This window comes from Chiloscyllium plagiosum, chromosome 30 (genome assembly GCF_004010195.1).
Source record: "Chiloscyllium plagiosum isolate BGI_BamShark_2017 chromosome 30, ASM401019v2, whole genome shotgun sequence".
Classification (NCBI taxonomy): Eukaryota; Metazoa; Chordata; class Chondrichthyes; order Orectolobiformes; family Hemiscylliidae; genus Chiloscyllium; species Chiloscyllium plagiosum.
The window spans coordinates 6,147,603-6,219,257 of NC_057739.1; the positions used below are offsets into that span (position 1 = coordinate 6,147,603).

Below are 71,655 nucleotides of genomic sequence, written 5' to 3' on the forward strand. Positions count from 1 at the left end.
CAAAAATAGGAATACGCATGCTGCTGAGAGCTTCTCCTTTTCTTAGAGAATTGTGATCGTTCTGGAAGTGTTGCTGTGTTTTTTGATGGGTGGTGTTGTTCAAGAGAGAGTAGGACTAACTCCTGACAGCAGAAGAATTTCATCATATAGAGGTTTGTGAATGTAATGTCATCATCTGGACTGGTTTTGATCTTCTGAGGGGGTCCGGATGAAATTTATAGAGCAATTTTCCCATATTGACCTTGAGGTTTTCCTGGGACATTACATGACTGCAGTGTTAGATGTGCGTTGGGAAGTCAGGGAAGGTAGAAAGTATTCAATCACAATGCTTTACTCGTCAGTGTTTGGCAACCATTCTTTTCCTGCAATAGAGTATATTGTTCTATCTCAACATATTCGTATTAAAAAAAAAAGTTGGGGTGGTTAGGTGGGAAATTCATCTTGGGCACTATCGCAAAATGGATCATCATGAATTTCAGTTCATGTTACACTCAAAGTCAAAAAAGTGTTGCATTTATATAGTACTTTCAGGACATCTTAAAGTGGCTAGCATCCAAAGCAGTACTTTGAAAGGTAGTCGCCCTTATACTGTAGGACGGACTACATAAGCTTTTGATTTGCTTTTACCTATACTGCTCCAGAACAGCTTTCCCTCATTGAGTTTTAGAAATAGATAAGCGAAAGAGGGTACAAATCAATTAAAATTAAAGGAGTGAGAGGATAATAAGAATAGCGTGACTAAAAAAGATTAAACTACAAAATTAGGAAAGCCTATAGGAAATATGCAGAAAATGTATTCAAGAAACATCAATAAGAATAATAAAGTATTTTGAAAATATACCATAAGGTAATAGTTGGGAAATGAGATTGGATCTCTGAGAAAGTTGTCAGTTTGTAGGTGATGATCAAAAATGGTTGAGTTTTTAAACTCTTTAAACAGTTACTTGGAGGAGGAGAATCCTGAAATATTGGATAAAATAAATGTATTAAATGAGTTGTTAGGTCAAGGAAAGATAAAGCACCAGCACTTGACAGGATGTATTCTTGACCCTGAAGGAGAAAAAAGCAGGAAACCCCAGAGGACCTATAAATTATATTTCAAGGCTATATGTGTTATGAATGTATGTCGGAAGATTTGAGCATGTCCAACGTAGTGCTCATTTTCAGAATGGGAATAAGTAGTGATCTATCTAATTATAGACAAAACAATTAATTTAACTAGTCTTGTAGAGAATATTTTAGAGTCTTTAATCAAGGATAAAATTATCATATGATTAGATAAAAAGAATATAGAAGCAGTCAATGTTGAAAAAACTAAACTTTTTTTTATAAAAGGAACTTATCAAAGGCATTTATCAAACGCTTTTCACAACTACTTGGTGAATCAAAGTGGTTTACAGCTAATGAAGTATTTTGAAGTATATTGCAATGTAGGAAATGCAGCATTAATGATCATATTGCTAACTCCTACAAACAGCAATATGATAATGACCGTCTTTTTGTGATACTTACTGAGGAATGAATATTGATCAAAGCACTGAATGTAATTCCTGACTTTCTTTGAAATAATGTAATGGAATCTCTTAAATTAACCCAAGTAGGCAAATTAGGCCTTGATTTAATGTTTCATATGAAAATAATATCTCTAAATGTACAGCAGTCCCTCAGAATTGCACTGGAGTGTCAATACTTTATGCACAATGAGGCAGCAGGTGTGGTAGTTAGAGGAATGAATTAATGTACAAAACTTTGGGGAATCCTTGATTACACATGAGGTTATAAAAGAAAATTAAGGGTTATGAATTAAGAGATAATTAGAAAATTAAACATTGATTCAATAGATGTGAACATGGCAAATAAGTCAAAAGTTTTTCAGTGTAGTCTGGATTGGATAGTAGTGCACCAAGAGGACATGCACCACTATTAGGGAGGTCACTTCTGTTCTCTTTGTATATAAATGAGTTAGATATGCAATAAACATAGAGGAAGTGATGTTGACATTTGAAATTGGTGCTAAAATAGGAGATTTTTTTCATCTATTAGAGGACTGAAGAAAGTACAAAGGGATATTGACAAAGTGGGAAATTGGTAACATAGTATTTGTTGCGTGCTTTGCCTTCCATTGTCAGTTTTTCATGCCAAAATGACTCTCAGGAGGGAAGTATGGATTTGCATTTGTGAGGGGATCCTGGGCTGAATCTCCTCTCAAGTATACGGAGCACCCTTCCTCAAAAAAGAAGGGCTGGAGTGGGGTTTTCATCTCAGTCAGAACCCAGTCTCAATGTTCACACTGCAAGAACTAACATAACAACGCAAGAGTACCAGGTTATAGTCCAATGCATTTATTTGGTGGTAAAGCTTTTGGAGGGCTGCTGCTTCGTCAGATAGCTGGTGGGGCAGGATCATAGGACACAGAATTTATAGTAAAAGGTCAAAGTATCATACAACTGGTGTGATGTATTGAACAAACCTAGATTGCTGTTAATCAGTTGAAATCTGCAAGCCTATTCTAAGTGATTAAAGACTTAACAGCAATCTAGGTTTGTTCAATACATCACATCAATTGTGTGACACTTTGATCCCCAGTATCCCTAACCAATTTCCACCACTCCCCTTACACCTCTGACTGGGGTCTTCAAGTTTGGGCCCATTCAAACTACTGGATTAACCTGAGTCCAGGTTCCATTGACTTTTCTTCCTTTGAGATAGGCAGTAGCCCCAGTGGTGGTCACGATTCTATTGGCTGATGGCAAATCATGGTAGGACTCCTTCCCAGGTGAATATTGAGGTCCCATTCTGATTCACTCAAAACTATTCTTTGTGTAATATTGTTGCAGGCGGCCACCTTTTCAGTCAGCTAGTTGATCATTGAATTTCTAGTTAGTTGGTGGATTATGCAAGGACACAATTTACATCCAAAATTTATCCCTTTTTCTGTTCAGGTGGGTGGAAAAGATCCATTGGCGTTTTTTTAACAAAGTGTAGTGGAGTTTTTCTGACACCAAGGTAACATTTGTTCATCCACATAATATATGCTAAAACAAGTTTAGCTCCTTGTTTTTGCATTGCTGCATACCAATCAACTTGTGAACGAACACAAGTTTGAAAGCCATTCACAACCCAGAGACTGCCTATACTAGGGCTAAAGGTTTTAACTTATAAGTGCATCGGTCATAAAATAGGCTTCTATTCCTTTGAGTACAAAAGACGAAGAGGAGATTTCTTTTATGTGTTTAAGATGATTATTTGAGTTGGAACGATAGATAGAAAGAAACTATTATCAGTGGTGGGAGAGTCCAGAATGAGTGGACATATGGAGCCAAGGTGAATAGATAAAGATACAAAATGAATCCGACATGAACTGGTTTAATGCCAGCATAGCTTCAACAGCCTGAATAATTTATTCCTGATCCTATGATAACAGTTCAAAAATTACTTAACTGGCTGTAAGATATTTTGGTATATATTGATGTCATAAAATGTGTAATATAAATGCAACTATACTCATTCTTTCTGTCCAGGATGTGAACATAGGAAGTATGTTAGTAAGTTTGCAGGTGACACCAAATTGAAGGTATAGTGGACAGTGAAGAAGGTTATCTCAGAGTATAACGGGATCTTGATCAGATGGGCCAATGGGCTGAGGAGTGGCAAAGGGAGTTTAATTTTGTGTTTTGGGAAAGCAAATCAGAGCAGGATTTATACACATAATGGTAAGGTCCTGGAGAGTGATGCTGAACAAAGAGACCTTGGAGTGCAGGTTCATAGTTCCTTGAAAGTAGAGTCACAGGTAGATAGGATATTGAAGAAGGCGTTTGATATGCTTTCCTTTATTCGTTAGAGTATTGAGTACACTGTATAGGAGTTGGGAGGTCATGTGACAACTGTACACAACATGAGTTAGGCCACTTTTGGATTATTGCGTGCAGTTCTGGTCTCCTTCCTATTAGAAGGATTTTGTGAAACTTGAAAGCGTTCAGAAAAGATTTACAAGGATGTTGCTAGGGTTGGAAGATTTGAAGCTAAATGGAGAGACTGGATACGCTGGGGCTGTTTTCCCTGGAGGGTCGGAGGCTGAGGGGTGACCTTATAGAGGTTTATAAAATCATGAGGAGCATGGATAGGATAAATAGACTAAGTCTTTTCCTGGGGTGGAGAAGTCCAGAACTAGAGGGCATAGATTTAGGATGAGAGAGGAAAGATATAAAAGGGATGTAAGTGGCAACTTTCTCATGCAGAGGATGGTGTGTGTATGGAACGAGCTGCAAGAGGAAGTGGTGGAGGCTGGTACAATTGCAGCATTTAAAAGGCATCTGGATGGATCCATGATTAGGAAGGGTTTAGAGGGACATGGGCCAAATGCTAGCAAATGGGACTGGATTAGGTTATGATATCTGGTCGGCATGGATGAGTTGGACCGAAGGGTCTGTATGCATGCAGAACATCTCTATGTCTCTATGAATCTAAGTATTGCTCAAAAGTGGACACAGAATCCTAATTGCAGCCCAGCCAATACAGCAGTTTTTGATTCATGAATGTCCAACTTACGAATGCTCAGACTTACAAAAGAGATTCCAAACAGGGTGTATTCATATTCATTTTAATGATCTGACATGTGAATATTTGCTCATATTTACAAATGGTGGTTTTATGCTGCACTGTATTGTGTTAAGACTTGTTTAAAATTAATTCACAAAGGTAGTCAAGAATAGAATCCATTTGTAACCTGGGCACTGCTTGTATACTAATTTATTTAGTCTAAGCATCATTAAAAAGAATTTTCCCTGGGAGGACTGAAGTGTATAACTAAATGACATTTAATAATGTTCTTTAGTGATAACATACAACAAGATGTGATAAACAATGTTTGAGTTCCCAGAAATTGTCTTTGAGGAAAGCATTTGTCTTCGTGCTTCAGTATTTGATCTATAAATAGCTAACAAGATAAATGATAGCAATAAATCTAATACCACTGAAATTAAAAATGGGCTTTTATTCACATAAACTTAGTGGTAACTGATACAATCCACTTGCTACCTAACCCATTTGCAACCAGGTGGTCGGATATAATTCATAACTGTGTGAATAGTTCCATGGACCCCTAAAAATATGCCATTTCCCAGATTCTGAGTTTTCATGACAAATGCTAGCTCACATTTGGGAATGGATGGTTTTCTGACATCTCTGGTAATTTTTTTAAAATTGCAATTTGTTCCTCTTCCATAAAATGCTGATATAATACTGCATGGGAATTTTGTTAGAGAGCGTGTTCACTAGGTGTCTGAACAACCCAGCATCGTAGAGTCATAGAGTTATACAGCACGGAAACAGACCCTTCAGTTCAACTCGTATATGCCAACTAGATATCCTAAACTGATCTAGTCCCATTTGCCAAAATTTGGCCCATATCCCTCTAAACCTCTCCTATTCATGTACACATCCAGATGCCTTTGAAATGTTGTAATGGTACTCAGCTCTACCACCTCCTTTAACAGCTCATTCTCTACACACCACCTTCTGTGTGAAAAAGTTGCCCCTCAGATTCCTTTTAAATCTTTCCCCACACACCTTAAACATAGGCCCTCTAGTTTTTGACTCCCCTACCCTGGGAAAAATACCTTGGCCATTCATCCTATAAAATGCCCCTCATGATTTTTCAACCTCTATAAGGTCCCCCCCCCCCCCTCCAATGCCCCAGCCTATTCAGCCTCTCCCTATAGCTTGAACCTTCCATCCCAGCAACATGCTTGTAAATCTTTTCTGAACCCTTTTGAGTTTAACATCTTTCCTATTGCAGGGAGACCAGAATTGAATGCAGTGTTGCAAAAGTGGCCTCACCAATGTCCTGTATAGTCGTAACATGATGTCCCAACTCTATACTCAATGAACTGATCAATGAAGGGAGTGTTGGTTTGCTTTAGCAATAGGATAGATGATGCCATATATATGCCGAATGCCACATGTGCGTGCCTCCTACATGAAGATTAAAGAACAAACTTCTATTTTAATATCACCTTTCACATCTCAGGACATTCCAGTTTGAAGTGCAGTCACTGTTGTAATGCACAAAACACAAGAGCCACTTTGTGCAAAGCAATAATGAGATCACTTTTTTAAAAAATTATGTTGGCCAAGGGATAAATAGTTTCTAGGATGCTTTGAAAATTCATCTGTCTTTCTTTGAAAGGAGCTTTATGATTTTTTTGTTTTTTTCCTGAGAGGCTATGCTACAGCCTTAACAAAACAGTCCTCCTTCAGTATTGCTTTGCAGCATCACCCAGAACCATGTCCTCAAACAGCTAAAGTAAGATTTGAACAGTCTCCGAAGTCACAGTGGTAGGAACAGATTTAACAGAAAATTGAATAATACTTAGAGAAAAAAAACTACAGGGAAATTTGGTGGGGAGTCGGGCTTACTGTATTGGTCTTCAAAAGTATTGATATAGACTCAGTAGGTCTAATTCTTCTGTGCTGTGCAACTCAATTAGCAGAAGTTTCCCCTCCTTGGAGGGGGTAAGAATGGTAGCAAGAAGGGGAAATAATTGTGTGAATTGGTCCTGTTGAGAGACTAAGCCCCTTCTTACCACTTCACTAATTAATTCTGGGAAGAAGGTCCATTGAGGACCCATTAAGATCCCTAACTGATCAATTACTGGTCACTTACGGGCTTTAATTCACCGACTCCCCAATTGCCTGCAAAGATGGCTAGTTTCCCAACAGTGAAAACCGAATAGACCTGCCTACTTGTGGATGGGGGAAACCTGCAATTGCTTCATCTGGGTGTAGTCAGAACATAAACTGTGGCAAAAAGGTGGCTTCAGGAAGTCACATCCCTGCCCTTTCCTCTGACCATCACCTTGCCTTTGACCACATCAAAGCTGCTGGCCTCTGATTGTCAGGCAGCTTTTAGGCAATCTTAGATCTTACTATTGAGGATTTGATAGGCCAAGAAATTCACCCACATTTCTTGTCTGCTTTTAACAAGCTAATTCACACATGATTAGATGAGTTACTTCTATCTTGTTAGTCACCACCTAACATCCTTTACTCATGAAAATGACACTATTATGGCAGGTAAGTCTAAAAAGAGGACAGAATTAGCAGTGGCAATGTGGTCTACTACATGTTGTTTGCTGCCCTCTTGGATTTTACCTTTAAAAATGTAAAAGCATTGAGAATTAACAAAGAGTGATATAGTTCATGGAAATTTCTTCTTGCATTACATCTTCTTTCCATTATTGTACAAATGATACAACTTGCACTCTCCTCTTAATCTTTTCATTACTTACTAAGTTCTATCTAATATTTCTCTTGCAAAAAACACCCAGATCTTCAAAATGCTTGGTGATGTTATTGGAGAAGTTGAGCAGATCTCATTTTTAGCATGTTTTTAACCACAGACCCTTCTGTTTTTCTTTACCTGCATATCTGACTGGTGCTGATTGTGTTTAGAAATGTGAATTTATACATATATTTAAACAACTAGGATACATCTGTTAATAAATTGCTAGCCAACTATATTGCAGAGAATAGTATCAGGGAACTGTGATGATGGGAGATAAAGAAGGACATGAAGAGTGACAAAGTCATGGGCAAGGGAGCTTTTAAGCAAGTCAAGAACAGTAGCTGTATCTCACTCTGAAATATTGGACCTTAAGATTCTATCTATTTTACTAAAGAAAAGAAAAATGTTTGTCTGATTATCCTTTTAATGTATTCTGTTGAAAGAAGAGTAAAAAAGAAATCAGCAATCATTGTGCTATCCAACTTTTCCAACTTTGCTGGGGATTACACTGTTAGCAATGTCTTGTAATGTCCTGGCCAACGCTTGCCCCTCAAGTAACACCTAAAACACATGACCTCATTTATTTCTCTGCTGTTTGTGTTTGCTTTCTGGGGTAGATTGTCTTCCTCTTTTTCTATTTCAGAACAGTTCAAAAATATTTAATTGAGTGTAAAGTGGTTTGGGGCATTCTGTGGTCACGAAAGGTGTAATAAAAATATAAATCCTACTTTTTGCAAGTGTTGTGATCTTTTTTTTGTCAGCATTCATTTTGTTTTATATATTAACTTTTATTCCTAAGTAAGTTTAGTCAGTAGCACAAAATGGTCTTACATTATGATCTGTTCTGCATTCCAGACTGACAGGAGGTATTAAATCTTTCACACAATGTGGTAAGCAATTTATTATGATTACAATTTATTTTTAGCTAGGAATGATATTGTGTGAAGTAATGCATGTTTTAGATCATAGGCAGACTGCTTCCCCTACGGAAACTGTTGTCAAGTTGTTAAAAAAGGAAAAAGCTGTTGGAAAAAAGTGAGAATTGTAACAGCCTATCTCTAACCACGATTTCATGTGCAGCTGTCCTGTGCTTATGTTTAATGGAAATTCTTTGTTAGATGTTTGTGTTTATTTGCATATTCCATTTTTCCATTCATTGCCATTAGTTTCCCTGAGTGCTTAAAACTGTCTTGATTTCCATATCATCTTTGTGCATTTTGCATGGTTGGGGGTTTTTAGAATTACAATAAAAATGTTGTTATTTTACTTGCACTTTGAGTAAGCGGAAGAAAGTGATCCCTTTCCCACTAGTTGTAAAGTTTTCGGGGACTAGTTTTTCTTTATTGTTTTAGTATTTACGCATTTACTGTGTTTTACACAGTAGAATATGGCAATTATGTTGATACTTTTTTTCTGGATTTCAGTTGAATTATTAATGTAAACAAACCAATTCAAGATTTTCCCAAAAGGTGAACCAATTGACCTTAAAAAGACTGAGTGGCTGAATGACAACTAGTATGACATCTGACTTGTTTTATGTTATCAGTTGTATTTCCAGCATTTCTGCACACCAACATGCTCTTACATTGCTGTGGTTCTGTTCGCCGAGCTGGAAGTTTTTGTTGCAAACGTTTCGTCCCCTGGCTAGGCGACATCATCAGTGCTTGGGAGCCTCCTGCGAAGCGCTTCTTTGATGTTTCCTCCGGTGTTTATAGTGGTCTGTCCCTGCCGCTTCCGGTTGTCAGTTTCAGCTGTCCGCTGTAGTGGTTGGTATATTGGGTTCAGGTCGATGTATTTGTTGATGGAGTTTGTGGATGAATGCCATGCCTCTAGGAATTCCCTGGCTGTTCTCTGTCTGGCTTGCCCTATAATAGTAGTGTTGTCCCAGTCGAATTCATGTTGCTTGTTGTCTGTGTGTGTGGCTACTAAGGATGCCTAAGATGCCTAAGAGAAAGACCACGGAACGAGGACATACCACAACCAAAAGGACTAGCCCCACTACCATACATCAGGAGCATCTCGGAACTGACAGCCAGACTACTGCGACCCTTGATGGAGTTTGTGGATGAATGCCATGCTTCTAGGAATTCCCTGGCTGTTCTGTCTGGCTTGCCCTATGATAGTAGTGTTGTCCCAGTTGAATTCATGTTGCTTGTTGTCTGCGTGTGTGGCTACTAAGGATAGCTGGTCGTGTCGTTTCGTGGCTAGTTTATGTTCATGTATGCGGATTGTTAGCTGCCTTCCTGTCTTCAACCGGAAGCGGCAGGGACAGACCACTATAAACACCGGAGGAAACATCAAAGAAGCGCTTCGCAGGAGGCTCCCGAGCACTGATGATGTTGCCTAGCCAGGGGACGAAACGTTTGCAACAAAAACTTCCAGCTCGGCGAATAGAACCACAGCAACGAGCACCCAAGCTACAAATCTTCGCACAAACTTTGAATGCTCTTACATTGTGTTATAAAATATGCTTTTGATTGGTGTTTAGAGGAGTCTAATTAATGCTCTGGATTGAAAGAATGAAAACGGAGAAATAAATAAAGCATTTTTCCTCTATCATAATATCTTTTTCTTGCGTTTGAGCTTTTGTTTACAAATGAGTGATGTATGAATCTAATGTAATTGTATGAACATTAAAATTAATTTGCTTTTCAACACATGAGACTGAAGGCTATTTTGTTCAAAAATTCCAAATTAGGCTCCATCCTATGGCTTTCTATGTCGCTTTGTTCTAATTAGTTTCAGGTTGTCTTAGTTCATCTTTGTTTTTAGTCTGCTTTTATGTTCTGTCCTGCTATAATGCGGTCGTTACATTCTCGTGTGACCTTGTGTTATAGAAAATCGCAATGGAAATAATGGGGCATATGGAAAAACAGGGTTGGGGCGAAAAATTGAAACAAAAATAGTGGTTAGCCTAACACAAAAAATAGCTCGTCTAAATAAGTGTTAAAGTCACATATTTTATTGAAATCATACAATAAATGTAACACTTTAAGGGGTTTCTCAGTTTGCTGAGTTACAGTACTGTATTAAGACACGGGTTGAGGGTTATTTAGTCTAGAAGTGGATGGCTGTGGTTCATTGTCCTCAAACTGTTTTTTGAGGTTTGGATTAAAAAAGGCATTTAGTTTTTGCTGCTTTGCCATCTTTCTTCTTTCATGAAGAAGCTGTTCATAGGGTGCCAGATAAGATTTTCTGCCATGAACTGCTATCCTGCTATGTTCTGCATTGTAGCCATTCTTTTGCAACTGCTTCTTAACTTCCCTCAATATAGAAGACAAAAGAAAAGTGCAAAAATTCTCATGGTCCTGCTTCCTGGGTTTCATCATCTTCATCTTAAGCTTCAATTTCGCCCACAGCAACAAGTTGTTGTAGATCAGCGTTATCTCTAATGGTGCGTAGCGTGGACTTCTTTATTCTTGCTGCACAAACAATATCACATGTTCTTTCATTACACTCAAAATGCTTTATAACATCTAGCTTCTGTATAGCCTTGGTGTATAGCAGTCACCACCTGCGATTCTTTTACCTGGATGCTTCCTGTTGACATTTTTGCAACTTTGTCCTTCCATATTCGTGGAAAACACAGCGAGATTTGCGAAAAACAGGACTGAAAATGACTGAGTGCAGCACTGTACCTGTCACGAAACACTTCACCATAAAGCGCGCAAGCCAACTGACCAATGCAGAGTCCAGTCCTCTGCGCACCGCGACACCTAGTTTCAGGGATGGAATCGCACAATAGCCAGCAGGAGTTTGCATTTAGAAAAAATCATTCCCCAATTTGCCAGTCACGTTACAGCTAAATCGCATTGACGAAATGCGCGTTATCGGAGAACGACCTGTACATGTTTTCCTATCTTCAAATTTCTTGGCCTTCCAAAACCTTGGAATGTCTGAGTGTTTTACAGCCAGCAAAGTACTTCTCTTGAACTGTAATCACTTTTTTATATAGGGAAATGAAACAGCCCATTTATGCTCATGTCTTTGTAGTTACCTTTGCTCAATTGTAATACTATTACATCTGATTCCAGCTTCTCTCTCTCAAACTGCAGGGTGAATTCTATCATATTATGGTCACTGGCCCATCACCAAATCCAGAATTGCCTGTTCCCTAGTGGGCTTTGCCACAAGTTGCTCCAAAAAACCATCTTGTAGACATTCCACAAATTCCTTTTCTTGAGATCCACTACCAACCTGATTTTCCCTGCATATTGAAGTCCCCCATGATTATTGTAATAGTGCCTTTCTAACATGCATTTTTTAATCTCCTGATTTATCTTCTGCTCCACGTTCTGACTACTGCTAGGAGGCCTGTGCAGGATTCCCATCAGGATTGCCTTGTAGTAAGAATGAAAGAAAATTGATAGCAAAACGTGATATAGAGTCGAAAGGCTTAGAATCTGTGTGGGTAGAGTTGAGGAAACGCAAAGGAAAAAAGCAATCCTGCCCATCTGCCTGTCCTTTTGATAGGATGCCTCTCTTTGGATGTTTAGTTCCCAGCCCTGATCCCCTTGCAGCTGCATATCTTTGACATCCACAACATCATACCTACCAATTTCAATCTGCACTACATGCTTATTTACCTTAATTCATATATAGTGTACAATACCCTTAGTCCTGTGACTGCCCTCTCCTTATAGTTGTACCCTTATTTGCTGTGCCTGAACTTAGATTCCTCGTCTTTCCATAGTCTGTCCTATTACTTGTTCTGGAAACTTTATTACCTCTGCTGAGCCCTCCCCTCCCCCATTTAGTTTAAAGACCTATCCATAGCCCAAGTTATGGTACAAATGTCCAATGAATTCGGACCTATTTCTCCCACACCAATGTTTAAACCACATGTTCACCACTTTAATCTTGTTAACCCTATGCCAATTAGCTTGTGGCTGTAGTCTTCCTGAAATTTTTTTTTCAACTACATTTTAAATTTAGTTCCTAGCAACTTATATTGTCACCTCTTTCCACTTTCTAACTATATGATTGATGGGTTTTGAGAAGATTTGTAGCTCAGGTTGAGGTTTTGGATGTAAGTTTGCTCGCTGAGCTTGGAGGTTCATTTCCAGACGTTTCGTTACCTTACTAGGTAATATCTTCAGTGGGCCTCATGCAAAGCAATGCTGAAAATGCCTGCTTTCTATTTATATGTTTGAGTTTCTTTTGGTTAGTGATGTAATTTCCTATGATGTTATTTCCTGTAGTGAAGTCACTTCCTGTTCCTTTTCTCAGGGGGTGGTAGATGGGGTCTAACTCGATGTGCTGATTGATAGAGTTCTGGTTGGAATGCCATGCTTCTAGGAATTCTCGTGAGTGTCTTTGTTTGGCTTGTCCTAGGATGGATGTGTTGTCCCAGTCCCAATTGACATCTGCGTGGACCATGGCGATTGCATCTTTCCCCTCCAACTCCAAATTCCTCTGAAACTTAGGTGAGATATCCTGAAGGAGAAAGTGAGGTCTGCAGATGCTGGAGATCAAAGTTGAAACTTTATTGCTGGAACAGCACAGCAGGTCAGGCAGCATCCGGGGAACAGGAGATTCGACGTTTCGGGCACAGGCCCTTCCCGAAACGTCGAATCTCCTGTTCCCTGGATGCTGCCTGACCTGCTGTGCTGTTCCAGCAATAAAGTTTCAACTGAGATATCCTGAACCCAGGCATCAAGCAGGTAGGCAACACAGCCCTTGGGACTCTCCATCCTGGCCACAGAGTACAGTGTCTATTCTCCTGACTATACTACCTCCGATTACAACTACATTTTTCTCCGTCCTCCTTGAGCTGAGGCTCTTTCAGCACGACCTCCTGGATCCCTTACCTGCCTCACTCGTAGTCAGACTCTCCTGTCTGACCACTGACTGAATTCAGTGTAGTTAATCCAAGTTCAGCTGTGTCTGCCAGCTGAAACACAGCCTTCAAGTAACTCTGCTGCTTCCTGATGTGGTGCAGTGTTTGAAGCTCATACTCCAGCTCATCAGCTCTGAGCTGGAGTTCCTGAAGTAACTAACATTTACTACAAATGTTATAACTGTGAACCACAATGGGGTCCACCAACTCCCACGACAGGCAAATACAACGCATCGTCTGGCCCTGAATTTCAAATTTGCTTATTTTCTTAATTTGAGTTTTAAAAATTTCCTATTGGTCTTTTAGTTTGTAACTTGTAATATTTGCCCCTTTACCTTAAATTTGAAAGTAACCAATAACAGATAATCAAATTAGTGGCTATGGCTTTTCCTGTGATGTCACTTGTGTGTTGGGCTGTGATCCTGGGCTTCAGTTTATTGTGTAAAAGACCTTACAAACTAGAAACCAAAAGAGCGAGCTAAAAAACAACTCTTTCCTCTGCACTGAATTCCAACACTGTCTCCAAATTTCCTAAATTATGTACTTGGGCTGTATTTAATTCTCAATGTGATCTCTCATTCTTGACCGTGCACAACTTACTCATTGTTGCATAGATTATAAGAGCAGAGAGGTTATATTGGAGCTGTACAAACTTTCATGTAGAGATGCTGGTGTTGGACTGGATTGGACAAAGTCAGATATCACACGACACCACGCTAACATATTTGTTTGAAATCACAAGCTTTCAGAGCGCTGCACCTTCGTGATTTCAAATAAACCTGTTGGACTATAGCCTGGTGTTGTGTGACTTCTGACTTTGTACGCAAGTTTTGTTCGATTACAGCTAGAGTGCTGTGTGCAGTTTGGTCACCGCACTATACAATGTAGTTACGCTGGAGGGGATGCAGAGGAAATTCACCAGGATGTAGCCTACTTTGGAGCATATTAGTTACGAAGAGAGGCTTGAATGGCTTGGATTTTTTGCATTAGAATAGAGAATGTTGAGGCAGCACCTTTATTGTGGTGTATAACAACATTATGAGGGGTATGGACAGGGTAAATAGGAAGCAGCTGTTCCCTTTAGTTGAACTGTCAATAATGAGAGAATATAATTTTAAGGTGAAGGACAGAAGGTTTAATGGGCATTTGAAGAAATGTTTTTTCACTTGGATGGTGGGAATCTGGCTTACACGGCTGGTGAGGGTAGTAGAGGTGAAAACCTTCACAATCTTTAAAAAGTACACAGATGAGCACTTGAAATCTCGAAATGGTTTACACTGACCAAATACTGAAAAGTAGGATTAATGTAGATGGGTTGGCGCAGACTCAATGGGCTGAAAGGCCTCTTCTGTGCTGTATGACATATGTAAGGAGTGAAAAGAAGAGCATAGAATCTTCCAGACACAGACTCACAGTACTTGCCACTTTTTTCTGTTGCTATTTGAGCTCAGGTCAGGATCACATTAGGTCAAATATCAGAAACCTGACCTCAGAATGCTAAGAAGGTTCCTAAGCATGAATACATCTTGAAGGATTCAGAAATGACTTTACAATCAAGATAGATTGATATTCCTCAAGAGATGTATTTCATTAACTAAAGTCACAAACATTATCACTTAATATATTCATTATATCTTCAATGGAGCACAGCAATTGGATGAACAACACAGCTTATTTTGAACATAGTAAAAGTGAAGATGACACAATTCATAGTCTATTATGTGGTGCTTTACACAATTTAAAGATATCCCACAACACTTTGGCACTAACGACATATACCTTTTAGAGATCAAGTCATTGCTGTAATGCAAAGTTCCACAACAGCAGCGTGACCGTATAATTACTTTTGTCATGTTAGTTGAGGGATAGATATTAGTTGGACCACCAAGAGAACGGCTTTTTGAAGTTTGAAAGGCCATTTGAAGCATTTGCATCCTGTTTTGCTGCTCACTAACAATGCAATGACACTGTAATAACAAAGCCGTGCTGCTCATAGCACATAGTCAGCATGGCTGACACTGTGTAACATATGTCACCTTGTGACACATGGCAGTCACTGTATAACCACCATGTCTCAGTTTGCCTGTTCTTAACTACATCTTATCTAAACACACTCTTTAAGTCAGCAGTACTTTTTCCCCCCCAATGCCTGCTACACACCAGGATCCTGTAATTGTCCAGTAAGGAAACATTACATGTTGGCAAGCAGTCAGACAAATCCAAACATGACACCAGCCAAAGGGTGCACAAAGAAAACAAGTGCTTGCTCCTCAAAGTAAACCAAAAGCTGCCATGGTGACCTTGACAGTTGATGATGGTCTTATGCACCTTGTTAATAATTACTGGAATCAGGTTTCAAGCAAGTCCTGTTTGGCTTTTAGTGCCTGTTGAAGCCTCAAACTTAATGTCCTCATTCTTATCTTTGGATGACTGCTCCTATTCCTGGATCCTCAGCATCTATCATATTGTATGGAGACCCCAAAACTAGAATATTGTGACGTTTTAGCTCCCCTCAAGACCTCTCCAAGCTGCGAAAGTGTATCTCGGTAGCTCGATGTCTGTTCTACCATGTCCCTGGTTGCAGTATGTGCAGCAACTTGGTGAAGGTTTGCACAGGTTGAGTTAACCAACACACTACATCACACTGGTGCACCTGTTGACTCACATCAACCATGAAACTTACCATTGCATTCATTAGAATCCATTGTCAAAATTTATATGACATGTTGAAATGATTTGGAGATGCCAGTGTTGGACTGGGGTGGACAAAGTTAAAAATCACACAACACCAGATTATAGTCCAACAGGTTTAATTGGAAGCACTAGCTTTCGGAGCACCGCTCCTTCATCAGGAGGTTGTGGCCCACAGCCGCCTCGATGAAGGAGTGTCGCTCCGAAAGCTAGTGCTTCCAATTAAACCTGTTGGATTATAACCTGGTGTTGTGTGATTTTTAATGTTGAAATGATGTTTTCTCAACTCATAGCAATCTTGGAAGTCTCACAGGTTTTGGATTGATTTTGACCAGCATTTGCTTCTTTTTAAGTATTGTCTGTATCTTCTGCATCACTGAGATGACAATGACAGTTTACTCAGCACCAGTGCATGGTCAATCTGCTTTTGACCAGCAATTGACACATCACCATGTTCAGTCTGAATGTCACTGGATTTTGCAAATGGACGTTTCATGTATTTGTGTTTCTGATGTCCTAGTCTCTAGTAGTTTTGGATCTTGCACTTTCACCCATCAAACTGACACTCCACCCATCCTGGGTGTTATCCCAGCGACTTTCTAGTTGCATTTTGCATCCAGAGAATGACAAGTGATGGTAGGGAACACAGCTTGTGGCATATGCTGTCAGGCTTTGCATGGTCAGCAAGTACCATCCCTCAAAGCTGTCATGTGTTCTTTTATCTTATTCCACACCAACAGCCCATTTCTACCCATCCCCAAACCCCACTGGGGAAAAACTTATTACTATGAACTTTGCCTCCAAATATCTTTTTTGCCCTCTGAGCCCCAACATCATGCCTTAAATATGCCACCCCTTCTCCTCTACTCCCTGTGGAGGCCATTGTATTGGTCACTGTCAATAACCCCACCTCCCTTTGCCAATCATGCCCTTCAATGCTATTCTGTGTACCTCTAATACACCTTGAGGTTCCCTTATCACAGTCCTTGTTTCCATCTCGTCATTCCCTCTACTTTCTCATCCCTTGACACCTCAACCCCTTTCAGCAACAAATTCCCTACTGCCTCTCAGGCCTTACTTGCAGCCTCCTTAACAATTGACAGACTGCATTCACCAGACTTTGACTGACTTTGATGATCAAACCCTAGACATGACTGACCAGAAGAGTTGGTGCCTGTAACCTGCGCACAAAGAATGTCTGCTATAACCAGTCGCCCTACGATGAAGGTTGGTACTTTGAGCACCATGCACATGTTTGAAGCAGTGCCATGATGGTTGTGAGAGGTTGGGAAATGATGAGATATCATTGTTGTTGGATGTGGTCAACCTTAAGTTGTTTTGGGTCAATCTTAAGTGTGACCTTATGAATATTTTAAGTAGAAGTCCTAAGATGCAACAGCATCATAGCCATGTGACTGGATATAGGGACTGTACTGTAGGAGGGTGGATAGAAGGGTGGATGAAAATTAAATTCATCCAGTGTCTGTGAGGGAAGTCATCCTGCAATATCTCCAAGGTTTCACAGAAATACTATAATACTGTGGCATTAAGGAGATCTAGCAAAACTGGAGTCATTGGAAATCAAGGGGAATACTCTCTGCTGGTTGGAGTCAAACCTGACAGATAAGCAGATGATTGCAGTTGTTGGAGATCAGCCATCTCAGATCCAGGACATCTCTTCAGGAGTTCTTCAGCTGCTTCAACGACCTTCCCTCTATCATAAGGTCAGAAGTGGGGATGTTTGCTGATTACACAATGTTCAGCTCCATTCACAATTCCTCAGAAACTGAAGCAGTCCATGTTCAAATGCAACAAGAACAGGACAATATTCAGGATTAGACTGAAAAGTCACAAGTAGCCACACAAATGCCATCTCCAATAAGAGACAATCTAATCACGCCCCTTAACATTTCATGGCATTACCATCATGAATTCCCCCAATATCAACATCTTGGAGGTTACCATTGACCAGAAACTGAACTGGACCCGCCATAAAAATACAGTGACTACAAGAATAGGTAAGAGGCTGTGACTACTATAGCGGTAACTCCCCTCCTGATTCCCTAACACCTGTCCACAGGAGTGTGATGGAATACTCCCCATTTGCCTGCACGACTGTAACTCCACCAACACTCAAGAAAGTTAACACTATCCAGGACAAACAGCTGGTTTGATTGGCATCATCTCCACAAACATCCAATCCCTCCACTATTGATACTCAGTAGCAGCAGTGTGTAACATCTAGAAGCTGCACTTCAGAAATTCTTAGAAGATCCTTAAACAACACCTTTCAAATACACAAGCATTTCCACCTAAAAGGTTAAGATCAGCAGATACATGGGAACATCACTACCTGCAAGTTTCCCTCCAAGCCATATTGTGGGTGTAGCTACAGAACATGGATTGCAGTGCTCAAGAAGGTCCAACGGTATCTACGGACTGGTAATAAATGTAAGCCAAGCTAGCTGCTTCCATGTCTCATGAGTGAATTAAGAAAAATACTCAACTACAGATCACAAATGATCTTTAATATCAGAACTTGAGAGCAAAAAGACTTCAAACGTTCTTTATTCTGGCCAGTACAGTTCTAAAGAATTCCTGGTGCCCTTGCCAGGGATAATCATCTTTCTTTTGTCATGTACCTGTTCTTTTAATTTGAATATGGTTAAGACATTTTCAAAAATTAATTCTGACACTTAAAGGGCTGCCTTCATTCATACTTGTGTTTTTGGTTAGATTAGGAAGGTTTTCTCTGCATTGCAGATATTTGTTTCCCAACAAATTTCCTAGAATCACCACAGAAATTGCAATATGGCCAATTGTGACTGCATCAGCTCTTTGAAAGCTAACCAATTGGTTCCACACCCTGCTCCTTCCTTTAGCCCTACAAATATTTTCTTTTTAAGTTTTATACAGTCCTATTTTGGAAATTACTTTTAAGTCTGCTTCTACCGTGCTTTCAGGCAGTGCATTCCAGATTGTAAAAAAAACCTTACTAAAAACCATCCTTGGAGAACTTTAGCAGAGCTGGATTATGAATGCATGTGACCTTGACAACTTGAGATAGCTCCTCACAGTCCCTTTCATTAAAATGCCAACACATTATTAATGCTTAAAGGACATCTGTGTGTTAAGAAAGTTCTTTGTCTGCGGTGGTGGTTCTGATTATTAACAATTAACATTCCCTTTGCTTCTAAAGTTCATCAGACCTAAGCAAATAAATTCCATTGTAACTTTTGAATTATGAAGGCTTATATTGTAACTGATATGCTGATTTTGCTTCATTCCTTTCTGGTACTACTTTTAAATGCTTCAATGGTTTGGGACATTTCTCTACGTTAAAGGCACTGCAGAAGTGCATGTCTTTACTAATGTTGATTGTCATTCTGTGTGTTCACTTCAGAATGAAACATTACTGAGGGCTGACAGATCTGTTTGAAACACAAGTCATTGAAGCACTTTCGTTAAACCAATCCTGAGTTATAATTATTTCAAGTTGTTATGACTATTATGTCTAGCAGAGGAAATGAGCACCAAAAGAATCAACATGTATCAGAGTGTATAAAGTATTTAGTTTTTAAATTGTGTGTTTTTTTAATGCACAAAATCAGGAAGTTCCTTGCTTGGCTACTGATATTGGCTATGAAATTTTTCACATCAGGAATAAAATGGTTTTATGCCAGGTTTAGCTCACTTTTTGCCCTGGGAATATTGCCTCGGCTTTGCCCTCAAGGAATCTATTTGAATTCAGTTGGAATTCTTCATTAAACATTGTCAGATTTCTTACAGTCCAAGGAAAATTTAACTTTGGAGGAAACTATTCAAGTTATGCTGGAAGCAGAAGCCAGAGAGACTCACTCCAGCTCTTAAGAGGGAAAAAGCCACCTTAGCTCATGAGAACCAAAGAGTCTATTCACTTTGTAATCTATGGACGCTGTAAACAGGTACATTACAATCAAATAGAAAGTAAGTCAAATAATAGAAACTAAGAATCCATGTCAGCACTGTGGGATAATAAGCACAATGTCAGTCATGACAAAGGAATGCTAGAATTGTCAAACTGTAAGTGACTTCCAGAAATGTTCAGAAGTAAGATACAGTTTCTGAATAATGGACCTAGTTGTGGTCACACATGCAAAGAGATTGGATTCTCTACAGCGTGGAAACAGGCCCTTCGGCCTAACAAGTCCACACCGACCCTCCGAAGAGTAACCCACCCAAACCTATTTCCCTCTGACTAATGCACCTAACACTCTGGGCAATTTAGCACAGCCAGTTTACCTGACCTGGATATCTTTGGACTGTGGGAAGAAACCAGAGCACCCAGAGGAAACCCACGCAGACACAGGGAGAACGTGCAAACTCCACACAGATAGTCACCCAAGGGTGGAATCGAACCAGTGACCCTCATGATCTGAGGTAGCAGTGCTAACCACTGAGTCACCATGCCACCCTAAATCTCACCACAGAGCTCGCACTACCGTTATAAAGGTACACTCATTAGATTATATTGCTATACTAGAGAAGATTGCAGAGGAATTCCTTGGACAAATTATCATTTTCAATGAAAATAGTGATTTAATTGACTTGGCTTTCACAGACCATTTTTCTGTTAATGGACTCTTGCCAATTTTCAGGAATACCTGTCACAATAATTTCAAAATAAATATCATTGATGAAGAAACTGAAGTTATAGCTGATAAAGATTAAACTACATGGTCTAGGTGGAATTCCTAAAATTAAAGGTAGGCTTTAACTAACACTGCAACACAGTGTTTGAAAGTTAAAGATCTACAAATGATACAAAATAAATAGTTCTCACTTTTGAGCTTAAAAGTATACCTTGGTTAGAAGAAGTCAGAACCAGGAGAACAACTGATTTGGTAATAAACTGTTATTGACCAACCCGTAGGAAATTTTAACGAGCTTCCTAGACTGTTAGGACCAGTTACTGTGTGATGTTCCCCAATTTATCACGGGCCTATGTGGGTTTCTTCAAACTGTTAACCTCCAAGGCTGTGAGGGATACCTTGCTCCCTTATTTGTTCAGGCATGCCTTCAGTTGGTTGTAACAAAGGTAGCATCCCTTGTACATGCCTTTCTACCAGACTACAAAAGGCCATCGTCTATACTGACCACAACCCATTAGCTATTGTGGAAAAGTTTAAAACCTAGAATGCTAGTTTACTCTGATGGAGTTTGTTACTTCAATCATTTCACTTGCATTTCTGCGATATGCTGAAGGCTTTGACACATATTTTCGCAGGGGAACAGTCTCTGGGAAATGGTAGCCATATCCATGACAACATGACTATGCTTTTAGCCCCCATTTGCTTGAATGGGGGCCCCGTACAGTCCTTTTAATTTGATTTATTATTATCACATACCTAGTTTTGTTTTTTTGTGCAATACAGACAGATCATACCATATAAAGTGCAATAGGGTATTAGAACAGGACAAAGAATACAATGTTATGGTTGCACAAAGGTGCACAAAGAGCGAGATCAGTGTGCAATTTAAAATTTGAGAGTCCATTCAGAAGTCTAATGACAGTGGGGAAGAAGCTGTTCTTGTATCTCTTGGTACATGTGTTTAAGCATTTGTATTTTCTGCCCAACTAAAGCATTTGGAAGAGATTATAACCAGGGTGGAAGGGGTCTTTGATTATGTTAGTTGCCTTCCCAAGGCAGTGAGAAATATAAATGGAGTCAATGGATCGAAAGTTGGTTTGCATGATGAAGTGGGTGTGTTCACGACTCTGTAGTTTCTTACGGTACTGGGCACAACAGTTGCCATATCAAGCCGTGATGCATCCGGATAGACTGTTTTCTATGATACATCTATAAAAAATTGGTAAGAGTCTTTATGGATATGACAAATTTCCTTAGTCTCCTGAAAAAGTAGAAGCATTGTTGTTACGACATGGAGGTCGAACCCCTCTATTAATTAAACCAATCACCCAGAAGCTCGCCTTGCTTCATAATCTGTTAAAATGTGAGTGAGTGACAGAGAACTCTCAACTTTACTATTCAAAGAAAAATAACAATTTATTTTCCTAACTCTAAACACTAAACACTATTAACAAACCAAACACTGATTCCCTGAAGTGAACACAATCCTATTAACATGCTGTTCCAGTAACACAATTATTAGACATTGCATTAACTTAATCTCAAGTTCACACTGTCTCTGCCTCCTCTGAGGGCTGACAGATCTGCTGTCTTCAATCTTCCATATGCTGATCTCTCTGGTTGTCTTCTTTCTTTTTACTGCTTATGTAGGAAAACATACCTTTTGATGGAGATGGTGCCTTCTTATTTCTTTGAGAGCAACTTATTAGATGGACACGTAGCTCTCCAGCTGTACAGCAGTTGCTCTGATCAGTGGCAGTTGCTCTGCCCAATTTTCAAAAGGCTTGCGTTTTTATACTTCCAACATCGTTCCCTTGCATTGATCCAATATTGTCAATACAATAAATTCAAACTCAATTGGGTTTTAGTATCCTGGGCATCATTTAAATTAATTGGTTAAATTTGAATTGTTGTCAAAACAACAGCCAAATTCAGCCAAATTTAACAGCCAATTGTTACGTGTATGGTTTAGAACATCTCGTCTCCCAGCCTTTCCGTTTGGGCAGCTGAGCCTGCACATTAAGTTGACGCCAAAATTTAGAAAACACTTTAAAATAAAGTTTAACATTGTGCTTTCTTGACGGTAGCATCATCATGGGTGGACCATGACAGCTTGTTGGTGGTCATCGCTCCTAGATACTTGACACTGTTGATCATCTGCACCTTAGTGCCATTGATGAAGACAGGGGCGTACCCTCCAACTTGCTTCCTGAAGTCAATGACCAGCTCTTTTGTTTTGCTGACATTGAGGGAGAGATTGTTATCTTGACACCATGCCACCAAACACTCTCTCTGTTTGTCTGTCAATGTTTGAGATCTGACTTACAATGGTGGTGTCATCAGTGAACTTGTAGATGGAGTTAGGATGACATTTGGCCACATAGTCATGAGTGTACAGGGAGTATAGTAAGGGGCTGAGTATGCAACTTGTGGGATGTCAGTGTTGAGTATTGTGAAAGAGGTGTTGTCTATTCTCACTGATTGTGGTTTGTAGTTGAGGAAGTCAATTCAGTTGCAGAGGATGGAACAGAGACTTAGGTCATGGAGTTTGGAAACAAATTCATTGGAATTATGGTGTTGAAGGCAGAGCTATGGTCAGTAAGTAGGAGGCTGATGTAGATATCCTTGATGTTCCAGGAATGAATGTAAGGCCAGGGAGATAATGCCTACTGTAAATCTGTTGCAAGGATAGGTGAATTGCAAGGGACCAAGGCAGCCTGGGAGGCTAGAGTTGACATGAGCCATGAAAACCTCTTGAAGCACTTCATAATTATGGAGTTCAAGCTACCAGGTGGGAGTCATTGAGGCACATTGCATGACTATTCCTTGGTACCGGGATGATGGTGGTCATCTTGAAGCAGGTGGGGACTTCAGATCAAAATAAGGAGAGGCTGACAGTGCATGGTTTCACTGACCTTCTATTCAACATGAGCATAGAATACATTAAGCATATCAGGGAGGGGTCTATTCTTGTCTGTTATTCTGTTCAGCTTCACTTTGTAGCCAATATTTTTAAAATACATTCCCTGCAGTGTAGAAACGGGCTATCCAGCACAACGAATCCAGACTGACCCTCCAAAGAGCATCCTACCCAGCCTCTATCCGTGTAACCCTGCATTTCCCATGGCAAATTGCACCTGACCTACACATCCCTGAACACCATGTGTAATTTAGCATGGCCAGTCCACCTAAATTGCATATTTTTGGAGTCTGGGAAGAAACCTTAATGCCCAGAGGAAACTCACGCAGAATTAGGAAGAATATGTAACTGACAGTCACCAGAGGGTGGAATCAAACCAAGGGCCCTGGTACTGAGAGGCTATAGTGCTAACCACTGAGCCAACATGCCATGTAAGCTTTGCCATCAATGGCAGGTGTCCATGTGATTAGTTTAGATCTCTAACCTAGTCTGGTCTTGCATCTTGGCGCCTGTTAATAGCCTTATGGAGGTTGTATCTGGATTTCCTGTAAAGGATCCACACACCTAGACTTCAGTAGGCAATGGGCACCCAATTCATCCATTGTTCCCACAGGAAACATTCAAATTAACTTTACTTTGTTTGCTCTCTCCTTCCTTCCAAAACAAGCTGTCAAAGTTCCAAACCAAAAATGAGAAGAATAAAGAAAAGCAGTGGTGGTCTCAACACCAGTTTGTTGTTAATAGAAGAGTAAGATGAAAGTAAGCTAAAGTAGGTAAAGTGATTTGAAAGTTTAAGGTTGAGACATGTTAGGATAAATTGAAAATTGAACTGGTTTTGACTCAGATTTCAGGCAGAAAGCTGAGTGCTCTGAAGCTACTGAACTGGGAAGCTGTATTTAGTTTTACTTTTTAAAATTCCATTTAAGAATTAAGTGTTCTGACAAAAGAATCCGAGTTTATAAGAAGTGAATATTCCTTGGAGCCTGGTGAAAGCTGTTTGCATTGACCAGTGACTTTGGAATGTTGAGTTGGCCATTTCTCTGTACTGTGAAGCTCCTCACCTTCAGGTCTTGCCTTCTGTAGACAACAAATCAGTAGCAAGCCCCTGGTTGCTGTCTGATTTTACAACCTGTGCTCTGCCATCAGTTTGTGACACCTGCCAGCATATTTTTTATATTTTTTTTCTTTTCTTTCTCTTTTTATTTAAATTTTTCCCACACTACTGCCTAACAGCAGTAGTGCTTACATTGGCAGCATTTTAATTGCGCACCAAACTCGCTAGTGGTCCAATTAGGGTAACTACATTAGAATAAAGCATGAGAGCAATGCAGATGCAGCCTAGGGTTGAGACCCAAAAATGAACCAGGCATTAGTATCCAACTCTGGATTAGACATCAACCCCCCAATATCTCCCCCATATTCTGCTATTCCATACTGTTGGATCTCTATATCATTTCTTTCCCCAGTCTATCATCCCTGTAATCAGCAGTTTGCCTGTGTGTTTTGCACCTATTGTTCCCACAGTGTCCTGTTACTGTAACCACTGTGAATCATTTGACTACCACAATATACTAGTACAGTAAAATCTAACTCAGTTTTCTATATGAAATGCACAATATTAAAACATTGCATGCTCAGGACATAAATGGTTCCTGTTATTTTCTCATTGTCAGTTCGTTTCCACCTCACATACCAGTTTAATGGCTTTTAAAGCATACCAAGATATTAATTTTTATACTATGTTTTTAGCTGAGAACTTTTGGATCACATTTTAAATCCCAGCTTTCTCATGAAAATGTGGGCTTTAAAACAAGAAAGTAATATTTTAACCAGGTGGTGGAAATAAAAACTTGTCCTGGCAGCAGCATGATAAGACAAACATTGTCATGAATGAGACTGAACCTCATCCTTCCACAGTTTCATCAGATCTCTCGGTCATCTGAAAGTCACTACTGTTTCCTGTTTGAAATGTTGTGTTCACTTTGTGGTTTGTATGTCATTTTATAATATTTCAATTAAGACAAACTATAGTCATTACATCACAGAAGGTAATTTTGCCCATTGAGTGTATGCCAGCTTTTCTTCAGGTTCCATACAATTTTCTTTAGAAAATCACTGATTCTCATTGCTTTATCACCCTTGAGTGGCAAATTCCAGGTTATTACCATTACTTTGTAAAATAGCTCTTCTCATCCTTTATCTTCATGCCCTACACCTTAAGCTTTGTACTATCAGATAACTTTATCTTATTCAAATATTTAATAATCTTGTGCACTGCTATCAGTTTTCCTCAATCTCCCATGTTTCTAGCTTCTCTAACTTTGTAGCTAAAACTCCTCATTCCTGGAACCATTGTTTTATTTCCTTTACACCCTGTGAAGTACCCTCCTTTCTAAAAAGTGTGTTGACTGGAAATTGATGCAATTCTATAGTAGTGGGCCTAACCACAGCTCAATAAAGGTTTGGTGTAACTTCCTGTTTTTGTCCTCAAAGCTCTGCTTATGAAGTCTAAAGATCCCATATCATTTGATAATCAATCATTCTCTCAATATCCATTAAATTCTCTCGGTGCTTCTTTTCCTGCCAAGTGTAAAATTCCTTTCTTCTCCAAACTGCATCACTTCACATTTCTCTAATGAATTCTGTCTCATTCATTATTTGTCCATTCTGAATCCTATCTGTATCTTATTTTGACCAGACCAAAGGTGTAGCCATGGGCACTCACATGGGCCCCAGCTTTGCCTGCTTCTTCGTTGGGTACGTGGAACAGTCCATCTTCTGCAGCTACACTGGCACCATACACCACCTTTTCCTCGGCTACATTGATGACTGTATCGGCGCCACCTCATACTCACACGAGGAGGTTGGACTTTAAATTCACAAACACCTTCTTCAAAGACTGCAAGTTGCCCTCCCACATGGTCAACGATACCCTCCAGCGCATCTCCTCCACTTCTCATATCCCCGCCTTGGACCCCACCAATCGCAACAAATACAGAACCTCCCCCCTCCCCCAGTCCTCACCTTCACCCCACCAATCTCCAGAAACATCGCATCATACTCTGCTATTTCAGCCACCTACAAACAGACCCCATCAGCAGGGATATATTTCCCTCTCCACCACTATTTGTGTTCCAGAGAGACCATTCCCTCTGTGACTCCCATGTTAGGTCCATGCCCCCCACCAATCCACCCTCCACTCCCAGCACTTTCCCCTGCCACTGCAAGAAGGCTAAAACCTGCGCCCTCACCTCCCCCCTCACCGCCATCCAAGGCCCCAAAGGATCCTTCCAACAGAAATTTATTTGTACTTCCACACACATCATCTACTGTGTCTCTTGCTCCTGATATGGTTTCTTCTACACTAGGGAGACATGACGCCAACTTGCAGAATGTTTCAGAGAACATCTTTGGGACGCCTTCATTAAACGACCCCACCACCCAGTGGCTGGATACTTTAACTCCCCCTCCATGCAAAGAATATGCAAATCCTGGGCCTCCTCCACGTCAAACTCTAGCCACTCATTGCCTGGAGGAAGAATGCCTCATCTTCTGCCTTCGGACCCTCCAACCACACAGGATCAATGTGGATTTCATCAGTTTCCTCACTTCCTCTCCCCCCCACCTTATCCCAGATCCAGCCTTCCAACTTGGCACCTCCTTCTTGAATTGTCCATCTTCCTTCCCACCTATCCGCTCCACCTTCCTCTCCGACCTATCACCTTCACCCCCACCTTCAACTACCTATTGCATTCTCAGCTACCTTCCACCCAGCCCCAACCCCTCCCGTTTATCTCAGTCCCCTTTGGCCACCCCTTCATTCCTGTTGAAGAGCTTACGTTTGAAACATCGACTCTCCTGCTCCTTGGCTGCTGCCTGACTGGCTGTGCTTTTCCAGCACCACACTGTTCGACTCTGTATCCTATTGCAGTTGACATCCTCGCTGTCTGCCTTACTTTCAAGTTTAGCGTCTTTGGAAATGTTTTCAATATTGTTTTATATTCCAATATCCATTCTAATATATAGTGAAAATCAATGATTCTGGAAATGAACCTTGAAGACGATAACTGCCTACCATATTTCAGTGTGAAAAGTCAACCATTTACCACGTCTATGTCCTTAAGACCAATTTTAAAAAAAATATAAGGCAACACTTGATTCAGCTATTCCATGATCCTCAAATTTAATAATCAGCATGAGTGAAACTTCAATAACATTCAAGAAGCTTGACACCAGGCAGGTCAAAGCAGTTCATTTAATTGGCACCCTTATTCGCCATGTTCAATATTCACACCTTTATCACCAATGTACAGTGTTAAGCCATGTACAAATGCTGTAGCCAGCAATGTTAGCATCATCAAGATACATTGTAGCAACTTTGTAAGGCTTCTCCAGTAAGCACCTTCCAAATTTATAATCTCTATCAAATGCAGCAGATTCATGGGAACGTCACCATTTGCAAGTTTGTCTTCCAAGTCACACACTATTCTGACTTAAGACCATAAGACATAGGAGCAGAAGCAGGCTATTCATCCCATCAGGATGAATGTGATCGTAGTTGAGGATCTGATAATCCTTAGCTTCACTTTTCTGCCTTTTTCCCATAATTCTTTATATATTTACTGAGTAAAAAAAAAACTTTCTATCTCAGCCTTGAATATCCTTAATGACCCAATCTTGCCCAGCTCTGTGCTATGATAAATTCCACAAATTCACTACCCTTTGGGAGAAAAGATTCCTCCTCATCTGTCTTAAAAGGGTGACCCTTTAGCTAAGATTATATCCTGTGGTCCAAGACTCTGCCACAAGGGAGAATAACCTGCATCTAAATTCATAGGATATAGGAGCAGAATTAGGTCATTTGGTCCATTGTATCTGCTCTGCCAATTGATCGTGGTTGATATGCTCCTCATCCCCATTCTCCTGCCTTCTCCCCATAACCAATTAAAAATCTATCTAACTCCTCCTTAAATTTACTCACTGCTTCAGCTTTGACCAGTTGATTTGGGGTAGCAAATTTCACAAATTCACAACCCACTGGGGGAAGTAGTTTCTCCTCAACTCTTCCAAATTTGCTACCCGTGAGACTGACCTCTTGTCCTAGAAAACCACACAAATGGAAGATTCCACTCCATATGTATTTTATCCCTATCTTTTATCATCTTGATTACCTCAACCTGATCTCCCCTCATTCTCTGAATTCCAGAGAGTATAGCACTAAACTGGTCAATCTCTCTTCATATGACAAACTCCTCATCTCTGGGATCAATCTAGTGAACCTCCTCTAAACTGCCTCCTTCTTTCCTCATACAAGGGGACCAAAACTGCCCAATACTTCAGGTGTGGTCCCACCACTGCCTTGTATAGTTGCAACAATATGTCCTTAACTCAATATTCTATTTCTTTAGCTATAAAAGCCAACATTCCATTAGCTTTCTTGATCTGTTGTACCTGCATGCTAGTTTTCTGTGACTCATGAACAAAGATACTCTCTCCCCGTTTAGATAATAGGTCGCCTTCCTATTTTTCCCCAACCAAAATGCATGACCTCACTTATCCATATTAAACTCCATCTGCCACGTTTTGGTCCACTCTCCTAACCTTGTTATTATTTCCTCATTCAATTTACCATCCTGCCCATTTTTGTCATCCGTAAATTTGGCGATAGAGCTTTCTATCCTTGAACCCAAGTTGTTAATTTAGATTGTAGCTAGTGGGGTCTAAGGACTGAACTCCATGGTACCCCACTAGTTACATCTTGCCATCCAGAAAAAAACCCATTTATCCTAACTATGACTGATGGACAGAAGACAGTCACCTAGCCAATATAATAAATTATCCAGATGATCCAGCTTTATGAATTAATCTTTTGTGCAGCATCTTAAGTGCCTTCTGGAAGTACAAATATATTTCATCCAAAAGATCTGCATTATCCACTTCGCTTGTTACGTCTTTGAAGAACTCTAGCAAATTAGTCAAACAGGATTTGCCTTTCATAAACTATGCTGACTCTGATGGATAGTGTTTTGACTTTACAAATGTGTTGATATTGCTTCCTTGATAATTGATTCTAACACTTTCCTAACAATAGATCTTAAGCTAACTAGTCTGTAGTTTCCCTGTATATTGCCTCCCTTCTTTTTGAGGAAGGGCGGCACGGTGGCACAGTGGTTAGCACTGCTGCCTCACAGCCCCAGAGACCCGGGTTCAATTCCCGACTCAGGCAACTGACTGTGTGGAGTTTGCACATTCTCCCCGTGTCTGCGTGGGTTTTCTCCGGGTGCTCCGGTTTCCTCCCACAGTCCAAAGATGTGTAGGTTAGGTGAATTGGCCATGTTAAATTGCCCATAGTGTTAGGTAAAGGGGTAAATGTAGGGGAATGGGTGGGTTGTGGGTTGGTGTGGATTTGTTGGGCTGAAGGGCCTGTTTCCACACTGTAAGTAATCTAATCTAGTTACTATTTTTCCAATCCAATGGAACTTTCCCTGTGGCTAGGGAATTTTGGAAGATTTTACCCTAGGATGTAGGCCATCAAGTCTGGGGGACTTGTCTGCCCTCAATCCTAGTAGCTTGCAGAGTACCTTTTCCCTTTTGATGCTAATTACTCTTAAGTTCTACCCTTTCTATAGTGCAACAATGCTGCTCCTTAAACTAGCTTAACACAGTAATCAGTAAAAGAAAAGTCTTTTAGATTTAAAAAAAAAACACCTGTACAATGAAAGGGAGTGGCCAGTTCAGTTCAGGGATTTTTCTGGTTTGGTTTAGTTTTAGCTGGGGAGCCTGAAAAGCTGCTCAGAAAAAAAAAAGAGCCAGGTTTCAGCCAATGATCCCTGGCTGATCCTCTTTGCAATCTATCTGTTCTGGAATAACCTACGTTTGAATGTACCTTTTTTGCCAAGGGGCATGCTTATGGGATTTTGCAGGAAATCAGAACACGTCTTTAGGTTGCCGGGAATATTGTGTTGATTGGGTTTTCGACTAGTTATTCTAAATTCTATTTTCCTTTCTTAGTGTTTCATTTAATAGTCTGTGACTAAGTTCACTGTTTTAACTAAAATGGTGGTGTGACCAGCTGTATCACACCTGAAATATCTACCTCGCGTTTGCTTAAAACAACTGGAAAAATTAGGATCTGGGCTACCCTCTTAAAATGTTTTGAGGCGGTCTTGCCTGGTCCATCATAGCCTCTGACTTGCCCATTCAATAGAAATGGTACTGTTTTCCTTTACCCTGAAAATGGAAGTGAAGTATTGATTTTGCATCTTTGCCATTTCAGTATTCCCACTATTAACTATCCAGCTTCATCTTCCAAGGGATCAACATTACCTTAGCAACTCTTTCCTTTTATGAACCAATAGAAGCTTTTGCTATCCTTTTTAATATCTTGCACTAGTTCTCTTTTGTAACTTACCTTATCCAATTTTTTTTAGTATCCCTTGGTTTATGTTTGAAAGTTTCCCAATCTTCCAGCCTGCCATTGGCATTTGCAATATGGTATACCTCAGTTTTTGACTTGTATTCTTCTTGACGTCATTGTTGAGGTATGGATTTTTTTTAACCCCCCCCCCCCCCCCCACTACCATCTTTCAAAAATCACTGGGAAGTATTTTAAGTAAGGGACTAAGTTCCCCCACCCACTACCATCTTTTAAAAATCACTGGGAAGTATTTTAAGTGAGGGACTGAGTAGCTCCTTAAACATCTGCCATCTTAACTTTTCGCCTTCCTGCCCAATCTACCTGAGACCAAGTCTGTCCATGTGCCTATGTAATTTCCTTTGCTTAATTCCAATACTCTACTGTGGGATTCACTTTCTCACTCCTGAACTAAATTTTTAATTTTATCATAGTATGGTCACTATTCCCTAGAAGATCCTTAACTGTGATGTCATCAATGACTCTTTCCATTACAATACCAAATGCAGAGTAGCCTGCTCCCTGGTTGGTTCCACAACATACTGTTCTAAGAAACAATCTTTAATATATTCAATGCACTCTGCCTCCAGACTATCCTTGCCAATTTAATTCTTCCAACGTGCATGTCAAAATCACCCATGTTTATTGCTGTACTTTTCTTGCAAGCCTTTAATATTTCCTGGTTTACACTGTGCCCCAGTGCAGAATTAGTGTTTGGGGACCTATAGTTTACTCGTACAAGCACTTCCTAACTTGCTATATCTTATTTCTACTAGACAGATTTCACATCTTGATCTCCTGTGCTTATGTCATTTCTCATTACAGTATTGATCCCTTCCTTCACCACCAAAGCTACATCACCTCCTTTCCTTTCAGTCTAATCCTGCTGAAATATGAGTACCCTTGGATATTTAATTTCCACACGTTATAACCATGTCTCAGGAATAGCTACCAAATTATACCCTTTTATTTCTATTTGTGCCATTAACTCATTAATTTTGTTTTCAATGCTTTGTGCATTTAGATACAAAGCTTTTAAGTTTGTTGTATCGGTAGATTTCCCTACTTTTTTGTAATTCTTTGTGCATAAAGATTTCACCTGCTCTGTCCCTCACCTTTGTCTGGTAACCATCCATCTAACTTGGACTCCTTTAATTTGGGTTTTCTAATTTCTCCTACAACTGAATCGTCCCCCCTCTACTTAGTTTAAATCCTTACCTACAGCCCTAGTTATGCTATTTGTTGGGTCTCTGGTCCCAGCATGATTCAGATGAAGACCATCCCATTGGAGCAGGTCCCTTCTTCCCCAGTACTGGTACCAGTGTCTCATGAATTCAAACCCATTTCTCCCACACTAATCTTAGTGACCCTGTGCCAATTAGCTCACGGATCAGGTGGTAATCAAGAGACTACCACCTTTTTGGTTCTACATTTTAATTTTAGCTCCGAGCTGTTCATACTCCCTTAGCAGAACCTCTGTCTAGTTTTATCTAGGTTGTTGGTACCTACATGGACCACGACTACTGGATCTTTACCCTCCCACTCAAGGTTCCTCTGCAGCCCTGATCAGATATCCAGAACCAGAGCACCTAGTAGGCAGTAGATCCTTCAGGACTCACGATCTAGGTCACAGAGAACAGTGTCTATGTCCCGAACTATACTATCCCCAATTACATTTCTCTTTTTTAAAAAAGAATCCCCAGTGTAGAAACAGGCCTTTTGGCCCAAGTCCAGACCGACCCTCCAAAGAACAACCCACCAAAACCGTTCGATAGGATCTGCCCTCTCCTTTTCCTGAAGGGTCTCAAGGACACTATGTGCTGACCACTTCCTGATGGACTTGTGGTCAAAGGTGTTTTTCTTCATAAACTTCTCCACAAAGGATAGGTGATATGGAACGGTGCAACTACTCGGAGCGTTCTGCAGCAGCGAGGCCAGGCCCATCCTTCGCAACACCGGGGACAGGTAGTACCTCAGTACGTAGTGACACTTGGTGTTTGCGTACCGGGGATCCACGCACAGCTTGATGCAGCCACACACAAAGGTGGCCATCAGGGTGAGGGTGGCATTGGGTGTATTTTTTCTCTCGTTGCCCAGATCTTTATACATCGAGTCCCTTTGGACCCGGTCCATCTTTGATCTCCATATATATTGGAAGATGGCCCGGGTGACTGCAGTAGCACAGGTTCTGGGAATAGGCCAGACCTGTGCCACGTATAACAGCAATGACAGTGCCTCACACCTGATGATCAGGTTTTTTCCCATGAAGGAGAGCGACTGTAGCTTCCATCTGCCCAGTTTCTGCTTCACTTTGCTGATACGCTCTTCCCAAGACTTGGCCCACACCCCAGTCCCCCCGAACCAAATACCCAGCACCTTCAGGTGGTCGGTGCTGATGGTGAAGGAGATCGAGGATTGGTTGGCTCAGTTCCCGAAGAGCATGGCCTCACTCTGGTTGGCTCAGTTCCCGAAGAGCATGGCCTCACTCTTGCCTCAGTTTACCTTGGCCCCTGAGGCCGTTCAAACTGGTCACATATGCACATGAGTCTGTGCACGGACAGCGGATCTGAGCAGAAAATGGCGACGTCATCCATGTACAGGGAGGCCTTAATCTGCAGGCCCCCGCTGCCAGGAATAGTCACCCCTTTCAGGCTCGCATCCTTCCTGATGGACTCGGCAAATGGCTCTATGCAACACACAAACAAGGCAGGAGAGGGAAGACAGTGCTGCCTAACTCCAAATCTGACTGGGAAGCTATCTGAATCCCACCCATTGATTGAGACTGCGCTGACAATGTTGATGCAGAGCAGTCTGATCCAATTGCAGATTCCCTCCCCAAAGCCGATTTTGGAGAGAACATCTCTCATATAAGTGTGTGATATCCTGTCAAATGCATTCTCTTGGTCCAGGCTGATGAGGCAGGTGTCCAACCCTCTGTCCTGCACGTAGGCGATCGTACCCCGAGGAGTGTGAGACTCTCAGCGATCTTCCTGCCCGGTACAGCACAGGTTTGGTCAGGGTGAATCACCGACCCCAGAGGAGACCTGACCCGGTTGGCGATAACCTTTGACAGAATTTTGTAATCCGCATTCAATAGTGAGATTGGACTCCAATTTCTGATTTCCTCCCTCTCCCCCTTCCGTGTAGATGAGGGTGATGATGCCTTTTCTCATGGAATCACTCATGGTACCTGCCCGAAGCATACTGACATACACCTCCAGCAGGTCCTGGCCAATCAAGTCCCACAGAGCGGAATAGAGCTCGACTGGTAAGCCGTCGCTTCCAGGAGTTTTACTCTTTTCGAAGGACTCGATGGCCTTGGTCAGCTCGTCCAGCGATAGCGGCTGGTCCAGCCTCTCCCTTGCTCTGTCGTCTAAGACCTCCGTGATCGAGGACAGGAACGACTGGGAGGCCACGCTGTTGGTTGGCTTCGCGTCATACAGACTGGCATAGAAGGATTTGCTGATCCTCATGACGTCAGCGAGAGATGACGTTATCGAGCCATCTTCTTCCTTCAGGCTGCTGAGCACGGAGCTCTCTTTGTGCACCTTCTGGAAGAAGAAACATGAGCACACCTCGTCCTGTTCCACCGAGCGGACCCTGGACTGGAAGATTATCTTGGAGGCCTCCGAGGCAAAGAGCGAGGCTTGCTGGCCCTTCACCTCCTTGAGGTCCTCTGTGACATTGACCCCCATTGTCTGCAGCAGGAGCAGGTTCTGCATACTTTCCTGGAGCTGGGACAGATTTCCCCGCCTCTCTCTCACCTGAACACCTTTGAGGATGAAGAACCTCTTGATGTTCCCTTTTACTGTTTCCCACCAGTCTGCTGGGGACTCAAAGAGGGGCTTCATGGTTCTCTAACCTGCGTAGTCCCTCTTGAACTCCTCAATGTTTCCCAGGGTCAACAGCTTTGTATTCAGCTTCCACGTTCCCTTACCAGCCCACCGCTCGTCCTGTAGGTGACAGTCGGCCAGCAGGAGGCAGTGGTCAGAGAAGAACACCAGCTTGACGTCGGTGGATCTGATCAAGAGCGTTCGGGACACAAACACGTAATCTATCCTTGAGTGGATAGTATGCCCGTGACCAGGTGTATCTATGCTCGCTCCATCTGCAAGGGTGCTGAAGACATCGTGCAGCTTGGCATCTTTTACTGTGTCCATCAGGGCTCTGGACGTGGCATCCAGTTTACTTTCCTCCCCACTGGATCGTCCATCTGCATCAATAGTACAGTTGAAGTCTCCAGCCAGAATGACCGGCCTGGACGTAGCCAGCAACAGTGGCTGCAGGACGGCCAACTGTTCAATCTTACCCACTGGGGCGTACACATTAATCAGTCTCAGGGGAGCATTCCTGTACATGACATTGGTGACGAGGAGGCGCCCGCCCACCATCTCCTTAACCTCGCAACAGGATACTCAGGCCGGAGGCGCGGCTATCGTTGCCCCCCGACCAAACTGACGGCCCATGGGCCCACAAGCTCGACCATCTCCTGTAGCTGCTGAGGTGCGGTATCCCACACTCCTGCAGAAACAGGACGTCGGCTTTAACATTGGCCAGGAAGGCCATCGTAGATACACATCGCGTAGCCGATTTGATGCTACGCACATTGATGCTGGTAATTTTTAACCCCATTTTAACAGTTTACGAGGTTGCCAGTGTCCGTTTGCTGCTGGTCTTGCCCCTCTGGGGTAGCTGTGTGCATCCCATTGGTGACGGCAAACTGCTAGACCTTCTTAGGGCTGAGGTAGCTGTCCGGCTCCACACTGGAGCCATTTCCCCGCTCTGGTCTCTTCGGGTTGGGCCCAGGGTCTGCACAGTCCAGTTCTCCATCTGACAGCGGGACTGTCACAGGACCGCTGCTCCCAGTTACCTGGAGCTGTGGGCCGGTGGGTACCTCTTGGTTCTCACCAGGTGGGGGGAGGTCTTTACCCATCCCCTCAGAGGGATCGTCTTTTCCTGTTTGGGCGGTGCTGCCCTCCGTTTTCCCCACGGCGCTCTGTTTCTTCCTCTGGTGACGACCCTCCTTGCGCCCGTCCTCACCGTCGGAAGAGCTGCCTATATCCTCGTCGTGTAGGTGTTGCTTCCCCCTTTGCTGGGTGGCTTTGGGGGCCTGGTGAGGTATCCTCTTCCTGCTTTTGACAGTAATCCAATCCTCTGCCTCCTTTGTACTCTCCTCTTCCATTTCCTCCATCTGTCTTGAAGGAGCTTGGATCGGCTGCTGCATCTCCTCGCTGTCTGCCATCTGCTCCGCTACAGCCTGCCCTTCCTTCTGGGTGCCTCCAGATACCGTTCCCGTGCTGTTTTGTGTACCTTGCTGGTCTTAGGCAGTCCACGGCCATTTTATCAATTGCAGCACTCTCTGCTCCTGTCACTTAATCACAGACAATCTGCTGCCACAATCTCTCAGCTCAGAAAAGGCACCTCTCTCTTAAAGTGACCATACACTCATTCAACTTTGTAAAAGATGTATAGGGGTTTGAAGGGGCACTGTCATTCTGTTCTCTTATTTCCTTTTTGCCATTCTTGTTTTTGTTTTTACTTTCTCCCATAAACTGTTGTAATTGGCTTGGTGCTCAGTTTAAGAATTCACCTATTTTTGTCCCATCATATTCTGTACATCACATATCATCCAACAGGTGGCGCAGTGGTTAGCACTGCTGCCTCACAATACCAGGGTCCCAGGTTTAATTGGAAAAGCACAGCAGGTCAGGCAGCATCAAAGGAACATCCTGTTCCCTGGATGCTGCCTGACCTGCTGCGCTTTTCCAGCAACACATTTTCAGCTCTGATCTCCAGCATCTGCAGCCCTCACTTTCTCCTCCCAGGTTTAATTCCAGCCTTGGGCCACTGTCTGTGTGGAGTTTGCTCATTCTCCCTGTGTCTGTGTGGGTTTGCTCCAGTTTCCCGCCACGGTCCAAAGGTGTGCATGTCAGGTGAATTGGCCATGCTAAATTGCCCATAGCGTTAAGTGTATTAATCAGAGGGAAATGGGACTGGGTGGGTTACCCTTTGGAGGGACTTGTTGGGCCAAAGAGCCTGTTTCCACGCTGTAGGGAATCTAATCTAAAAGTCCTGACTTTAGTTCCCCGACATTTTGGCCTACTAGCAATGTATCTAGCCAATGCCTGAAAATCTCTTTAAAATCACCATGTTCAGTGGCACTTATTCCTATCAATCCTTGGTTCCAATTTACTCTAATTTGTTTCCCTTTCATTATTTGCAGTTAGACTGTTCCTTGGTTTTCTTGATTACTAATCTAAAACACGCTATATGGTAATATTAGAGAATAGCAGGGAAAATATATTTGGCCTATATCATTCCCCAGCTTCAGATCCAGCAATGTCAGCTTTCCAGTTAAACTGATAAAGGATGTTTTTGTCACTTTTTAAATAAATTTCTCCACCTTCTTTCACTTTAACCTATCTAACACTGTCCCAATTGATATCTGGACAATTTAAAGTTCAAGTGCACAACTCCGTAGTCTGCAGAATTTTTAGTCTATCTGTCTCACATTATTTGGAAGCCTGTAGAATATTGCCTGTGTGGGAACTCTCATGCTCCATGATCCTGTGCAGTGACTCTAATTGCCCTCAGAAATCTTGAGCTTGAGCTCAAACAGCCGGGACATTTCCTGCGCATGCAGTCATCAAAGATACTTCAAGTTACCTGAAGTTTCCACACTGGCTCATATTTTCCAGCATTGCATATCCTACATCATCAAGAAAGGAGAAACTACAATTTATTTCTCAGGATGTTCATTGTGTTATAGAGTCATAGATTATATGGCACGGAAACAAATCCTGCCGCCCAACTCATCCATGCCGACCAGATATCTTAAACTAATCTAGTCCCATTTGCCAGAATTTGGCCCAAATTCCTCTAAGCCTTACTATTCATATACCCATCCAGATTATTTGTAAATGTTGTAATTGTGCCCATCTCCACCACTTCCTCTGGCAGCTCGTTCTATACATGTACCACACTCTGCATGAAAAAGTTACCCCTCAGGTCTTTTTAAAATCTCTCCCCTCTCATCTTAAACCTATGCCTTCCAGTTTTGGATTCCCCTACCCTGAGTAAAACACCTTGGCTATTGCCCCTATCCATGCCCCTCATAATTTTATAAACTTTCTATAAGGTCACTCCTCAGCCTTGAATGCTCCAGGGAAAATAGCCCCAGCCTATTCAGCCTCTACCTATAGCTCAAACCACCCCCAATGTTGGCAATATCCTTGCAACCTTTCAAGTTTCACAACATCTTTCCTATAGCAGGGAGACCAGATTTTAATGCAATATTCCAGAAGTGGCTTAACCAATGTTCTGTACAGCTGTAAAATGACCTCCCAACTTCTATACTCAGTGCACTGATCAACGAAGGCAAGCATGCCAAACACCTTCACCACTGTCTACCTGCAGTTCCACTTTCAAGGAACTATGCACCTGCACCACTGGGTCTGTTTGTCCAGCACGCACTCCAGGGCCTTACCATTAACTGTGTAAGTCATGCTCTGGTTTGCCTTACCAAACTTCAACACCTCACATTTATCTAAATTAAACCCCACCTGCCAGTCCTTGGCCCCATATGGCCATCTGATTTGATTTATTGTAGCCACATGTATCTGAGTACAGTGAAAATGTCCTATTGTCCTCTGAGATAATCTTCTTCACTGTCTGCTACCAATTCTGGTGTAATCTGTGAATTTACTTACCATTCCTCCTATATTCACATCTACATCATTTATGTAAATGGCTAAAAGTGGATTCAGCATTGATCCTTGCAGCATACTGCTAGTCACAGGTTTCCAGTCCGAAAAGCAACCCTCTACCACTATACTCTGTCTTCTAATTTCAAACCAATTTTGTATCCAATTAGCTATCTCCAGGATTCCATATGATCTAACCTTGCTAACCAGTCGAAGACCAAATTGACAATGTCTACTGCCAGCCTTCATCAATCTTCTTAGTCACCTCTTGAAAAAAACTCAATCAAAGTTAGTGAGACATAATCTCATATGCACAAAGCCGTGTTGACTATCTGTAATCAATCCTTGCCTATCCAAATGTATGTAAATGTTGTCCATCAGAATCTCTTCCAACAATTTACCCACCACAGACCTCAGGCTTGCTGGTCTATAGTTCCCTGGCTTTTTCTTACCATCTTTCTTAAATAGTGGCACCACGTTAGCAAACCTCCAGTCTTCCGACACCTCACCTGTGGCTGTCAATGATACAAATATCGCAGCAAGGAGCCCAGCAATCTCTTCTCTTGTTTCCCACAAAGATCTGGCATACATCTGATCAGGTGCCAGGAATTTATCTATCTTTATGTGTTTTAATACCTCCAGCTCCTCTTCTGTATTATAGTCACTTTTCAAGACATCACTATTTATTTTCCCAAGTTCCCTAGGTTCCATGTCTTTTTCCACAGTAAATACTGACACAAAGTACTCGTTTAGAATCTCACCTACCTCCTGTCGTTCCACATATGGACAGTCTTGTTGATCTTTAAGGGACCCTATTCTTGTGTCCTTTATGTCCTTATGGCGTTTAAGAAATTTGGAAATGTAGTCGCCGATTATGATACAAATAATGCAGAAGCTGATTTGCATATAGCAAACTTCTACAGATTAATGATAAGTAAAATAATAAGTAAAAATGGTAAGTAAATCAGTTTTTAATAATATTACTTGAGGGATGTATTTTGCCTAATATTGAGGTGAGTTCACCCATCCTTTTTCAAAGTTGTGCTGCGAGATCCCTTAATTCTGTGAAGTCTGACCTCAGTTTACTGTTTCATCTGAAAGATTGCATCTCCAACATGCAGCACTCCCTCTGGTCTATGGGCTGAAGTCCCTGAATGGAATTTAATCCTACAGTCATCTGACCTAGAAGTGAAAATGCAACCACTGAAATTGCTTTCACAAATGTGCTGATAATTCAAGTAGAGGGATGCAGCATTTCCTGTCCTTAAGAACTGGCTAAGTCAAAATAATTTCACGTTAGCTGTGTCATCTGAAATTCTTCCTTTTCTACAAGGTTGCTGATCATCCTTGAGCTGAACTTGTGGGGGCTGCATTTGTGAAGAGGTTGCACTCTTTCCCAGTGTTACCAGTTGTGATACTGTGTAAGCAGGCTTTGATACATGTCTACTAAGTAAGATTATGTTAAAAATCACACAACACCAGGTTATAGTCCAACAGGTTTAATTGGAAGCACAATAGCTTTTGGAGCGCCGCTCCTTCATCAGGTGATAGTGGAGGGCTCAATCCTAACACACAGAATTTATAGCAGAAATTTACAGTGTGATGTAACTGAAATTATACATCTGTTAGAATACCATGGTATTCTAACAGATGAAAGGCTTAACAGACAATCAATTTTTCAATGTATAATTTCAGTTACATCACATTGTAAATTTCTGCTGTAAATTCTGTGTGTTAGGATTGAGCCCTCCACTACCACCTGATGAAGGAGCGACACTCCGAAAGCTAGTGTGCTTCCAATTAAACCTGTTGGACTATAACCTGATGTGATTTTTAACTTTTGTACACCTCAGTCCAACACCGGCATCTGCAAATCCAGAGTATGATTATCAATGTGACCATCCTGATAATGTACTAAAGTAGTATGTACAGGTAGTTTACCTATTATGCCATAGTTGCGTTCCAGTGAAACCTCACTTAATAGAAAATTGCTTACTAGAAATAATGGGGTTGGGGCAGACCAGCAAAAAATATCACTCACGATCACTCAAAAATCACCCAAAAGAGTAATACAAAGTAAAGCACAGCCTGAAGGAAGGTTGAAACCATATTTATTAAAAATACAAAAGTAATCTACCAGAATACATTTGAAAATGTAAGAAAGCTGCTCTCTATATACAGTGGAAACTCGATTATCTGAATGAGATGGGTGGGCACTATTTCGTTCTGAAAATCAATTATTTGGAAAATTGATTAAATGCCTTTCCTCTGGGGCTTGGAGTTTTAAAGTCTGCTCCCTGTTCAGGAAATGGGCCGCACACAGACAGAGCCACAGCCACACACAACTTTTTACTGCAAATGTTTGACAGGTTCTATGTTTACCCTGCACAGGACAATGTCGGAGAGAGCATTCCTGGGAAGCGGGTTAGGGTACACCCCTCTGTAGAATTCCAGGGTAAGTGTGGGGAGAGAGAGAGGGCGGGAGGTCAGTTATTTGGAGATGGTGCCTGTTTGATCACTGTAAACAAAAGATGTGATCCCTGTTGGAAACACGTCTTTGATGTAATGTTTCTATCGGGACCTCAAGATCTCCTTTGGATAATTGAGGTACCCCTGTATTACATCTCACAGAAAGCTGCTCTCTTGGCAGCTGACATTGGCGAATGCGCAGAACAGCATGAAGACTGGAGCTCACAAAGCACATGCGCAGGACAGCACAGAGACTTTGGCGCATGCGCAGGATGGCACGAAGACCGGAGCTCACAAAGCACATGCGCAGGATGGCACAGAGACTTTGGCGAATGTGCAGATCGGCATGAAGACCGGAGCACACAAAGTGCATGCACAGGACAGCACAGAGAGTTTGGCGCATGCGCAGGATGGCATGAAGACAAATTTCAACATTATGCATGCGCAGACACTGGAGCATGCGCAGAACACAAGAATACCGATGCATGTGCAGAACAGCACAGAGATTTCATTGTGCACATCCGCACATGCGCTGAACGAAGTGCGCAAACTGATCCCTGTAGGAATCGCACTATTGCCAACAGAGGTAAGCGTTTCTAAAATACCGTTCCCTAATTCTTCAGCGACGTTATAGCTAAATTGCACTGCCAAAACGTGCATTATACCAGAACTACCTGTATTGAATTTCAATGATAATATTTGGTGCTATGTGAAATCTTAGGACCCAAGTTAAATCAAGACAAGAACGAGGTCATGTTCTTTGGGAACTGAGCCAACTGATCCTTTATCCCCTTCACCATCAGGACAGATTGCCTGAAGGAGCAACTTACTACAGATGCTGGAATCTGTACTAAAACCAAAAAATGCTGGAAATTACAGCGGGTCAGGCAGCATCCATGGAGAGAGAACAAACTAACGGTTTGAATCTAAATGACTCTTCATCAGAGCTGACATGAAGAGTGGAGGAGGTGGCATTTATACAGTAGTGAGAGGGGTATTTGAGTGCTGGGGAGAGAGACTGCTGATAGTGCAAATCAATATGGTTCGGAGGAGCTGGGGTATGTGCAAAATCTTAGGAAGTGTGTATCACTAAAGTGAGGTACATATTGGGCTTTTGGGAACACTGGTCCATTTCCATTGCATGTAAAGTCCTGGTCATCAAGTGTGAGGCACTCTCTGTTGTTGTATTTGTTGTTGTTGCAGTTAACTGAACCATCTTCCACTTCATTTGGAGGTCTAAGATGGACTATGTCTGCAGGCAGACCACATACAAAACTATGGATAAGGTGGGGGGTGTGGGGGTAAGAACGTAAGCAGTATCACCCTCATCCTGATGGCCACTTTTGTGTGTGGCTGCAAAAAGCCATCTGTAGACCCTCGTTATGTAAACAGTAAGTGTCACTTCGTACTGAGGTTCTACCTATCCCTTGTGTTGTGAAGGATAGGTCTGGCCTCAATGCCGTGGACCATTCCAATGTAGTTGGACCTAGCCGTATCACCCGTCCTTCATGGAGAAATTTGCAAAGAAAAGCACTTTTGATCACAAGTCCATCAGGAAGTGGCCAGCACATAGTATTCTTGAGACCCTGTGGGAAAAGGAGAGAGTGGATCCTGTCAGGTTGTTTCTTGAGCAGATTGTTAAAGTTATTTGGCAAAATGCCTCATCACCTGAACTTTCCAAAAAGCACCAAGTATGCCCAGACTTTGTGCACTACTGCATGCTGCCCTCAAAGTGGCTGTGGTATAGTTGAGACGGTCACACATCTCCTGCTGAAATGTGTCTTTGCAAAGGAAGCCTTGAGAAAGATATTGTGATTTTTGTCAATGTTCCTCCTGAACAGCTTCATGACGCAGGACTCTGTGCTGTATGGCCTGTTCACCGGGACGCATACCAAGACAAACATCGACTGCGCCTGAAAGACCATCAACTCAATGAAAGAAGCTCTTTGGTCTGCCCGAAACTTGATGGTCTTCCAGAGCAAGGAGTTGACCCCGACCAACAATTGCAGACTGGCTCATTCCAATGAACTGGACGAGATACTGAGGGATCCAGCGAAACTTGAGGCAGCTAAAGTCTTTCTGCTAAAGTACAATGTGAGTCTGTTCAGTTTCATACTCTCCCAATGCCTCAAATATAGGCAAATGCAATCTTATATAAGTAAGAAATGCCGTTCTTTTGTTTGCTGAATAGTCAAACTCCAGTGTTTATTTGTTTCTTCTTATGCTACTGTACAAAACTGAGCTGGCTTAGTGACTGTGTATGTATATAAAGACATTTTTATGAATAAAGTAAGTTTTTGAAATTAAAAAGCTATATCAGATCTTCAGTCAAGACACTTATAATCATCTTCCTTTCTGCCCTATTATGCATGTAAGATCATAGACACAAGAGAACGTAGAACAGTACAGCACATCCTTCCTATAATGAGGTGACCAGAATTGTACATAATATTCCAAGTGTGGTCTACCTGGGGCTTTATAGAGCTGCAGCGTAACTCATGACTCTTAAACTCAATCCTCCTTCTAATGAAAGCCAAAACACCATACTCCTTCTTAACAACCCTAGCAAATTGGGTGGCAACTTTGAGGGATCTATGGACGTGGGCCCCAAAGATCCCTCTGTTCCTCCACGCTGCCAAGAATCCTGCCTTTAACCCTGTATTTTGCATTCAAATTTGACCTTCCAAAATTAATCACTTCACACTTTTCCAGGTTGAACTCTATCTGTCATTTTTCAGCACAGCTCTGCATCCTGTCAATGTTGCAACCTACAACAGCCCTCCACACTATTCACAACTCCACCAACCTTTGTGTCATCGCCAAACTTATCTACTCTTCCACTTCCTCATCCAAGTCATTTATAAAAATCATAAAGAACAGAGGTCCCAGAACAGATCCCTGCAGAACATCACTGGTCACCGAGCTCCAGGCTGAATACTTTCCATGTACTACCTCTCTCTGTACTCCGTGGGGCAGCCAATTTTGTATCCAGACAGCCAACATTCCCTGTATCCCAAGCCTCCTTACTTTCTGAATGAGCCTAACATGGGGAACCTTATCAAATGCCTTGCTAAAATCCATAAACACCACATCCTCTGCTCTACCTTGAGTAATGTGTATTGTCACATCCTCAGGAATTCAATAAGGCTTGTGAGGCTTGACCTGCCCCTCACAAAGCCATGCTGACTACCTCTAATCAAGCAATGCTTTTCCAAATAGTCATAAATCCTGTCTCTTAAATCATCTCTAATAATTTGGATCTAAGACTGACTGGTATGTAATTCCCAGAGTTATCCCTATTCCCTTTCTTGAACAAGAGAACAACATTTGACACCTTACAATCATCTGGTACTACTCCAGTGGGCAGTGAGGATGCAAAGATCATTGCCAAAGGCACAGCAATCTCTTCCCTCGCTTCCCATAGTGACTTGGGTATATCACATCTGGCCCAGGAGACTTATCTAACCTCATGTTTTTCAAAATTTCCATCAAATCCTCCTTCTTAACATCAACCTGTTCAAGCATATCAGTTTGTTCCACATTGTCCTCACAAATCACAAGGTCCCTTTCACTGTGAATACTGAAGGAAAGTATTCAGTAAGGACGTCCCCTATCTCCTTCAACTCCAGGCATCCACTATCCCTGATCGGTTCTACCCTCAGTCTGGCCATTCTCTTGTTCCTCACATAAGTGTAGAATGCCTTGGAGTTTTCCTTAATTCTACCTGCCAAGGCTTTGTCATGCCCTCTCCTAGCTCTCCTTAGTCCACTCCTAAGAAGGGGAAGAAGATTTAGAAGGGATGTGAGGGTAAAAAGTTCACCCAAAGGTTAGTAGGAATCTGGAATTCCCTGCCTATAAGAGTGGTAGACACCTTCATAACATATAAGAAATATTTAGGTGCACACTTATGGATATTGGCCAAGTGCTGGAAAATGGGATTAGAATACAGAGGAACCTTGATTATTCGGCATTTGAATATCCAAACATCGGATTATCTGGCAAGATCGCAAGGTCCTGATGCTTGGCTAAATAATGTTATCTGGTATTCGATTAACCAAACAAAATACTCCCCACCCGTGTCCTTTGGATAATCGAGGTTCCTCTGTACTTAGGTGGTTGTTTCCAACTGCTGCAGACTCGATGGGCTCCAGGGCCTTTTCCAGTGCTGTAGACCTCTATGACTCTATGACCGTATACTCTACTTGATCTTCAACTTGCAAAAGGTCTTCAACTACTACTTCCATATCAACTTCCATTTTCCAGTTTATAGTCCAAAAAAGAAAAAAAAAATGCTACTTTGTATCCCTTGCAAGAGATAATATGCCATTTTTAAATGTGTTTCATTGCAAGGTAAACATGACATACATATACAGTAAGATACAAGAAAATTACTTCCATTCAGCCTTATTCGTCCATTAAGCAGAACTTATACAATTTCTTAATATTTTCACTCTCAAATTCTTAAATTGTCCCAGCCTAATTATATTCTTCATTACATATCTAATATTACATTATCCTTTCCAGCAATGTAAACAATTTTGATATTATAAAGGTGAATCAAAAACCTCCATTGAAATAATTCCACATTTCAAGTCTTAAATTTCTTGACAAAATCTAAGGGAATCTAGTCAGAAGTTGCACCTTCTTCCAAGAAGTGGAGAACTGGAATCTTGTCGAGCCCCATGGTGGGTTTTTTTGGCTCTAAATTTAGGGACTACTGAGATGCAGTGCAGGTGTCTTTACTTCTGAGCCAGCATGCCTGGGTTCAAGTCCCACCTGCTCGAGAGGTTGGAAAACATCTATAGTAGTGTTTCTTTGCAATCATGATCGACATAGGCTTAAACATTTTTTGAAAAATCAATAATAATCCCAAAGTCAATTTTTAATAGTTGTGTGGTGCAGTGGTAGTGGTTTCCACCTCTAGACTAGGAGACCTGAGTTTGAGTCTCACCTGCACCAGATGCATGTAATAACATCTCTGAACAGGTAGATTAGAAATATGAAAGAAAATAAATGGTACAGTTAGGTATTTTAGCTAGGACTTCATAGAATCACAGAATCATAGCGATGTACAGCATGGCAACAGACCCTTCGGTCCAACCCGTCCATGCCGATCAGATATCCCAACCCAATCTAGTCCCACCTGCCAGCACCCGGCCCGTATCCCTCCAAACCCTTCCTATTCATATACCCATCCAAATGCCTCTTAAATGTTGCAATTGTACCAGCCTCCGTCAACTCTGGCAGCTTATTCCATACACGTACCACCCTCTGCGTGAAAAAGTTGACCCTTAGGTCTCTTTTATATCTTTCCCCTCTCATCCTAAACCTCTGCCCTCAAGTTCTGGACTCCCCGACCCCAGGAAAAAGACTTTGCCTATTTATCCTATCCATGCCCCTCATAATTTTGTAAACCTCTATAAGGTCACCGCTCAGTCTCTGACCCTCCAGGGAAAACAGCCCCAGCCTGTTCAGCCTCTCCCTGTAGCTCAGATCCTCCACCCTGGCAACATCCTTGTAAGTCTTTTCTGAACCCTTTCAAGTTTCACAACATCTTTCCGATAGGAAGGAGACCAGAATTGCACGCAATATTCCAACAGTGGTCTAACCAATGTCCTGTACAGCCGCAACATGACCTCCCAACTTCTGTACTCAATAGTCTGACCAATAAAGGAAAGCATTCCAAACGTCTTCTTCACTATCCTATCTACCTGAGACTCCACTTTCAAGGAGCTATGAACCTGCACTCCAAGGTCTCCTTGTTCAGCAACATTTCCTAGGACTTTACCATTAAGTGTATAAGTCCTGCTAAGATTTGCTCTCCCAAAATGCAGCACCTCGCATTTGTCTGAATTAAACTCCATCTGCTACTCTCAGCCCATTGGCCCGTCTGGTCCAGATCCTGTTGTAATCTGAGGTAGCCCTCTTTGCTGTCCACTACATCTCCAATTTTGGTGTCATTGCAAACTTACTAACTGTACCTCTTATGCTCGCATCCAAATCATTTATGTAAATGACAAAAAGTAGAGAGCCCAGCACCGATCCTTGTGGCACTCCACTGGTCCCAGGCCTTCAGTCTGAAAAACAACCCTCCACCATCATCCTCTGTCTTCTACCTTTGAGCCAGTTCTGTATCCAAATGGCTAGTGGTTTTTTTGGAAATGTTGTAAGGCAATTTTTAAACCCAAATGCCACTGCTCAACATTGATGTTTGATACCTCTTTAGATATTCTGGCTGTATGTCTTTTAATATGTAAATCTTAGAAATTATTGAAACACCACAAACCCTATCAATGTAATCTTCTAACCAAGGAACTGGGTGTTAATCTACTATTGTTACTGCACTTGCTTTTTGAAAATCAATGCAGAATCCAGTTGACTCATCCACATTGGAACTAACACTACCAATGAACACCAACTGGTTTGTCTTCGTTGGATCAGACGATCTTCTAGCATGCATTGAATATCCTTTTATCCAGGTTTAATCAGGAAGAGTTGTTTTATCGATACAGATTCCATACTCTGTCTGCCTAACTCAGTACATCTGGATGTATACATAGATTTCATTGAATTTCTGAAGTAACCTTATTAAACTTTTCTGTTGCTCTTTTAAGTATGAGAATATATTGTCTCACTATCTAAACTTTCTGTATTGGTTAGTTGGATTGTAAGAGGTTTGTTTTGTGAACTGTCTCCCTCTTTTTCTATTTCATCCTTACTGTCTCTGCCATCCTGTATTACTCTTTTCCCCGAAATACTTTCTTCTTTATTATGATAACTTTAATGTATTAATTTTGCATAACCAATTCTTCTTATTGTGATCTGGAGATGCTACCAGACAGGTCACTTTACAAACCTTCCTGACAATCTTGTATGCATCATTGAAATTCAGTTTTAGGGGTCTACCTTGTGAAGGTTATAGCAGCAGCAACTTGTCTTCTGTTTGAAATACTGTAGTTATACATTGTTTGTCTGCCCATTCTTTCAACTTTGCCTGCTTTAATTATTATTTTGGAGAGTCTAATGGGATCTCTCTAAACTCCCTTTGTTTGTAGATTATAGTTGGTAAACCTCAACTGTTTTAGACTCAAATTGAAATATTTCTGACAGAGTTTGTACTTTAGTCTGACTGTATTTCAAATGGTAGTCCATGACAAGTGAAAGTTAATTTTTTTCCATGACTGCCTTAGCTGTAATGGTCCTGAAAGGAGCAGTTTCTGGAAATTGGGTTGTCATATCCATAACTGTAAGGAGATGGCCTACTTTTGTTTTCAGCAACAGCCATACACAGTCTACTAACACCCTGCTGAATGGTTCTTCAAAAATTGGCATGGGTTTTATTTGATTACATATTGAATAACAATCCCTGTAAAATAAGATTCCATGCATAGCAATCAGCACTGGCATGTGGTTTGCAGCATTGACTTATTCTTCCTGAAGTCGCTGTCATGCACAGACCTCAGAGACACGCACCAGAAGGAAAATTATGGGGACCACTGATGTTGAGGTTTCTCACTCCCAGACTTGTGTGGCACATTTGACAGAAGTGCATTACACTTCCTTGGCCAAGGGAAATATCTTCTTCAGGAAGAAGATTCATTCCTGAAGAAGGGCTTATGCCCGAAACGTCGATTCTCCTGTTCCTTGGATGCTGCCTGACCTGCTGCGCTTTTCCAGCAACACATTTTCAGCTCTGATCTCCAGCATCTGCAGTCCTCACTTTCTCCCAGGGGAAATATCTGTTTATTAATGCTTGAGTTATCCATTGTCCTAAATGTCCTGCTATCGGAATTTCATGTGCTAGTCACAATATTTCCTTACAATATCTGGTCATACCACTATCTGATGAACAACTGTCTGTTCCTCATCTTCAACTCTTGAAGGTGTCTTCACTTCCTGATTTTAACTTAGTTTTGAATACAATAATGCACAAGAACCCTGTTAGTCTCAGCTTCAGAGTGAGCTGCTTGTATTAACATTATTAACTTGTTTAACTCCAGATCTGTTTCTTAAGTGTCTGTTAATGAAGATATACTAAACACTTTTTTTGTAGCATCCCAATAAAGAAAGTTTCAGCCACTCCAATAACATCTCTTTGGCATATTGTTTTGATCTCTGGTGGTGGACTTTGCTTCGCCAATGCCACATGCAAACAAAAATTACATGGAATTTGTTCCTGTAACTGTTTGTCTCTTTAACCTCACTCAGACCTTTTGTGAATATTGGCAAAGCTATATTTTTCACTCAAACTAAATAATTACCCAAGAGTAGTCAACTCCACCCATAGGTGAACAACTCCAGTTACCACTTTTCAGGACAACTCTAATTTAATTTTGTACAAGGACACTGGGAGATATACTTTCCATTTATCCTGTTTATTAACATTTTAATTTTCATTGCAGAGGAATATCTGTCTTTCTCTAGAAATAGCATTGAGTAGCTCAGTATCGTAGTCATCGGTTTAGCAATATCATTTGATGCAAAAAGGATTATCTTTTCTTCTGACAAAACGTTTCTTGCCACTCATCTACCTTTTTAACTCTGTTGCACACACAGCAGCATTTTTGGTCTCCTGGTTATAGTTAAAGCTACAATTTGATCCATGGCATTTTCCTTGTGAACTCCTATTTTTGGAGTCTCTTTAATCAACCCCAATAAATCGCATGGTCTTCCCACACAACTTCTACCATTCTGAATGAAGGTGTCCCATTTTATTACAATGGAAATATTTAAGTCTTTGATTTTCACCTCCACCCTAAAGCAGTCTAACTTCCATTTTCTAATTTACAGTCCAAAATTAAAAAAAAAATCCCTTGCACTTCATTTATTGCTGATATGCTTGCCTCTTTATGGGACACACGGATGAACTTGGAGACTCAGCTCCCACGCATCTTAAAGGACTTTGTCTGAGAGCATAGTGGGGTAATTTGAAAAATATGTGAACTCAAAGATGCTATAGGGACCTTTACAGCTCAACACCCCATGTTGGACAAATTCTTAGACAGTGCTGATGTACCCATTAGGCACTTTTGTCTTCTAACCTTGAGTGACTGTTCCAACTACCGGTCCTCAAACATCAGCTAGGATTCCAGGCCTTCCCACTTCTTTCATCCATGTACCTAACCACACCGTCTATCTTCCTCTGAATCCCTCTTCTCCTTCTGCATACCTTTCATTCCATTGTATGTTCCCCTTCCCCTATTACAGTGGACTCACTCTTGTCAGTATATGAGCTACTTACCTGTTCCCTTTCCTTGTTCTGTTGAGTTGAACAAAGAAAACTGCAGACGTTATATGCAATTGCACAAAGCTGACTGGCGCACATCAGTTTTAAACAACTGTGAAGCAAGTACCATAAGATTCCCATGTGCCACTGACTTTATCTTAAAGGGAGAGGGATGTAGTTTTGAGAAAATGCTTATGCTACTGCCTAACTATAGCGTGCAACAGTATTTTAAATGTTAACCTACCCCAAAGTGGTATGAGGCTTGACATGCCACAAATATGTTGTTGACCTTTTCTCTGCATCTCAATTTGCCATTAGATTAGATTAGATTCCCTACAGTGTGGAAACAGGCCCTTCGGCCCAACAAGTCCACACCGACCCTCTGAAGAGTAACCCACCCAGACCCATTTCCCTCTGACTAATGCACCTCACACTATGGGCAATTTATCGTGGCCATTTCACCTGACCTGCACATCTTTGGACTGTGAGAGGAAACTGGAGCACCCGGAGGGAACCCATGCAGACACAGGGAGAATGTGCAAACTCCACACACAGTTGTCCGAGGCTGGACCCTGGTGCTGTGAGGCAGCAGTGCTAACCACCTAGGAGATGGAAATTTTTCACCCTGAATAATTAATTTAACCCAGATGCCACATTCCTGCAATTTCAGATTTTATAAAATTTCACTCACCCTCCCCCCACTAATTGATGTCTTTGCAATTGAGAGTAAGCTATCATGGTTAATGTAATTTTTCTCTTCTCAAAGCTGCTGATGATACTTGGATGGTGTAAGTGAAGGGGAATTTACTGAGATAAATTCATGTAATATTTTAATCAAGTCACTCATGCCATCTTGAATACGTTTCCAAGTCCCGTCTTGCTCAGCAATCGAACAAAAGTATCAATAATTTCGTTGCATTTATCTTTGCTAAGTCAGATTCCTTCCCAGGTCAAAGTGCTTTTCTTCACTGCTGCCAGCCCAGTTCCTATTATAAATCTTCATATTCCCCAGAATTTGCAGTAATTCCCTTCAGACACAACATGCTCATTAAAAAAAAAGACACAGCCATTGTTAAATGCTTGGCTCCATTGACTCATCTAAATGCAAAACAAAATGATTCACCAAAGGAATTGGTCTCATACATTAGGTTTTTGAACGATACCCAATATTTGTAGCTGCAGGCCAAATATCCAGCAGCACTAATGTTTGATCAAATGTCACATACATCTTGAACATCATTTATAATTTATCCAAAACTGGATACTCCCATATTTTCTCTTAAGTTTCTACCCATCTTCATTAGAAAGATGTGATAATTGTTGTGGTTCTGTTCGCCGAGTTGGGAATTTGTGTTGCAGATGTTTCGTCCCCTGTCCAGGTGACATCCTCAGTGCTTGGGAGCCTTGAGTGTGTGGCTACTAAGGATAGCTGATCATGTCGTTTCGTGGCTAGTTGGTGTTCATGGATGCAGACCGTTAGCTGTCTTCCTGTTTGTCCTATGTAGTGTTTTGTGCAGTCCTTGCATGAGATTTTGTACACTACTTTGGTTTTGCTCATGAAGGGTATCGGGTCCTTCATCCTGGTGAGTTGTTGCCTGAGAGTGGCTGTTGGTTTGTGTGCCGTTATCACTATAAATGCCAGAGGAAACATCACAGAAGCACTTCACAGGAGGCTCCCAAGCACTGAGGATCACCTAGACAGGGGACGAAACGTCTGCAACACAAATTTCCAGCTCGGTGAACAGAACCACAACATATTATGACATGCCTTGGGCAAATGAGACTTGTATCTTGACCTTCTGAGCAGAGGTAGGGACACTATTATTTCACCACAAGCGCTCTCTTCTCTCGTTCTAAGCTTAGAACTAGGAATACACTTTGTTGGTATTCAGTACTACTCAGTAACTTCATATACTGAAGCAGTTCATGTCCACGTACAATAAAACCTGGACACCATTCAGGCTTGGGCTGATAAATGACAAATAACATTTGTGGTGCACAAGAGCCAGGCAATGACCAACTCCTACAGTACAAAAAGCCTAATCATTCACATTGATGTTTAGCAAGATTACGACCACAGAATCCTAGTTGCCTGAATGATTGCTGTTTAAATAACACTTGAGAGGCTTGACACCACCCATGAGGAAACAGTCTGCTTGGTTAGTATCCTATCTCATGAACTTCCTTTTCACTTTCTTCACATTTATCTTTGCTAATTCAGATTCCTTCTCAGGTCATGGTGTTTTTCTTCACTGCTGCCAGTATTTATTCTTTTCACCATCAGTGCATAGTGACAGCAGTGTGTACCATTTACCAATACAGCAACTTACTTAGACTCCTTTGACAGCATCTTCCAAATACACAATCCGTACCACTTAAAAGAACATGAAAAGCAAATGCACAGGAAGACTATCACTTGCAAGTTTCCATCTAGTTACTGAACATTCTGTATGTTATATTGCCATTCCTACAGTACATCAGGTTAAAATCCAGGAACTACTCATTTCATAGTGCAGTAGGTGTACCTACAGCAAGTGGCCTGCAGCAGTTCCAAAAGACAGCTCAGCAGTACTTTTTCAAAGGTAGCTAGGCATATGTGATAAATACTTGCTTGGTCAGTGATGTGATATCTCACAAACAAATAACTGCCCTTTGGGTAAGGAAACCTGACATCCTTATCACGCCTATATAATTCCAATCCTACAACAACAAAGTTGACTTTTAATGGCCCTGTGATCTGTAACTTTCACTAAGTGGAGTAATTAGTTTTATGCAACAGATATTTAGTTATGTTTTTTGTCAATGATATAAATTATTCACATCCTGTTATGATGTAACTTGATTACAGGATGGCATTACACTTCTTTAACTCCATGAAAATTATTGCTATCCAAAGAACAAGGTGGACTGAGTAATGTCATTCATATATTCTTAACTAACCCCAATATTGTTGATGAGAGGTGCAATGAATGAGGTGAATTTAAAGGTAGGCTCAAAGGCATGTCTGACTGTTCAACAAACTTGACTTTGGACAAATTATGACAGTGGTGATGGTGCTTTTTCATTTTTGTAGATGATTATAGAAGATAGGTCACTGTTAATATGTTTGCTGCATGGTATCAGTGGTGACAGACAGGCTGTTCAAGTGTCAAAGATGTACCAACTCCAAAAATATAATTGCGATGTAACATTAACTTTCAAATTGTATTTATAAAAGTGATCAAATTCTACAGTTAAATTAGATAGAAAGCACCTTGGCCCAAGATTCAAAAGAACTTAAAACATGTTGATTAAACTCAATCCTGCACACCCATACAATACTGAATAACTTGGGTGGATTTAGTTATAATTGAGTTTTGATCCGATATCATCTTGTAACCAAGAGCTATAAAAGAATTATATAGTAGTAATTGCAGAATTTACATGTGCCAGAGCCTTGCTATTTGTGAGATTGGATTTCAAGTTTAAATTCCCTGCAGGTCTCTATTGTCTTTTTGATACACTGATTAAGTGAATTTCCATTTAAAAGTTCTTTTCTTGCCTATACATTGGACTATTACTTCTGTTCTTATGATGTGATTAGTTCATTTGAAAAAGCCCTGCGGAACTTTTCTTCTCTTTAATTTACCACAATGTTCGGTAACTTTTCTCATATTTAAATCTCTGATTTGTGTTGTGCGCTAAGTAGAAGAAATGAAAGGAGCTATGATGTTGCATTCAGTTCATCCACTTATCAAATACAGCACCCAGCTTGTAGTAGGTACAGTTAGCCAGCAGATCACAGTTGAGTGGGTTTCAGACACGCAAATGGATCCAGCTGGATAAGTCACTTTTGTGTAGCAACAATGGTTGGAGGAAGAAAAACTATTTGATTCAATTACCATTACTGTCAATTAATTATTTTTCTTGTATAGTGGTTTGGCATCTTGAGCTCGAGGATGGTGGTGCAAAGGAAGAAGAGATGACAATAAGACATAATGATAACTATGCTAACTAATATTGTCTATCTCAAGCCTTAACGCATCCTTGTTTTTGGAGAGATTCTTCTGTTGATCCCTCTGATCCTTCCAATATATTCTGCTGATAAAATGTTGTAGCTGAAAACATTTCACTTTTCCTCTCATTTTAGTACCTCATTCCCACTTGTCAGTGACCTTTAGTTTCTCAAGGGACAAAGATCATGTTTCTGTGCTTCAAGTGAATATTCAGTGTATCTTTCTAGCACTTTTATTGTTGTCCTGCATTCTTCAACCATCTCATAAACATCTGCTTTATTAATCTGAGTTCCATCTATCTTAACAACATATCCTGCCTATTGAGTTGAGCATTGATTATAATAGCCTCCATGCTGGTGCTTTCAAGATTGTTTCAACACTTTGTGACCAGTGATCTTGTTCTGCCAATATGAAGGAAGACCATGTTTCTTTTTTTTTGACACAGTTTATTGTTGATGGGAGTGTGGAGTAATAGAAGAGCTATGGGTAGGCTCAAAGGTATGAGTCGAGGGCCCATCTGCTCCTAATTCATATGCCATTTTTACAACTGTTCAGAGTTTTTAAAACCTCATCCTTGTTTTCAAACCTCTCCATGGCCTCTCCTTGTCCAACCTCTGTAACTTCTTCTAGCCAGAAAACTTTGAGACATCTGCGGTCTCTTGTGTATTCTTGGTTTTAATTGCTTTACAATTGGTGGCTGTGCCTTCTGTCTGAGGACATATATTCTGTAATTTTCTCCTAATATCTGTCTTTCTTTCCACCTTTAAGGCACCTCTTAAAATCAACCTCTATGATCAACTTCTTAGTCATTGGACTCGATGGACTGCATTTTCAAAGCCAGATTAGGAATTCCATATCTTGACCCCAGCCTGAGCTGTGCCATTCTCACAATTTTTTAAAATCTAAATGGGCTGATTGGGCAGAAGGCAAAATACCTTAGAATCCCTACAGTGTGGAAACAGGCCATTTGACCCAACAACTCCACACCGACCCTCAGACAAGTAACCCACCCAGACCCATTCCCCTACATTTACCTCTGACTAATGCACCTAACATATAATTCGTGAACACTATGGGCAATTTAGCATGGCCAATTCACCTAACCTGCACAATTTTGGATTACAGGAGGAAACCCATTCAGACATGAGGAGAATGTGCAAACTCCACACAGACAATTGCCCAAGGCTGGAATTGAACCTGGGGCCCTGACGCTGTCAGGCAGCAGTGCTAACCACTGAGCCACCGTGCCACCCTTAAATGGTACCAAATTTGAAACACTATTTTTCTCCAAGGGACAGGAACTGCTAGCTTGTTGCCAGTGGCAAGGCAAGTAACAATCATCTTCTTCGCCAAGAAGATCAGAAAAGGGCCTTTAGACTAAACATGGCTAAAGATGATACACATGTTAAGTTGAGGTAGAGTATGTGGCGCAGTGCTGTTCATCCTTCAAATTTCACAAAAGAGTAAATCGAAACATTCTTTTGCACTGTAGTGATTGCAAAAAACTGCAAATAAACGTGCAGTGGGCAGCTCAACATTGTCCGGAAAAAAAAAATTCCATTCTGTTCCAGACATGTCAAGAATCTGCATAGCAACTTCCTTAAGATGACTAAGGGTCTACCAGTTGGCATGAGTGAGTTGACCATTGCCTCTAGCATCTGGATCAGTGGTGCTGGAAGAGCACAGCAGTTCAGGCAGCATCCGAGGACAGGCAAAATCCGAGGACAGGCAAAATTGACGTTTCGGCTTTTGCCCGAAACGTCGATTTTGCCTGTTCTCGGATTTTGCCTGTCCTCGATGCTGCCTGAACTGCTGTGCTCTTCCAGCACCACTGATCCAGAATCTGGTTTCCAGCATCTGCAGTCATTGTTTTTACCTCATTGCCTCTAGCAGACCTTCTGAAAAATTGCAAATTGTCACAGACTCCAGGAATCCAATTTTCAAATCTTGCCTTCATCCCCTCCCTACCTCACCAGTAATTGAAATCCAGTCTGACAACTCCTGTGGCTTGTTGTCCTATTTTGTTATAGTATGCTCCTATGTACCTTTATGATTTGTTAAAATGTTAAAGTGTAAATGTAAGTTATTAGTTATTCTTGGAGTTGCAAGTGAATAAAGTACAAAATAGCAAACATTCAGTGGTTTTTCTCAGAACTTGCCTCTATTTCACATTGTCACCAGTGTTCTCCTTTCATTGCGTTAAAGAGCCTGGGCTCTGATTGCAACCACAATTGCTGGAGCAATGTGTCTTCTTGCGTAGGGGACTTCTACTGCCTTCTGAAGATACACAAATCCAACACACCAGGACTTACCATCATATCAGGCAATGGGACTCTTTGTGAGAACCTCTCTGGCTAAGTCAAAGGCATCTTGAAACCTTTTTACAGGGGAGCCCCAGCTTCTGTCGCAACACTATGAATTTCTTGTAGAAACTCAGCACCCATGGACTAGTTGAACCAGAAACATTCTTCATCACAATGTTCATTTCAGCACTCTATACCAGCATCTCCCACAATGACAACATCGCTGCAACAGCCTCAGTACTCAACACAATTGCCAATCTCCAAGCAACATCTTACAACTCATCCGCTTCATCCTCGACCACAATGCTTTCACCTTTGACAGCCAGTTCTTCATCCATACACATGGAACAGTCATGGGGACCAAATTTGCACCCCAAAATGCCAACATTTTCATGCACAAGTTTGAACAAGACTTGTTTGCTGTACAGGACCTCCAACCAACACTATACACCAGATATATTGATGACATTTTCTTCATCTGGACCCACGGTGAGCCACTGAAACAACTACACAGTGATATCAATGAGTTTCATCCCACCATCAACTTATCATGGACTACTCTTTAGTATCTGTCTCATTCTTTGACATGCATCTCCATCAAGGATGAGCACCTCAGTGTCTCACTCTACTGCAAACCCACGGATAATCGCACAATGCTACACTTCTCTAGCTTCCAACCTAAACATATTAAAACAGCCATCCCTACGGACAAGCCCTACGCATACACAGGATCTCTTCAGATGAGGAGGAACGTGATGGACACCTGAAGGTGCTCAAGGATGCCCTCATAAGAACAGGGTACGATGCTCAACTCATTGATCGCCAGTTCTGACGTGCCACAGTAAGAAACTGCAATTACCTCCTCAGGAGACAGACATGGGTTGCAAACGATAGTGTACCCTTCGTTGTCCAGTACTTCCAAGGAGCCAAAAAACTACACCTTGTTCTTCACAGCCTGCAACACATTATCAGTGAGGATGAGCATCTCTCCAAGACCTTCCCTATGCCTCCACTTCTTGCCTTTAAACAACCATCAAACCTTAAACAGACCATTGTTCGTAGCAAACTGCCCAGCTTTCAGGATAACATCGACCACAACACCGTGTAACCCTATCATGTCAACCACTGCAAGACATGCCAGAGTGTTGACACGGATCCCACCATTATCCAAGGGGACCCCACCCACTGTGTACGTGGCAGGTACTCACGTGACTTGGCCAATGTTGTCTATCTTATACGCTGCAGGCAGGGGTGCCCGGAGGCATGGTACATTTGTGAGACCAAGCAGATGCTATAACAACGGATGAATGGATACCGCACAACAATCACCAGACAGGGATGTTCCCTCCCAGCAGGGGAACACTTCAGCGGTCAGGGACATTTGGCCTCGGATCTTCAGGTGACCATCCTACAAGGCAAACTTCAGGATAGGCAACAATGCAAAGTGGCAGAGCAGAGGCTGATAGCCACATTCAGAACCCATGAGGATGGCCTCAACCGGACGTGGGTTCCTGTCACACTATGTGACCCCACTACATTATACACTGTCACACACACACACTCACAGATCCTCTCTCATATACAAGCTCTCTCTCATATATACACATCCCCCCCAACCCCCTGGCACTCGCTCCCATGCTCACACCCTCTCACAGGCTTATACTCCACCAAACCCACACACACACTTTACTCAGCTTTACACATGCAAACATGCACTCTCTCACATGCACTCACACTCACATGCACACACTCACTCTCTGTCTCTCTCATGCATGTGCACACACATATAAGTCTATCAGGTCAATTTGTATTTCAGATACATTCTATTTTGCTAAAATGTACATGTAATATTTTGTAAATTCCATATTGGAAATAGAACTAGTCTGACTCAAGATTGGGATACAGACAGACTCTAAACTTGCACCTTTAATGCATTATCTAAGCTGAGATGTCTCCTTTTGTTATAAAACCTTAAGTTATCTCGAGAAGGTAGCTTAAACGAAGTTCTGGGATTTACATATTAAAGAACTAAAACTGGAACCCATTCTAAAAGATGAAAGATTTAACAACAATCCAGGTTTGTTCAATATATCATTTCACTTGTAGGACACTGTAATCCTTTGCTATAAATGCTGTGTCTTATGGTCTCATGCTCCACAACCACCTTGATGAAAATCAACACTCTAAAAACTAGTGCTTTTAGATTATAATCTGGTGTTGTACAATTTTTAACTTTGTCCACCCCAATCCAACACTGGCTCCTCCACATCATAATCTCATTGCATTAGCTAATCTCATTGCATAATCTCTACTGCAGAAATGATGAAAGGAGCATCAATATTAGCATCATCACATGGAAGACATAAAGAGCAAGGGATTGAATAATCAAATATGATGAAATGCACATGGTCTTGAACCCTTTGTTTTCCTTATAGGTGTGCACCTACATGAATCACAAGGACCTTTGTTCCCTTAACATCCACGCAGCATGTGACCATCTGCACCGCATCATGCAGCTGATGACAAGTTACTAGGCAGTAACCTGCAGCAAAAGACAATATTGGCATCCTCGAACAGTGGATTCAGTGCCTTACCAGCTCAGGATCCTTATGGTTTATTGTGGGTTGATCAAAATAGGTGTAGAAAGAGAGACAGAAACCTGGAGGGCATGTCACGTGAGTATGCCTCATGACAGCCATGCATCATTTCCTGCAATGTATGTACAAGTAGAATAATATGCTTGAGCATTAACAGGTATTTTGGTGAAACTTCAAGTTCTTGGATTGAGCCATGCCACCTTACAATACAGACTCGAGATGGTGAGAAACAGAGAGATGGTATACTGCATAATGTTTTAAAGAACGTCAGTGTGACTTCATGCGACTCCAAATACATAACAATGTGGTTGACTTTTAACTGCCCTCTGTTAGGGATGGGCAACAACTGCTGGCTTAGCCAATGATTTCCACATCTCTTAAATAAATTTAAAATAACTATCTTTTCTATTTATTTTGGCATTTCTTGCAAATTGATCTGATGACTGGCAAGATGAGAAGCTTTTTGTTGCTTTTTTCAGCAATATTTAAGTTCCATACTGTCAAATAACCATTACAAATAGCTTTATCCAGAAAATGCATCTTGTTAGCAGCTCATAAGTGTTCGAACCATAATAATTCTATAATTATAGTTCTGTTAATTGAATGACGATTTGAATTTGTTGGGGATTCTAAATATTGTGATGACCTGATTGGGTGACTGAAGGTGAGAAGCACTAGTTATATTAAATTGTGTCCTTCCTCCCAGCTACACATCTGGTTCTCTTGTCCATTTACATTGGCTTGTCTCAACCTCTTCCAGAGTTGTAAAGGAATGATGAGGAAATTTAGGTGCAAAGTTACCCTGAGATGTTGTTGCCCTAAGATTTAAAATGTTGTAAGGTAGTTACAATGATTCAGAATTGCAAGTAAGTGGCTTTGGGCATAACCCTATCTGAGTTTTAAGGAACTGTCAACTATCAAGCAATGTGTCCTGTACATTCCTTTCTCACTGTTCACTTTTCTCTTCAGTGTAATAATTGAATCCTGCTCATGACCACTTCAAAGTTTATTTCCAAATCATCCATGTCACCAGTATGACCAACAATAAGCTGCCAGTGCCTTGACACTTGACACAGCCACTGGCTCTTGCTCTATGGTAGGCTGCAGTTGAAGTTATTGTTACTTGATAACAGCAGCCAGCTTGGCTATGTGGTATACCTCTGTATCCAAGAATCCTTTGCACCTTGAGAAGGTGATCTGAAAAGGCAGACTGACCTGAGAAGGCAATAACATATCAACACTCACCTACCCTTGAAGTCCTTTCATAACTGAAATATTTACTGAAATTTGCACCACTAGGTTACAGAGGATAACATCCAAACTGTACTTCTTTCCAAAATTTCCTTGACCATCTGAAGCTTTTCCTACAATCTCACTTCTCAGATTTAGTCATACTAACACCATCATCTAGTGAATCATGTTTTGCAATTCTCCGTGGGTCTTTGTACTGGCACTGGATGAATTAAAAGCTGTCAGTGAGGCAAATTCTTTCTCAGGTTATCTTCTTAGCTCATGTCTGACAACTATTGATCTGTTGAAAGAGTAGATGAGACATCATGAGTAAGTAATGCCTCCTTTCACAATCTGAAATGTCAGATATGATGATGTTGTGGTTATATTACTGGGCAGGTATTCCAGAAAGTGTGATTTGGAAGTTTCAGAACTTGAAATCAGTTTACAAATCTGTATATAAAAGTTGATGAAACAGTAAATGAAGCTATTGGAGTATTGTAAAAGCACAACAGCTTCACTAAAGTCCATTAGGAAAGGAAGCTTTTTGATCCCGTCATCTTCTTTCTGCTAGGAGGAACAACTTCATGCTATCTTTTCTGTCAGAATTCCTAATGATTATGAACTCCTCTCACAAGCCTTTTCTTGATTTTCTCATTGGCAAGGAGAACAAACCCTACCCTCACCAATCTATCCATGTAGTTAAAAGTTCCTCTTCCCTGGAACTAATCCTCTCTAATGACTTCACATTCTTCCTGAAGAATGGTGCTCAGAACTCAAAACTGTATCCCTGTTGAGGGAGAACCAATGTTTCATCCGGGTTTGTCATAAATTCCTAACTTTTGCACTCTGTATCCATATTTACAAAGCTCTGGATCTTGAGAATGAATTTAAAAATGATTAAATGCTTCTACAAGGGGTGTAGACACTACTTGCATAAAGTACTGAATGGGGAATTTACTACATCTATAGATATATCTGTGTATCTCAGAAAGATTTACTACCTTAACGTATGCTGATCCATATGGCCAGGGATGTCCCTGGATCCTTCCCTGAAAGCTCCCCAGTTCCACCTTGTAATTTGGGACATGTTAGCCTAGAATGAATATAGTAGTAGTAATTGACACACATTAGTTGCTCTTTTGGATTTCTGCTATCGTATGATGATTAAAGCTAGGTAAGAAATAGCCACAGATGGCTTGAACTCAGTATCATTCCTGTCACATGCCAGAATAGTGCTTCAGCAGGAAACTTGTTATTCTGAAATTTAACTTTTCTTTCAGAGACATAGGTAATGTTCTTTTTTGTAATTACAATCAACCCTGTTTCAATTAGGACGTTAATGTACTAGTTTGTGTTGTGCATCCTTGCAATTGAAAATAAGATATGATTTATATCTGCGTGTTTATGTTATAACAGAACATCAGCTGCACATCAAATATATGGCATTGGTAGCAGGCAGTGAATATTTCTATTAGTTAGCCTTATTTGATTATCTTTATATTTGTTTTTGAAGCCTTAATAATGTATTCCTATGAGCTCACCTTTCTTGAGACAATGAAACATTTAGCTGTTTAATTTTCAGTTTGCAAGATCATAGAATCACACAGCACGGAAGGAAGCCTTTTTTCTTACCATGCTTTTGCCGAATTTTTGAAAAGTCTATCTGATTAGTTCCACTAACTGTTGTCCTGCAGAATTTTCTTTTCAAGTCCCTTTCAAAAATTAATATTAAATCTGATTCTTTCTCCCATCAGCCACTTCCTCTAAACTATTCAAACTTGAAACAAGCACCTAAAAGATCCAAAAATCTATGTGTATGATGGTTTATGTATCTACTACTAAATCAGGAGGCCCGAGTTCAAGTCTCAACTGCTCCAGAGGTATGTAATAATATCTCTGAACAGGTCAATTAGAAAATATAAAAAAGCATCCTCCACCAGTTCTCTTTATGAGAATCATGAATTTCTATCATCTAGTTGCTGGATTATTTCTTCTGCTTGTAGGTACAATAGGATCTTTTGAATTAGATTTTTGAATCTTTTAGGTGCTTGTTTCAAGTTTGAATAGTTTAGAGGAAGTGGTCTGGTTGGCTATTGAATTTTATTTTAGCTCACTTAAAAGTTTGTGCTGTAACGTGTTGCTTCCAAATTAATGTAGTTTTGTAGCCTTTTCATTTGGAATTGAGTGTGACTGGGAATCTTTGGTGTGCCTGAGCTTATTGTATCGGTTTTTTGATTCCGGCAAGGACAATGAATATTGAGGCGAAAGAGATCACTCAGAGGGAGCGATGAATGATCCTTAAACTTGGGTCTATTCATTAAAAAAATGCCCTGCAGTGTTCGCAGTATCAGTGAAGTGTAGGGTTTGTGTCTTTGAAATTATGAAGGATCAGATACAGTAAATTTGATAATGATAATTAAAGTGAATGATAATAGTATGTTAAGATGTGATATGTTGGATAAGGTTAATCTTAATGGAAATATTTATTTTGTCACCAAAGATTGTAGACCACTGAAGATGGATATTACTGCTTAGGTTAGTTATAGATATTCGACTATCCTTTAGGAAGGAACTTGACAAGATGTTGATAGAAGATGATGTTGGTACCTGAATTAAGATTTTTGGTGATGCCTTTGGTTTCCTTATGTAGATTGGAAGAACACTGTAGAATTTTTCTTGCAATTGTAGACTGTTGATTTTCTCTTGACTCCCGGGAGTTAATCTTTTTAAAAGTTGAGTAGTGCATGAGATTGCAGACCTGGCAGAGAGTGTAGTTACTGACGGGTAACCTGTCTTATCTTGACCTTTTTGTGTGTTTGTAGTTAATCTCCAGCTCTGACATCACTGACAAAATCTCTCATGATTGCAGTTAAAGACATTGGTATCACTGACACATGATCTCACTAGCCAGCTTCAATAGCATCAAACCATGGAGCCCAGCATGATCTGACACACTATCCCTGATGTTGCAAATAGAGTGTGTTGAATACCATTTAAAAGTAGCTTTGGGATCATCAAGTTATCAAATTCCAGTCTTGCATCTTGGTTGTAATATTGACACAAGCTGTTCTCATGTTACACAAAAACTCACCATCCCACAGACAGCTTGTTTCACTGTCAAATACCAGCCCATTTGCCAAGATGGATAAGCAATTAAGTCATTTCAAACACCCATAGGTTCTCTTGTGACGAGAGGAGTTAGCACTAAAACATGTGCTGACTATTCAGAACCCAGATGTGTCTAAACTTAGCAGGCGCCGATGTGTGATAACCTATTACTCATGTGCATTCAATAATAATTCCTGTTAAATGAATATTTCATATAGGATGCTGTGATATGGCCAATATGATTCTTTTGAAAATGAATCATAATTGGAGTATTTGAACTTGGAGTGGTTTGAGTGAATATCTACATTGTTTTAGTTCATTATCTACCAATTAGTTTCAGTAATATTTCTGTGCCTTAATAGTGTCCAATTAATCATAAGAACTGGATCTACAAATGTGCTTTTTATAGAACATCATGAAGATTTTGTCTGGATCAACATTTCATCTGTTCACAGATCAATTTTCTTAAATGCATCCAATGTGATAAGACAGTACGTGTAGCATTACTGGAATACTGGATTCTACATCTAAATAAAGTTTGGAAAATTACAAAATTACAGACCAGGCTTCAACATATTTAGCATTTATAAATGAAAGTGTTCCTTTCATTAATCTTTTATTTGTTTGTTCAGGAAAAATAGGTATGAAAGAAAGATGGTCGGGAGGTGAAAGTAAAATTTGAGGATAATATTCTAGTACTGAAATGAGAAGACGTCTAGAGGGATCAATGAGGCTATCAACAAGAGGGAAAGACATAGAGAAACAAATTTGCAAGGAAATAACAGAAGTACAAAAACTATGTAACATCTATAATTGGGATTTTAATTACATTACTGTAGATCAAGCTAATATTGTAAAGGGCATGGAAGAAGAGGATTTCGTTTGGAGATATTGTGAGTTCTAAGACATGGACATTGACAAGCTAGTGGAATGGGCTGACAAGTGACAGATGAACATTGATGCAGAGAAATGCAAAGTAACACATTTTGGTGGAAGAATGTGGAAAGACAATAACCAAAAAGACACAATTCTAAAGGGAATGCAGAAACTGAAGGAACTGATACATATATCGATGCTGCGTCCATGGTTATTTGTCATTTATATAAACGGATAAGAATTTAGGAGGTGTGGTTAGTAAGTTTGCGGATGACACCAAAATTGGTGGTATAGTTGAGAATGAGAAAGGGTGTCTAGGATTATAAAGAGATTTTGATCAATTGGGCAAATGGGCTGAGGAGTGGCAGATGAAGTTTAATTTGGATAAATGCGAAGTATTACATTTTGGTAAAGGTACAAGAACAGGGCTTACCCAGTTAAGGGTAGGGCCCTAGGTAGTGTTGTCGAATCGAGAGACCTAGGGGTTCAGGTACAGATTTCTTTGAAAGCTACATCACAGGTAGACAGAGTGGTCAGGAAGGCATTAGCATGCTTACCTTCTTTGCCCAGACCATTGAATATAGGAGTTGGGACATCATGTTGAGGTTGTACAGGATGTTGGTGAGGCCACTTTTGCAGCATTATGTACATTTCTAGTTACCCTGTTATAGGAAGAATACTACTAAATTTGGAGAGGGTTCAAAAAGATTTACTAGATTATTACCAGGACTGGAGGGTTTGAGTGATAAGGTGACGCAGGATAGGCTGAGATTTTTTCATTGAAGCGTACAAGGCTGAGGGGTGACGTTATGAGATTTATAAAATCATGAGGGGAGTACATAAGGTGAATACTAAGGGTCTTTTCCCTAGGGAGGAGGAATTCAAAACCAGGGGACATATTTTTAAGGTGACAGTAGAAAGATTTAAAAAGAACCTGAGGGGCACCTTTTTCACACAGAGGATGGTTTATATGTGGAATGAACTGCAGAGGAAATGGTAGGTGCAGGTATAGCTACAACATTTAAAAGACATTTGGACAGATACATGAATGGGAAAGGTTTGGAGGGGTATGGGGCAAACACAGGCAAGTGAAACTAGTTTAGTTTGAGAAACTTGCTCGGCATGGAGAAATTGGAGAGACAGGCCTGTTATGGTGCTGTATGTATGTGTATATGCACAAATAGATGAAGGTAGTAGATTAGTTTGAGAATGTTTACAAAGACATTTATGTTCCTGAGCTTTGGAAATGTAGGCAGAGTACAAAAGCAAGGAGGTTATGATGAACTTTATAAAATTCTGGTTTGGCTTTAACTGAGTATTGTGTCCAATTCTAGGCATCATATACAGAACTCAAAGCATTGGAGAGGCTGGAGAATTGATTGACAAGAATTATTCTAGGGATAAGAGACTTCAGCTACATGAGTAAATTGATGAAACTGGGACTGTTCTCCTTCGAGAAAAGAAGGTTGAGAGGACATTACGTGGAAATGTTCAAAACCTTGAGCGGTCTTAACAAAGGGGATAGGAAGAAACTATTCCCATGAGTAAAAGCATTGATATTAAAATAATTGGCAAATTAATGATTATGTGTGATTGTTTTATATGCATTTAATTGTGGGGAACTGATAGGTACTGCTTGAGAATCTGTTGGAGACATTTTCAATCCTGATTTAAATACTTATCTGAAGAATAAACATTTATAGGGATAAGGAGAAAGATTGGAGAGCGGAACTGGCCAAGTTACGCTCCCAGAGAACTGGCACAGACATAACAGACAAAATGATTTCCTTTCATATTGTGACCATTGTATGATTTTATGATTTAATGGAATTTCTGCAGTAGCATTAATGACAATATATCACTAATTGGAATCTCTGGTGACTTGTACCTTGTGCATGTTGTAAATGATGAAACACATCGAGCATACTATGACATGAATGATGCAGAATAAATGCTCACTATTCCTTCCTAACCAGTGATCTTAACTGGGTTGCTTGGGAGCAACTGAATTAAGATATTCCCATTGAGAAGTTGGAGCTTACAAACTAGTTTCACCAAATCACTAGTACTAATCTGGGAAGATTATCTAATAGACAAAAAGGTAGCCAATCTATAGAAAAAGAATCTAATACCATTTCACATATCTTTATGCATCATATGTAAACAGTTACTTTAAACTAAATTGCAAACTCAATGACCAGTTGATCTGTTTTTATGAGGTTGATAGTGGGTTGACATAGGAATGTTGATCATGATAGTAGGAGAACTCTTTACTCTTTAAATAATACATGGGGCCTTTATTGTTAACCTGAACCTGTAAATTCATTGCTGGACTGAAACGTAATACCTATGTTGTATAATGAAACCCTGGAGTAGAGAGTGCAATTTCCTGATATTAGCTTAGCAATATCCAAGGAAGCAAGACATCAACAAATGAGTATGTTATTTTGCAATCAATAGATTTTGGCAAGTGCAAGAAACAACAAAGTGTTAGGCCTTGATTCAGTGCAGGAATTCAAGATCAGTTATTGTATAATTTTATACATTTCATTCAGTACCAAATTGCAGCACTTTCATCTCTTCCTGGAATTTTCTTTACAAGCTTTAAATTATTATTAGCTGGAAGAACTTCTTTCTTTATAGGCAACATTGCTTTTAATCTCCTTCTAACAAATTTGAAGAAGTAAGTGAACATTTTAAATCTGGATGTCAGAGAGTCAAGGAATTGCAATTATTGAAGTGATACACAGAAGCATTTCTTCAGCTAACAAAGAAAAAACTAATTCTAAGTGAGAACTCAAGTCAATAGACAAAATATTTATGATGTTGGCATTCTGGCTGATCTAGTGACAGAGACTAATAATGCCCTTATCTTTCTCATAATCATGTTTCAATCCAACTCAAACTGGTAGGATTAAAGACTCCCCACTTTTCTGTCTATTAAGGGCTTACCTAAAATGAAATAGAAGATTCTGGGAATGTTTTGTGGAACAGGCGCTACCTACTGGAGTTGGGGCAGTGTCTACACAATTCATAGTGGATGTTTGTCAAGAACATAAAACTAGCCATGATTTGGCATAAACCGATTCTGTTGACTTTCTGAGAAAGCATCAGATTTTTTTTTAAGGCACATCGTTTGACCAACCTAAAAGTAACAATAAAGGGCTTGTGACAAGAGAGATATAGTTAATTCTAAATTCCGTAATGCACCAAAGTTTACATTTCTAGAAATGATGCATTTCATCTTCGACAGTTGTGTCAGTAAAACACAAGTGCAGCAAATCAATTCAGTATACCTGTTGGAGTCAAAGAAGGAAGTTCTTCAACTCTTCATAAACAGCCTTGTGTAAACTGTCAGTGACAAAATTAGAATCAGAGACTAAGGATAACATTAGATCGGCCAGTTACTGTATGAGATTTCTTTTGTGCATGATAAATTAACAATCCAGTTTTATGTGTTTATATTAATTGGTCACTGTGGGGAAGGAGAACTTGTAAACAATGGAAGCACTTCAAACCATTTTGCTCAGATGCATTTTGCTCAGACAACCAGGGCAGACATGATGGAATGAATGGCCTTCTCTGCACCATAATAATTCTGTGATGCATGGTTCTGTTTTAGTAGCATTTATATATTTGTCTTGAGATAATAATGTTTGCATTCACGAATTTATCACTTTGAAGATATCCTGCATGTTGTCTGACACAGTGCACAGTGTCCTCAGTGCAGAGTTACCTTAAATTTCTAAATTGCACATTGTCCCCTCTCTTACTCTACTAACATTCATGACTGCTATCATACAATTGAATCTCGCCTAATAGGCCTCATATCCTACCTCTGTTGTTAAGTAGGAGGTCCTCTATCGTTCCCACTGGTGACTTTCCAATGTAGCATCCTGCACTAATTCATTTGCCTCTACTGGGGCAACAGTAATCTATATCCTTTTTTCGGGACAAGCTTCTGATGGTCCTCCATGCTTTTACATTTCTTCAACGCTCCTCTCCCACCCCTCACCATCTTGTATGATTTCAACTGTAGTCTCTTTCTATCTGTTTAATGAAGAGTGCAGGAGGGCATGTCAAGGTCATGTAGACATCGGAAATACATAACAACAAAGGGTTCAACTTAGTGAAGCACAATACTGAACTACTTGCATGTCAAGTAACATAAGCAGCGTGCAATAGGCAATTTAAGTAATCCTGCAACTAATGGGTCAGAACTAACTTATGTTGTTCTTTCACAACCAATCGTTAATGGTGATGGACAATTGAATAAATCATTGGAGTTAGAAACTTTACAAATATACCCATCCCTAATGATTGAGGGGCCTAACACATCAATGCAAAGTACAAAGCTAAAGAATTTGGAAGCATCTTCGGCCAAAAGTGCCAGTGGTTGCTCCATCTCTATATATTCCTGAGGGCCACAGCATCATAGATACTAGTACACCCTAGATGATATCAACAGATGGCTGAAGGCACTGGACATTGCAAAGTCTATTGGTCCTGACAACATTCTGGCAATGTTAATGAAAACTTGTGCTTCAGAATTTTCCATGCCCTTACCCAAGCTGTTCCATTAGAGCTACACCACTAGCATCTAACCAACCATATGGAAATTTGCCCAGGTATGTCCATGAAAACTGGAAAAATCGAACCTAGCCAATTATTATTGCCTCCTCAGTCTACTCTCAACCATTAGCAAAGCGATGAAGGGCAACATCAACATTATCGAATAAATACAGAAATATCCACATGACCTTTCCTAATATCTACTTCTTTGTGAAATAACATAGACAACATACTGGTGATGACTAAAACATTGAGGTTGACTTCCTCTCCCACACTGAAATTGCCCATCCAAGTACATATTTCGCCCTCTAGGCATGTGGAGTATAATAACTGACATCAGCATGTTGGACTTAATGCCATGTTGCAATGCTGTAAATGCTATTTAATTTTTCTTAATCTGACATGGCAGTAGTGTTTCACTCAACAAGGATCAAATCTCAATCTCTAACTCATTTCTATGGTGTATTTTGCTTTGAGGTTCTCAGCTTGTGCTAACCCTTAAATCCTATGATCCTTCAGAGGCACACTGCCAGTTTCCCTCTCACTAGTGACCTCAGATGAATAGGGTTAATTGATTAATTAATTGATTAGGTTGATATAAAGGAGGACATCCACTATCTAAACATGCCTTGGAGTGCCCATTTACCATCGGATGGTGGAGATCCCCAGTGGATGGTTCTCTTTAGGGAGGGTCCTCCCCTTTTCCCTTGGGGATCTGGGGTGGAGGGTGTTGCGCACAACAATCCCTTGTAACTGCAGGTTCAATGGACTTCCAGCCCAACTGTTTGTTTTGTGGCACTGTGAAGTTTGTGGACCATGTATATGTTAGATGCAGGCATTTGCACTCCCTTTTTAGTGAATCTGAAGAACCTTCTCCTCTGCTTCTGGTTGGACTTCTTTCCCACACCCCTGGTCTTTGGCCACCTGATGCAGAGGGGAGCAGGCAGGTCAGAGGATCTCCTTGTGAGTCTGCTCCTGGGCCTGGCCAGGCTGGTCATTAACAGGTACAAGCAGGAGGCTGTGAAGAGGGTTGTTACGAGTGACTGCCTGCCCCTCTTCCAAGGATATGTTCAGGCCCAGGTATCCATGGAGAAGGAGCACATGGTATCTACCAATACCATTGACCTCTTTAGGGAGATATGGGCACCACAGGAGTGGAATGCTTTATTTCCCCCTCCAATTCTATTTTGATTTAGTCCCAAACCTCCCCTTCACTTTTTTTCATGTAAGCATTGGGCTTTGCTTGTCACTGGTTCCTTGACCACAGGAGTGTCATTCCTGGTAGTAGAATATTAATTAATAACATCAAGTTATTTTCACTTGATGTTTTCACTGTGTCTTGCACCGACACACACAAACATGGATGCGGGGGAATACCAGCACTACTGCTGAAGAAAAATATAGGAAAATGGGGAGGAACTACTTTGTGGAGGACCTGGAAGACTGAGTTGTTAATAAACTCCATCCATGCAGTGTCCACCAATACTCTCAATGCCTTTTGAGAAACATGGGTACCACAGCAGGTAAAATGCTTTATCTCCCCTTCCAATTCCATTTGATTCAGCTCCCTTCCCATTTTCCTATCTCTCCCTCACCTTTTATGTTTTCCATTGCCTTTAATGGTCTTTGCACATTAATTATTCATTGGAAATATGTGTGATTTATTACTGGTGGTTGAAAAGTGAAATAAAATGCCATAGGTGATTTGTGGATGGAGAAATAAAGCCTTTCAGTTGTGTGCAAGAGAATTTCTGGATCTTAAAAATAAGCAAGAAAAGATGGGGCAATTGGTTTTGTAGAGTTGTAGGACTGAGTAGTTAATAAATTTCATCCATACAGTGGCCACCAATACTCTTGTTGTCTTTAGAAGAGAAGTGGGCACCTCAGTGGGTTGAGTGCTTTATCTCCCCTTCAATCTCTGTTTGTTTTAGCCCTCTCCCAACCTCTCCCTCACTTCTGATGACTATATTGTCTTTAATGGGTTTCGCATGTAAATTAATCAGAAAACACTGATGATTTACTGGTAGTGGTTAATAGTCGAAAGGTACCACAGATGATTTGGTGATGGAAAAGTACTGTTCAGTTATGTGCAAGGTCACTTCTGAATATGAAAATTATAAACTCCATCCAAAAATGCTGTGGTAATATCCCTACCTCTAGACCAGAAGGTTCAGATTGAATGCAGGTTTGCTTGCTGAGCTGAAAGGTTCATTTCCAGACATTTCATTACCTTACTAGGTAACATCTTCAGTGGACCTCATGCAGAGCAATGCTGAAAATTCCTGCTTTCTATTTATACGTTTGGGTTTCTTTGGTTTGGTGATGTCATTTCCTGTGGGGATGTTATTTCCTGTGGTGAAGTCACTTTCTGTTCCTTTTCTCAGGGGTGGTAGATGGAGACTAACTCAAATCTTCTCAAAACTCGCTAAGGTTCCGATTGAAGTCCCACTGCAGAATGTGAAACCATGGAGCTATGTCATAACACATTTGAATAGTTGATTGAAAATAAAATTTATCCACAAAGAAAGGTATCTGTTTCTCCATCTCAGAGAGTATGTTGCTTTCCTGATGCTGGGATTAAGGACGTCTCAAAACATTTGAAGCACCATGTCTAAGCTCTTGAATTACCTCTTGAAGTACAACTAGGTTTAGGGTAAGAGGGGAAAAATTTAAAAGGGACCTAAGGGGCAACTTTTTCATGCAAAGGGTGGTGCGTGTATAGAATGAGCTGCTAGAGGAAGTGATGTAGGTAGTACAATTACAACATTTAAAAGGTATCTGGATGGGTAAATG

The 71,655-nt window shown here is 40.8% G+C and overlaps 1 long non-coding RNA gene across 1 annotated transcript; it reads left to right on the forward strand.

Annotated features, from left to right (window-relative positions):
* The first annotated feature begins 6,972 nt into the window (after positions 1–6,972).
* Positions 6,973–59,616, forward strand: LOC122564645. The gene is made up of 4 exons (XR_006315946.1): positions 6,973–7,074; positions 8,141–8,175; positions 42,794–43,046; positions 58,912–59,616. It is a non-coding gene; the product is annotated as an uncharacterized LOC122564645 (long non-coding RNA).
* Positions 59,617–71,655: the final 12,039 nt, after the last annotated feature.